Source organism: Cotesia glomerata, linkage group LG4 (assembly GCF_020080835.1).
Source record: "Cotesia glomerata isolate CgM1 linkage group LG4, MPM_Cglom_v2.3, whole genome shotgun sequence".
Lineage (NCBI taxonomy): Eukaryota > Metazoa > Arthropoda > Insecta > Hymenoptera > Braconidae > Cotesia > Cotesia glomerata.
This window is the reverse complement of record NC_058161.1, coordinates 25,702,544-25,773,809: the sequence shown is the minus strand read 5'-3', so window position 1 is coordinate 25,773,809 and position 71,266 is coordinate 25,702,544. Positions and strand designations below refer to the sequence as shown.

Below are 71,266 nucleotides of genomic sequence, written 5' to 3'. Positions count from 1 at the left end.
TCACACCAGATATGTGGTTCTTGATAACGTCCTGAAATAAATAATTTATTAGTAATTTTAATTCAATTAATTATATATAAATTTGTATGATTTTATAAAGTTGGATAGAAGTTCATGGAATTTAAAAATTTTGAGCAATCTAATTCCATGAAATTTTGAATTAGTTCATTAAATTTTATCAATGTTAATTTAATTAAGTTTAAATAATATACGTGACTGAATAAAGTAGTCAGTACTTGTCTCGGATAGCTTAACTGGTAGAGCCCTTGGCGCGTAACCGAGAGATCTGGGTTCGATTCCCAGTCTGGGCTGTCTGATTATTTTTTCAATTACGGAAAAATTCCCACTGAGTAGGTCCCCCCTTTCCCCTATCCGTTCTTTCCCAACTCCCTTAAAAATTTGCTTTAATATGGCTGATATCAGTATCAATTTAATGGAATTTCATTAAAATTGAGATTAAAAATTATTAAAAGTATTGCTTCTATTAAATTTCATAGAATTTTATGATATTGAAATAGTTAAATTTCGAAAAATTTTATAAATTAGGATGAAATTATTATCAATGACGGAAAGTACTACTGTATAGTACATGTACTTTGTTTGATGGTATTATTTAAAGGTATAAGCACTAATTATTGACACTATTTTTTATTTTAAAATTTATTCAATTACAATATTAATAACAATGATTTTTTTAAACAATCTTTATAATTTGATTAACCAAAAAAATATTAAATATATATTGATAAAAAAAAAGTTAACTCGATCGAGTTAAAACAGCTAATGAGACTTTTAAAAAAATTATTTTCAAATATTTTTTGCGTTTATTCACATTTTTTTTATAAATAAATTAAGTATAAAAAATCATGACACTGTACTTGACAGACAAAAAATTTTTTAGGAATATTATGGCAATGAAATTATTATGAAAAAAAATTTTATAAAAAATTTTACATGTGAAAATTAAAAAAAATGGTAAGTGGAAATTTTTAAAAGCTGTTCATTGTAGTAATCGATTTATTGTGAGATTTTAAAAAATTGACAGTTGTCAGCTAACTTAAATTTCTTTTGACAGCGATGTATTTTTCTATTTTTATTTTAAAATATTAAAAATAATTTGAGAAATAAATGATAAACAAATATTTATTTTTAATACGGTTGAGAAAATTAATTATTTTTGTTTATTATGGCTGTCAATAATTAGTACCACGTTATCATTAATTAGAACAGTTAATTTAGTCAAGCTGTCAATAATTAGCGTATTTAAGTATTTAACTTTATCAGTTAAAATGCATTATTCAATCTAAAAAACAACTTTAAAAAATGAATTTTATAATTAAAAGATTATTCGACATATTTAAGAGAATAAGGATAATTTTGCTCCGGCGTATTTAGATGATAAAATGAGTTTTTTAAATTAAATTTAGTATCAGTAGAAAAGTCTTGACCCGAATTTGTACCTTTTCGATGTTTCATATGTTTTTCAGCACTGCTCTGTTATGACAAAACGACGTATCTCAGAAATTATAGTTTCGAGAAAATAGCGTATAAAGTTTTCACAGAATTTGAGTACAATTTAACAGAAAAATTCATTTCTGTTATGACAAAACGTTGTAACTCGAGATACGTTTTTTTATCTTAGGAAACTAATAGTCATTTTGATAAATAAATGAAATTGTTATGACAAAACGCTGTAACTCGAAGAATTAAATGTTATATTAATTTTCAATACAAAATAGATACGTTTTTTTTCATTTCTTTTATACGCACATTTAATCAATATTATTGGCATAATTAATTAAATTAATTAAATTTTGATAATACCCTATCATTAAGTGAAACTAAAAAAACCTTTTTAGCTTTGTTACGACACAACAGCGTATCTCGAGATACGTCGTTTTGTCATAACAGGGCAGAGCAATAGTTAATTTACTATGATAAGCTTTCGAATTAGTTTTGTACATGAATTTGTGCCGTTTCACGGTTATATATATATAAAAATATATATATTTTTCAGTGATGGTAAATTTTTTAAGTTAAGTTTTTGGAGCAGTTTTGAATAGTTTGTTAGTTCTATAAATTTGTTCCGTTACATTTATCCATTAAATTATTAGTAATTGATCCTGTCATAGCACTCTTATTTTTCAAACTTATTTAAAAAGTACCCAAACTACGTACAGTGTGATTAAAAATATTAAAAAGTCATTAAACCAAAGTTTTCTGCAGGTTGCTAGTTTATAATTAATATAATTGTGAATAATTTTAATCAATATAATGTGAAAAAAATTCAATAATCTTAATTTTAGACATATTAAAAAAATAGTAATCCTTACTATATATCTTATAGTGTCAATAATTAGTGCATTTACTTTATATAAACGGATAAGACATTTTTAGATCTTCAAGATACTGGAGGTATTAAGAGATCTAGCTCATAATTGCAAAAAAAAAGTTACCTTTTCAGTGGTGAACAACAATTGACGATAAGCCCGACGATTGTCTTCATTATTCTCGACGTTTATGTCCTGCAAACGTTTACCAATAGTGGTCGTAGATTCATCAGCGGCTAAAATACCCTTTCCAGGAGCAACGATCGCCTCAGCTATCTGTTTAAGCTCGGCTTTCAATTCCGGGTCTGCTGCTGCGTACTTTTCAGCTGGCATTCTGAAAAATATTTTCTATTACTAGACCGTCGTAAAAAAATCAATCATTTAAAAAAACTTAGTATTATTATTGGATGTCATGCCTACGTGACCAACGTCACGTACACCCTCAACTCATTCGATAAATTTACAGTTGAAATAATCAAAATTTCCATTAATAAATAGAAAAAAAAATAAAGAATGTTTGCATTGATTATATTTACGTGTCGTGCGGTAACAATTGATTTTTTGAAAAAATAACCTGAGCTCAACAAAAATTCATAATTTTCAATGACGAAATAAATGACGCAATTAATAACAAACGTGCGCAAGCGCAGATGTAAAAAAAATTATCCGCGCACGCGCCACTTGTATTTTTGTCTTCGTCTGTCATTCAACGGACATCAATCACATGTTTCTAGTGTCATTTAAATATTTTTTACTATTATTTTTACACCGTATTGTTTGTGATATCCTTAACAAGATCTCTAATATAAATATCATTAATGTTATCTATTTATTACGTCATATCAATATTTAAAATGTTTTTAATTTCTACACTAGTATAGAAACATGTCTATCGAATGTTTATTTATCAATGACATTACGACCGTGAATCGTAATTTTATTTTTAAAAGTGTTTTTTGATTTATCGCCAAAATTTTTTCAACGCCTCTGTTAATTACATAATTTTTTTTTTTAATTGATACTTCATGGTCGCGGTTAGACTGTTAGATAATTTAACTACAATTACACTTTATTGTTTTGTCAGTCAATTTTTATTTACAATTTTTAAGCCTTAAAGTTATTGAAAAAAATGTTTTTTTTTTTTTTATTTATTTATTGGTAATGATAAAATATTCGATGAAAAAGTTATTTTCAATGCAGAAAAAGGCTTACAGTTTAAAAAATTTTAGATTGATTGTTTGAATTAATTTTACTCATTTTGGAGTAGTAATTGTAAACTACAATAATGAATAAGGATAATAAGATGTTTGTTGGTTAATTGTGAATGATAAATTCTCATTGTAACATAATTTGTGTTTTTTTTTTTATTCAAATTTTGTATTTTTAAAATTATTCTATTGGTTTCTTAATTATACTACAAATGTATTCTACTAAAACAAGTATCTAATTATGTAATTATTATTTTCTCATTGGCAACTGGTTTGTTTGTTCACTAAAAAAATGTTAACTTTGCTTTTGAAACCAACTAATTTTTTTTTACTTTACTAAATTGTTTCAACTGTTTAAAATTTCAAATTTACATAATAATAGTGAAGGAAAAAATTTTATTACGCAATTAAAAAACTTTTTGTAATTAAAAACTTAATTTATTTTTTAATTGATAGAAACTTTTATAAAAAATTTCATCACTAATAATTTTTCTTGTTTTAAAAATTTAAGTATTTTATAAAATCCTTTATTTGTCACTTAATATTTATGAATTATGTTAAAAAATTGTCAATTTTTGCCAATTTTAATGTCATATATTCTTCAATTGAATTATTGAATTTTTTAATTATCAGATAGTTGCTCTTATCAGTATTAAAAACTTCGACTGTAATTAATAATTTAAAAAAAAAAAAAAAAAAATCTTTCAAAATACTCGTAAAGGATTGTTTTTTTTTTTTTTCACTCACATATAAATTTCTTTTTTTTTGTAATTTCATTTAAAATAGTTCAATTTTTACGAAACACAAAAAAAATTATCGTGCTATCAATAATATAAAAAAAATTGTCAATTAATCAATAAGTGAGTAATTACTGTCATTAAAAAATGAATCCTTTTAATTAATATAATTTTTTAACTTGGTAGTAGTTAACTTCGAAAAAATGTCAATTGACTTAGAAACAAAACGGTAACCTTGACCAGGTTATTAAGGTCATATGGAAATTTTCAAGCTCTATTTATAAAAAATCTTCACGTAACAAATGTTTCCAATCATCCGAAAAAATTCATTTTTACAAACCTAAAACTTGAAACAATATTACGTCACTTGACGAAAAATTGAGATTAAAAAAAGTAGAAAATAAAAATTGACAAAGTGATAAATAATAACTTAAAGTTACGAATAATAATTAATAATAATAAAATAAATACTTACATAGATAGTTAAATTGGATAATTAATTGAAATTTAAATAACTCTGTATCGATCTAGTCCAGACTCGAGGAATTGAACGACTGACCTGACAATTGATGAAATTATAAAATCTCCCCTAGACTTGAAACTTGCGCCGGCGCGGTCACGTAGTAATTTTGAGGTTCTCAACCACTTCATCTATCAACCATTTCTATTTTTACTCTGAAAAAAAAATCCATTAGTTAAGTTCAGTGTTACTATTTATTTCCATTGATTCGCAAAATCATTAGCAGGTTCAGGCACAAACTAATTACTTTTTTATTTCCAGATTTGAAATCGATGACGCAATGGGACCGGGTATTGCTGGAGCGTTTCATCATGCTGACGTGTCTGATGGAACGATTTACACATAGATGACGTACGAGATTTGTTAGAATAGCAACCGTTTGGCTGACGCAAAGGGACCGTCACATTGACTGTCACTGTTTAGAGGTCAACCAAGGGCATCGAATTGTAGTTGGATGTTAATAAACATTTCAAATTATTTAAAAGGTCAAGGTCAAGGTCTATCAAATTTAACCTTAGATAATTTGTAATTATTTTTTTAATAGCACCAACAAATTTTTTGTATTTTTATGCGAAAAAATTTGGATTGATAAGACGTGATCTTTTAGTGGAATTTTTTTAACTAGCTTATTGGTCATTTTTTTTCTAGTTTCTGTTGGATAAAATTTTTTTCTTTTCACAGGTTGCTGAGGAAAGTTTTGATGACCCTATCGTATGTTTTTGATAATTGATAATTACGAATGCGTACCACGAAAATTTTATTATAACTCAAAAGGGATACAAAGACAAATTTCTGTACAATTAAGACACTATCCCTTTTAAATAACAGACACGACAATTTTTTTATTTTTCTTGAAAAATAAACTAGGCCTACAAAATTATTTAACAAAAATTTCATTTATAATTTTTTAGAGCTTCTAATGATAAAATTTTTTGAATAAATTCTTCTTGTTATAATTTATTTGTTAAAAAAATTATAAAAATTATCAGATATCTCTCAATTTCAGTATCATTTTAAATATCGATATTTTTTTTTTTATTTAAAAAATTAATTAGAGTAGGAAAAAATAAAACAAAAAATTTTTTTAAAAAAAGTTTAATTTAAAAAAAATTTACAAATTTTTCATTTTTGTGTTAAATTTCAGGTAATCTCAGAAAATTTATCACGATTTTAGTATTCAAATTTGACAACGTTTAATTGTATAGAATTGAAAACAAAAAAATATTTTATGATTGATATAAAATTATACTAAATCTTTATTTCTGAAAACTATATTGAATTCTGTAAAATTCTATGAAAATTAATAACTTCAAGAATAAACTAATAAGTTTGTTAAATTTTATTAAATTCTATTGAAATTATCTTTGAAAGCTGTCAAATAAATTTTAATCTTTTAAAATTTAATAAAAATTATTGTTATCTTATTATTATCTTAAAAATTATTGTTATATTATTGTTAAAATAATTAAAATTATTGTACATTGGATACTAATCATTTATATATACGTATATTGTATGTTATATAAGTTGATTTCAATATCAATGATAATATTCATTTACATTCATATAAGAAAGTCATTGAACTTTAATTGTTATGAACTCTCATGAATTTGTAAATATATAAATCATTATTTTCACAGATTAGAGTTGAGAAATTGTTTACCAGAATGAAGAACCCATTCAAACTATTGATCAATTCATTTCGTTCAAAGTTTATGGGGGCTAAGAATTGGAGCAAGGGATCAAAGCCGTTAACTTGTGCTTTTGCTCCCAAATTGTCTATAATATAATAGTGCATAGATTCTCCGAAAATAAAAACCATTATACCAATCTAATGAAAGAATTCATGAATTCTTGAAATTTGTATAACCAATCAATTATTATAAAATATATATTTTTAAAAATTCGCACTTAAAAGTTTTTTTAATTTCTACATGTGGAATTTTTTTGCTAAATTTTTTCATTATAATTTAATTGTTATGAAAATCTAAAAATTGTTAGACGTCTGTTAAATTCAGCACTATAAAAATTCATGAAAATTAAATTAGCCGACATCTGAAAATTTTGATAATTTATTTTATTGAAAAAATTATTACAAAAAAATTAAAAGAAAAAATTTCACAATTTGAAAATTTGAAAAATTATCTGTGCAATTTTTTTAAGTATTTTTTTACTTGCAATTTAATTGATGAATAAAATCAAAAATTGATGAACGTCGGCTAATTTTAGTATCATTAAAAATTCGCATCTTTCTTAAAAGAACAAAATAATATTTTAATTAAAATCTGATAATTTTTTTTATCAAAAAAATTCATAGTCTCTCAGCTCTCTAAAGTTACACTCCCTTCAGGATCTCTCGTTAAATTAAAACAGCTTTAAATTTGTATTTGTATAAGTGCTTTTTTTTTGTCCTTGCGGTCTTGGATGCGCACTAAAACAAAACATTAAGTGCTATGCATAACCCAATTTATGAAAATTGATGAAAACATTGATTACATATGAAAAATACGTGCCTTTTATTAAGTGTGCGTAATGTTTATATTTTAATAATTTTATAAAATCGATTTGAATAAAAAATCAGACATGAATAAGGTAGCTATAATTATTGATATAAATTATAAGATAAATATTCCGCTTATAATAAATTAATATGTTAGTTAGTTCATGATTGATTTTACTGAAATTTTATTAAACTAAAAAAGTAAATAATTAATTTATATCAATCAATAAATAACCGTTAAAAACTATTTTTAAAACATAATGTAAATATAGATTAAAATTTTTTTTTAGGTTAAAAGGACATGTTTGTCAATTTACGACCGATGTAAAATAGTTGAACGCCTCAAAGCTGGTGAATCAATGAATAATTTGGCACGAGAGTACAAAGTAACAAGACAGGCAATTTGTAGAATAAAACATTCGGAAACAAAGCTCCTTCAAACGAAAGAGGTCCTGACAAGTTGTGGCGGAAATTTGGAGAAAAAAAAATACAAAGCTACAGAAGATGGTCTTTTAGATCGGAAACTTTACGAGTGGTTCAAACAAAGACGTAGTATGGGGTTTGCAGTTTCTGGTCCAATGTTAAAAGAAAAAGCGTTACTTTTTAATAAACGTCTTGGTGGTAAGGAGAATTTTGCAGCTAGTGACGGCTGGCTTTCACGGTTTAAAATAAGACACGGAATTGGAGAAAAAACAATCCCTGGTGAAAAATTACCTCCGAATGTCGAAAAAATTGAAGGAAGTAATGTGAAAATTAAAATGGAAAATATTGGAGAGCTAACTGGAATTGATCTTAAGTACATTTACAATTGCGACGAAAGTGCTTTATACTGGAAGATAATACCTACGAAAACTTTAATAGATCCAGAAGGAGGTCGGAGAAAACCAAAAAATCGGGTTACTATTTTATTTTGTACAAATGCTACCGGTACCCATAAGATCCCTTTGTTTGTAATTGGAAAGTACGCAAAGCCTCGGTGTTTTAAAAACGTAAACCATCTGCCGGTTCGTTATGCCAGTCAAGTAAATGTTTGGATGACTTATGACCTAATGAAAACATGGTACAGTTCAGTGTTCTTGCCTGAAATTAAAAAAGAACATGATCTGGAAAATAATCCGCACATTAAAATAATATTAATAATGGACTACGCCACTTGTCATCCACCAGCTGAAGAACTAAATCAAATGTGTTCTTCGTGTAGTATAATGTACTTGCCTCCATATGTTACCGCGCTTATCCAGCCTCTAAATCAGGGAATAATTGAAAAATTTAAAAGATCATTTCGAAGTATGTTATTACAACGAATACTAGTCGAAAATGGACTACAGGGTGGAGAAGATCATTTGAAATCGCTTGATTTAATCGATTGTCTTAACATTTGTCTACTAGCATGGAACTCAGTTTCAGAAAACGACATAAAAAATAGCTGGAAAAATTTTATTCCGCAAGAAACTCAAGATATTTTGAGAGTTCAATTAACTGAAGTATCTGAATTCCAAACTCTATTACATAAAGTCCCACAATTTAATGATTTATCTATTGATGATATAACTAACTGGCTGAATGTAGATGCTGATGATTTCGGCTGGCAAGCTTATACCGATGAGGACATTCTCTTGGAAAGACAGCCTGACAATCACGCGGATAATATTGTTGAAGAGTTGGATGACGAGGTTCATTACAAAGATCTACCGTCACTGCCTACTGATTCTATTTTAGATGATGTCTGTCCGACCTTCATTGAAGCGTTAGGCGGGTTTAAATTATTTTTTCGTTGGTTTGAAAAAAATGGAGAAAATCCTGAGAAATATCAACAGTTGCTTCAGGAACTCCATCAAGATCTACTTAAAAAACTAATCAACGATAACTAATTTTAAGAATCAAAGCTGTTGGAAACTTATCTGTAATACTATAAGACTTGTTATTATGTGTTGTAGTTGATTTGATGATTTAAATATCAATAATAATACTAATTTAAAGAAATAAATGAAGATTTTTTTTATTTTCATGACAACTTTAAAGAGCGCGCAATTTTAGGAAGTTTAGAATCATTTTTTTACGACTTAGCATGCGGATATGACAATTAATGTCATTATATTAAGTTTCTCTCTTATGACATCGACATGTTAACTGATAATTACAGTATCAATATCGACTAACAATTCAGGTACACAATGTATATTAGATACATGTATTACTGGTTCCGCGAACCTTGAATTGCAATTGCAGCTGCATATATTAACTATACACAAAAGAAAAATTAAATTGAATAAAATAGTCATTTCGAAGAGCTTTATCATCTGGATTAAAGTGGAAAAATTCTTAAACTTAGAAATTTTACTTGCTTTAAGTAAATTCTACTTGATTCAATAATTGTTCTCTTAATTCAAGTTATTTTTTTCTTTTTTTTAATGTATGTACTAATGTTTTGCTACTAAATAAATAAATATAGAATAACCCCAGCTTCACACGACTATTACTTCAAGACTATATACTATTGTTATTAATACAAACCGGAATAATTAGTTCTAATTTAAACAGATGAAGAAATCAGTCATTTATCTAGCGGGTGATCAAGTGTAATTGCAAATGGAACTAAATAAGATGATGTAATTAGTTTATTGGTGGTAAATTTATTATATAATTTATTATATAATTAAAAAAAAATATTTAAATTTGATGTAATCATTCTCATTTTTAAATTTAACTTGTCGATAGATATAATTTGTTAAGAATAAAATTAATCCCAGGAAAGTGAATTTTCATGTTTAATATTTAAATGAGCGTGAAAAAAATTATGTAAATCCTCTAACAGCATTAAAGTGTCATCAGATATATTTTTAGATGAATTTCTTGGCGCTCTAAGGCAGTGGAACAATAATTTCCATGATTTAGAACTTTTGTCTTGAGTGAGTGCATTTAAATAATGGCTAAAATGTTGATTTGTTGCCGACAGAATAATTGCTGGAATAGCTGGCGGAAGTAATTGATTTAGGAAAGTTGAAGTATAATCAGCTAATGTCTAAAGAAGTAAAGATAGAGATAGAGGTAGAGGTAATACTCAAGCGATTGAATGGAAAAAAGGATATAAGGTTTTAACAATACTTACGCATGGGTCGTGGTACGCAGCATTATCGATCCCAGGTTCGATGATAGCGAGCATAAGGATAATGCTTTCGAGGGCGACGTGATACTGATTGAAGGCTGAGAAAAAACTTGATAGAATTTCTTGGTGAGCTTCAAGGGCTCGAACAATTGAGTAAGTTGCTTTTGGGAGATTTATTATTTCCAGGTGAACTATTGGAATCATTCCTGTACTTTGAGTTACGCTAGCATACCTGAAATTAAAATTTTTGTAAGTAGTCTCATTAATTTTTAAATTCATATGATTATATATAAATTCTATATAACTACACTAAAAAAAATTAGGAAAACGGTTGACCCTAAAGGCCATCCCTGCAACTTCCCGTTCATTTCATACACAAAACTGCAGTTATTACGTTTTTGAGCTCTTCGAGCTCAAAAATATAATTTTCGTATCATTTTGAGCTCTCCGAGCTCAAAAATCTGCTAGAAGTTAAATAACACACTATTTTTAAAATTTTTAAACCGCAATAACTTTTGAATAAATTAACCGATTTTCACGTGGTTGGTGGCATTCAACGCAGTTTTTTAAGCCTCATAAAGAACTTTTAAGTTTAAATCGATCGAACATGGAGTTTCGAAGTAATTCCCAAAAAACGATTTTTTCGATTTTTTTCGTTAACGATAACTCACGAACGAATTAACCGATTTCGACCGGGCTGGCGGCAATCGACGTGGTTTTTTTTTTATGTTAAGAGCTGATTAGTTTTTGGAATCGATCAGTAAAGCCGTTTGAAAGTTATTCTAAAAAAACCACATTTGAAAAAATTTTTTTTGCAGTTTTTTTGAGATTTCTCAAAATCTACTGGTTCGAATCGATCCAAATTATGGTCAAAATCTAAGTTTGGTCAAGCCTTTTCGAACGGTGTCAACCGCGATGAAATCGGTCAAGCCGTTCAAAAGTTATAAGAGGTTTACATACGGCCGTACCCACACACACACACACACACACACACACACACACACACACACACACACACACACACACATACAGACGTACGGACATCATCACGGAAACATTCGGGGAGGCTTCCTAGGACTTCAAAACGTCAACATCCGTTGAAAACTCGATTTTCAAAAAACGGGGTGAAACCAATAACTTCCCGATTTTTGAAAATTTTTAATTTTCTTAGCGGGAAGTTAAAAATTAACAAATCACGAGAAAAATTCTTAAACCAAGAAAATAATTTTGAAAAGTTTAATTGTCTTGAATCAAGAGGAAAAAGTCTTTAATAAAGTAAAATTTATTTCAACCAAGAAAAATTTCTTAGTTTAAGAATTTTTTTACTCAAAACAAGAAGATAAAGTTCTTCAAATTTATTCATTTGAATCAGGTTAATTTTTTTTTCTGTGTATGTATATTGCCTTATATAATTGTAATTTACATTTATCTAGCTTAACAAAATCACATAGAATTATACATCAAGATTTAGTTGTATAAAATTACAACATGGCAAGAATGTGTAATTTTGTATAATTTTATATAATGTTTTGTACGATTCAAAGTATTTATAATTATATACATTTGTATAAAATTGTATGCGGTCAAATTTACGTACAAGCTTATATAGTCGTTTATGTACACTTTTTGATAATTATATCAAACTAGATTGAAGTATATAAAATTATATGGGTGATTCTCTGTAAGGATGTTTTTCGCTGTCCCAGGCATTTTTTTATTGGAAAAATTGTTATTTTGTTACTGAAAAAAATTTGTTACGAAAGTAAAAAAACATTTCTATTTGGAGCATTGATAATTAAAATGAAATAAATTTTGGTTTTTTTGCTATAAATGCGTAAACCACCGAAATAACAATCCCCTGGGCTGTCCCATTCCCAAAATTGAAACTTTAAGATTAAATTTTAAGTTATTCGTCCATAATATATCATTTTGTCCATAATATTTATAAACTTAATTAGTTAAGTAACAACAATATTCTTCAATAAAAAGTAACGAAAATTAATTTGTTTAATTAAATTCATTAAAACAAAGTTTGTCCCAGGCGTTTTAAGAAGTCCCCTGCCAGAAATTCAAAGCCAAAAAAAAATCCAGCGTGTTATTTTACTTTTTGTAAGGTTTATAAGGATCTAACTAGCCTTAAGTTAATAACCATAGGGCTGTTAACGCTTTATCGCCATTTTATTTAGTGTCAAAGCGCCGTTTGTGCTGGAAATATGTGTCTAGGCCACTTCAAAACTCAGTCCCCTGGCAACTATTTTTATTTATAATTTATTTATAAAATTGGATCCATAAGTCTAAATATTATTCTAATTAATGTAAACATTCATTGAGAACATGAAAAGTTGAATACATTGAAATAGTTTGCTTAATTTTTCTCAATTTGATAAAAAAAAAGAGTCCCCTGTCATGTTATATAGCAAAAGACACACAAATATCGAAAAAGCAAAAATTAATTTGGCTGTTTATTTATTATCATTAAGCTGATAGTTTTGTAACCCTTGTTAATTTTTTTTCTAATAAAATCAAAAATAATTTGGTCGGACAATTTTGTACAGATTTAAGTCGTCTTTACCGAGAATCACCCATATGAATCTAAAAGTGATATTATACTCAGTTATATGAAATTATATATGGCCTCAAATTACATATGATTTTATACTGTTACTTATATGCAATAATGAATAAAATTTTTCATTCATGATTATATAAAATTATGAAAGTTTTGGTGAAATATAATTTTATATAATTCCGGATAAAATCCATTCAATGATTTTCTCATACTTATACATTGAATTAGTCTAATATTTATTAAATTCATGCAGAATTCTATCTTAGTTTAACAAAGCTATAGAAAATTATATAAAATTTAAAAATTATATAAAATTAAACCATGCCAAGACTTGTATTTAATTTGAAAATTATTTTTTATATTTGTAGTAAATATGATGAAAGTATGTGTAACTTTTATTATATAAAATTTTATGGAAATTTTATCCTTCTTTAGCCTATAAAAAACTTTTCTCTGAATTTCTTCAAATTCTTGTACTGAATGAATAATAATTTATATCTTTTTGAATTTTTTTTTTTTTTAAATCAAATAGCTATAACTTGTTAAATTAAACTAATTGGGGATGTTTTTTTTGTTTTGTTTTTAAATGTGCTTTTTGAAAAAAAAATACAAAACAAATTATTGAAATTATGAATAGTCAAAATTTTTCTATAATTTCTGCAGTTATTAATGTATAACTATATAATTATATATAAATTTATTTAGTTTCCAAATCCTTAGATAATTTTAATATCCACTCATCTAGTTCAGAAAAATAATATAAAATTATATGCCAAGATTCAAAATTGTAGAAAATTATATTACGATGAGACTAATATATAATTTTAAAACCATTTTTAAATAATTTTATATGATGTTACGAAAAGATAAAGATATTTATAATAATATAAAATTATAAATAATTATTCATAAATATTGCATGAAATAATATGTGACAAAATTTTTTTTCAGGAAATTTTAAATAAAATAATAATGAGGTTGGCAATGGCCTGGTCGGCTCGGTGCTCACTTTTCGAAAGAGTGGGACCCGGATTCGATCCCAGCACGCACCAATATTTTTCAGTGATTATAATTAAAAATATGTGCGTTACGTTACGTTGCTAGCCTCTGAAAGTGGCAGAGATAGCCGGGCGGCACACGTCTGACTTGGGCGATCACACATTTTAAGCAACAACTTGAATGAGTGACCACTCTAGTCAGCGTTGGCTAGCGCGAGGGATCTCTGCACACTAGGAGAGGGGCCTAATGCTCCAGTGGTCGATAAAGAAGAGTTTCTTATCAATCACTGTAGACTTAACCCAGCTCCGACTGTACTAACATGGGTTTTCTCTGTGGTTTTCCCATGTTACTGTTCCAATAGCCGAGTGGTGAGGATCAGGGCAAATGCGGTACAGAAGGCACAAGTCGGTTCACAGCCGCAATGATAAGGCAGAATTAACTAAGCAGAATGATAAGGCTTAGGGTGTAAAAGGGCGTTATTACGCCTGTACACTAGAAATCCGTATATAAATAAATAAATAAAATAATAACCTTGCTGCGGCTAGAGCGTTAGCCGTTGAAGCTAAAGCGCTGGGCCATTGATTAGAGATTTTGAAAATACATTTCCAAGTTGTAAATTGGCAATTATTTTCCTTGAGCATCAGACACTTGCTATGGAGATCGTCCAGTCCTTGAGTTACCATTTCATTGTAAGTTCCAAAAAGGGGTACCGTTCCTTGATCTATTTTGACTCCAGTGACGATACTTTTCTGAGCCATTACTTTAGGAAGCTTCCAGCAGCCGGTTGATATTTCTGCAGATGATGTATTCCAGTCGACAATTACTGCGGTAATGTATTCCGACAGCTAAAAAATTAAAAATAATTTACTTTATTTTATTTTTTTTTAGGTTAAAAGAAAATTTATTACTTCATCTGACGACAAAATATCGGAGAATCCATTCAAAAATTTTAAATCGTTCCTAGCTTCATTGGAATTTTCCGATGGTTTCGACAAATCTAAAAAACCCTTCTGGGGTTTTATTAATAATTTTTTAATTCGTTTCAATTCCAACCTCAATTCAGGATTTAGTTTTGTATAACTCTTTACTTCAAAAGTATTCTAAGAAGTAAAATTTAGTTTTTTAAGTAATATGTATAATTTTTTTAGAAAAAATTACCTGAGTTTTGGTGCAACAACAGTTTTTATCGAAATCTCCCATTTTTATCAATTTATCACGCGTTATATGAAATTAATTAACGAAGATAATGAATGAAATCATAACGCCATCTGCGTTTTTTTATGTAATTGCAATTATTATTATTATTTGTTATTTAAATATTAAATTTGAAATAAGTAAAAATAATGAATTAAGGGGTCATTTTTTAAAAGGCAGCTGGACTGCTAGCAATGAAAAAAAAGAGGTGATTCTCATTTGTAACTTTATAAGAAATGTTATTTCTTTTACATTTTTTGAAAGTACATTTATCTAAAATCCCAAGCGTCACAAAAAAAATGTCAACTTTTTGGTAGATTTTACTCTACAAGAAGTCAAAAATTAATAATCATCAACTTAAATTGCTTAAATTTAACAAAACATTAACAAAAAAAAAGTTTGTGCCGCTTGGAAGTATTCTATTAAAATTTGTAAGTGATCGGAGCAGTGTAACTATTATTTTACAACGTTTATATGGATGTTCGAGTAGAAGAAAATTAAGTTTTTAAAAAGGTTCAAGGAATTTTGTATGATGTGGGCCTTGCTATTGACAGAAAGAAAAATTTCTTGACTAGAGAACAAATTCTTGGCTCAAGAAAATTTTCGGGTGCCTGAAGAAAAACCGAAGTTGTGTTGGCCGAAGTAAAAATTTTTCTTGAAATTCTATTCTTGGTGGAAGTAATTTTTTCTTGATTCAAATTATCATAAATACTTGATACAATTAATTTTTATATTTGATCAAGATTTTTAGATAATTTAGGGAGGCAGTGACACTTACTTCAGCTGAGAAAAAAATTTTCTCACCTTGAGAAAATTTTTCTCTTGAATATTTGATATCCATTTTATATTATTTTAGCGTGCAATTATACATAATAAACGGAAAAAAATGATTCAATATTATTTGATCTTCCCATTTGACATGTTAATCAATAAAAATATTAATGAAAATTTACTTCTATCGAGATATTTAATTTTTTGAAGCAAGAGAGAAATTTTCTCAAGACAAGAAAATTTACTTCTATCAAGAACTAAATTTTTTGGAGCAAGAGGCTGAATTTTCTCAAAACAAGAAGATTTTCTTGATTTAAATAAATTTTCTTGGATCAAGGTACGTATTTCTTAAAGCAAGAAAATCAATTTTGTTGGAATAAGTGAAATTTCTTGTGTCAAAAAAAAAAATTTTTTTTTCGCTCAAGATAATAATTAGGAAGAAAAATATTTTCTTGCCTCAAGTAAACCTTTTTTTCTGTGTATGATTTCCCGGTTGAAGTTCATGATATCTCCGCAACCACTGATCAGATCTTAATGAAATTTAAACCCCATGTTTTTCATAGTAGTAGCTATTGCATCAGCTACAACCAAATCAAAATTTTAATTTATACTATTTTTTTAGGACTGAAAACAGTGAAAAATATCTCATGGGCCGTAATTAAATTATCATGTACGTTGTAGTTAGCGACATACCAAAACATTTGGAGGAGTTCCGTTCACCCGTTTTTTATTCATTTAAAAAAAAAATTAGATATTTTTAATGTTTTTTAAGAACGTATTCATTGAGGTGAATAAATTTTATATTAATATCTATAATATTTTCTGTGCTTAGAAAAAAAGGTTCACTTGAGCCAAGAAAATATTTAGTAAATTTTCATAAATATTTTTATTGATTAACATGTCAAATGGGAAGATCAAATGATATTGAATCATTTTTTTTTCATTCAATATGTATAATTGCACGCTAAAATAATATAAGATGGATATCAAATATTCAAGAGTATTTGCTTTCCTAAAGTATCTAAAAATCTTGATCAAATATAAAAATTTATTGTATCAAGTATTTTTAGTCTACTGTCTCCACTACGAAACTTTTCTTGAAGTAATTGCCAAACGCTATTTTTTTTTTAAATATGTAAAAAAATTCATGGAATCCAATGGTGCAATTTGCACGCAAATTTTCGTCTATATACATATAAGCGAAATACTACTGACTCATCACCAGATCTCCGAAACTATTGGACCGATTCATTTAAAATTTGGCATAGGTACTCCTTTTTCACCGTAGATGAGAGATAAGACGGGATATTACGGAATTCCTATCGGAAATGGATTTTCACTTATTGACTTCTGCTCATAAAAGAAATGGTCTGTTGCTATAGTTACCGTTACTATGGGTATCGTTGCTATAGTTACCGTTGCTATGGTTACCGTTGCTATGGTAACCGTTACCATGGTAACCGTTGCTATGGTTACCGTTACTATGATCACCGTTACCATAATAACTGTCAAAATAAATAAATTTTAATAACAAATTCGGTTGTCAACTAAATTCAGAGGAATGATTAGAATAAAAGTAGAAAGTTACTAAATACTAATATTCTATACAATGTTAAGCAAATACATTTTGATTTCAAATTTTATCGATTGATTGTTGGGACAGTAGGAATTTATAATCATACTTTTTTTAAAAAAGAATAGCTAAATCATTAATAACTGAAATAGCTAATATGTATTGTAATGATTATAAAGGATAAACTCCATAATATCATAACACAGCTAAATATTACATAAATTTATTCAGTTGATATTGTTAAATGATTATACCGATTTTAATGATTGAAATTAAAATGATAAATTTTGTCTGATGTATCTTCTCTAAAATTTCACAACAATATCGTTAAATTATTATAAAAAACGGTCGATTTAGGTTAATTCTCAATAAAATGAATAATAATAAATATATTTTATAATACCACTTAATTTGTGATGAATTTCTTAATAACAATAATTGAAAATATTTATTTTTATATTTATAAGCAGAACTAAATTTATTCATTAACTTATCGATGTTAATTTTCAGTCAAATTAATATAATGACATTGTTGTTTATATTCTCAATTAATACCATACAAAAATAAAAAAAAAAAGGATAATAATAAAAATATAAGTAAATAAAAATAAAAATTAATTGATTTCCTTTTACAATTCGCCCAGCAAGCAGCGGGCAGGCAACTGAGGCTTGAGCATATATATATATATATATATATATATATATATATATATATATATATATATATATATATATATATATATATATATATATATTAGGGTGTGCCAAAATGTAACTTCCGTGGAGAACCTTTTAAAAATGGAATTTTGAGTTTCGCTTTTAACAGAGGCTGCGTTTGGGCATTTCCTGAGATATTTTGGTGTGAGACGATGTATTTGATTTTCATAGAATTTTTTAACAGAAGCTTAGTTTGGGCATTTCCGGTGAAAATTCAAAATTTGGCCGGAAGTACCCAATTAAATCTCCTGTTAAAAAGTTCTATGAAAATCAAATACATCGTCTCACACCAAAATATCTCAGGAAATGCCCAAACGCAGCTCCTGTTGAAAGCGGAACTCAAAATTCCAATTTTAAAAGCTTCTCCACGGAAGTTACATTTTCGCACACCCTAATATATCTAATTTAAAAGGAAATTTAACTACAAGTTTGATTGTTAACTTGTATTCAAGTTTCGGCCGTAGATTTCCGTCAATTTGCTTACAACTGTTGTTGAGTGAAGAATTACCGCCAACTTGATGTATAAATTAACCGTAACTGCTGGAAGTCAACACTTTACTGAGAAAGCGCTGGCTATCAGGGTAGTTGAATTGGAATGTTTCTCAATTAGTGTGAGTGATGGCCGTGCACAGCGCTAGACTCCGAGTTTTTGTAAATGTTAAAGAGCAATGGTACTAGTTTACCTCGCGTAGCGTAGAGGGAGAGTCTGGCTGCCAACCAAGAATTCTGGGTTCGATTCCCGGACAGGGCGGAAATTCCAATTTCTTTTTTCAGTTACTGTATGGGTACCAATTAGTCCAACCTCCTATCTTTCTCCCTTCCTAAAATTTCTTTTAAAAAAACCGACCATCAATTTTTACAATAGTTGAATTGTAAAGTTTATAAACACATATTGTATAATTTGCTCTATATTATTGACTTTTTAAGATTCTTGCTAGCCTTGTTTGTTGGATAAAATTTACAATAGTAAATCGTAAAAATTACTAAATGAGAAGTATAGTCCACCGTTATTATTTAATTTAATAAAAATTACGATAGTGAAATAGTAAAAATTCCTTCAATTTTCTTTCCGTGTATGACGCAAATGGTAATTTATTACCAAATTCATCTGGCCAGGGATGATTTCTAACGAGTGCTGAAATTATTTTAAATGTAAGTTCAGCGTTGGGATCAGCTCCAGCTTCCAGCAAAAGACGGGCTGCTTCACAATCCCCTTTCAGACATTTAATAACCGCTATATGAATTGGTTGAGCTCCATATTTCGTTACTAAGTTAATATCAGCTTGATATTTATTATTTAGGAACTATAAAAGTGGCCATAACTCTTAAAAAATTGGATTTAGCAAAAAATTATTACCATTATTTCATATTTTGTGTTGATATACCAATTAGAAATGTACTAAAATAAAGTTATAAAAATAATGAAAAACTAACCTCAATTTATTTGCCAGTAGCCGTTCTTAAAGTTCAGGTATTAAATGATTTAATTATTCTTGATATCACTTAACGTAAACTTTTTTTTTTTGTATTTAAAAAAATTTAATAACTTTTATTAATCACCTGATTTGTTAATATAAATAATTGTAAGCACTTATATTGTACCAGCCTACGACAACGTGCGTTTAATTACTGTTAGCTGTTGAAAATTTGAAATGTTAGAAGACTATACTGTGTGTATAATTATATTATTGTACTTACGTATAATTATTGTATACATTTAAATTTAAAGATTTGCCGCGTGAAACGTTGTATCGTTTCAACAACGGGTGTATTCGTTTTGGGTGCTGACGTGCTGTCAGCGCCACTAAGCGGTGTTTTTAGTGTTTATCTTGCCTCTGTAAGCGCTTGAAAGCGCGAGTATGGTTGAGTTCAAAATGCAACTGAGACGCTCACAAGTGCCTTACCTCGAGAGGTAAGGCACCAAAAGCGTGAATGCTGAATCGTGCTTATATCCTAATAGTTTCCAAGACGAATGCTATTTACGCATTATATAGCAACAAGTGTCAATCGTAATAACCTATCTTTTGTATTAATTAGAAATAATTGTAACTGTTTAAACTAATAAATAAAAATTAAATTAGTTACTAAAAATGGCAATGGTCTCACCTAAATTATTCTCAATAAACATAGAAGATCCAATTTCAAATCAAATGTACACGATATCTGTAACTGTTGAAGAAATTCAACAGTTGAGCGAAGGTAATTATACATAAATAACAATTATTTTTTCATAAAATATTCTTTTATTCATTAGACATTGTTATAAATATTAAACTGAGTTCAGAATATTAGTAAATAAAAAATTGATTATTTTGTTTCATGATTTGTGAATACCGGTTTCATAAAAAAAAAATATATTTCCTCGAAATGAACTTGGTAAACTTTTTATTTATTTATTTATTTATTACTTGAAAACATCTCAACAGCCCGAAGGCCAATTACAGAGAATTCTGATTTACAATATGTAATACAAGAGGCGCGTTAACGGTTAGCAAAATACTTAACAATTATTGAGTTATTCAATAATAACAGAAACTTACATAGAATTTTAAAGAAATTTTAATACATTAATACACTAATGCTGGATGAAATTATTACATAATATAAGATATAATTTACATTATTATTAATATAAAGATATAATTTACAAACCTAATTGTTTTAGTGATACTATTTTCATCTAGTGTTAACTACCAGTGATGCAAGGGCACTGGGACTAATTGATGAAGAAGACTCAAGCAGGTCAAAACTATTACTTTGACGTACAATAATGTTACATGCATTAATCATTCTATATAATGGGGATGTTTAAGTGAACTTATTTTTACTTTTGGATGGACAGAAAGGCTGATCAGACCGTAGTAATCTTTGAGGTACTTGTATAGGTATAATTTCAAGGAATCTGGGACATTCTATATTATTAGACAGAATGCTTCGTCATAATAAGTACAGAAGCACAGATCCTTCTTTCTTCCAACGTTAAAAGATTTGTCTCTGCACACATGGCCAGGTAATCATTTCCCCTATCAGGATAAACTCCATATTTTTAAATAAAAAGTATTTGACGAATTTTCTCTGGACTTTTTCAATGAGATTGATTTGCTTTTTATAAGTTGGTGACCACACTACAGATGCATATTCTAATCTTGATCTAACAAGTGATATATAAAGGGCTTTAACGGCATTCAGGTTCTTAAATTTTTTGGAAGACCGAATCACAAAACCGAGAATTTTAGTCGTTGAACGTACAAGATTTGTGTAATGATCATAGAAAGTTAACTGGTAGTCAAAAGTTATGCCTAGATCATTAACTGTTTGGACCCTATCTAAAGTCTTGCTGTCAATAGTGTAATCAAATAAAATTGAACAGTTAGATTTATTGAAATGATATTATTTTACACTTAGTCTTGTTTAGAAAAAGTTTATTATCCATACACCAACTGGCAAATATATTCAGATTATATTGTAAGAATTCACAATCATTGAATTGCGTATGACATGATAGATCTTGGCATCATCAGCAAATAGATCAATGTAAACCGATAGCAAGAATCCAACGTCATTAATAAATATAACAAACAATAACGGACCAAGATTAGATCCTTGCGGAACTCCAGACGTTGAATAGAATACATGAGATAGATAACCATTAAAAAGTACATAATTTTTTCTATTTGAGAGATATGATATCATTAAGTTGACTAGCTGTCCAGGGATGCCAAGATCTACTAATTTGTCAATAAGTATATGAATATCCACCTTATCAAAGGCTTTAGAGAAGTCCGTGTGTATAACATCAACCTGTTTCCCATTCGAAATATTATCTGAAATAAATTGAGTGTATGGAAGCAGATTCGTTACCACAGACCTTCTCTTCAGGAAGCCATGTTGTGAAGGTGTAATATATGGAGTAAAGTATGAAAGTAAATGTTCATATAAAATCATTTCAAAAATCCTAGCAAATGCAGGTATGATTGAGACAGGTCTGTAATTATCAATAAGTGACTTATCCCCGGATTTGTGAATTGGACATACTTTGGAAGTTTTCCACATGTCAGGAAAAATACCCTTAGTAAGACAGTCATGGAAGATAATTTTAGAGGTAGGATTAATGCACTGGAACAATCCTTTACTACTTCCTTGTCTACTTACAGAAAGAAAATGATAATTTTTTTTAATTTATTTTTTTTTTTAGATCCTTATTTTGCTAGTAAAAAATTGGAAGAAGCAAAAAGTTTTGAGTATGCGAAACAAATAAGTGGTATGTTTAATTTTTATTTCTAATTTCTTATATTTAACATAAAATATTCCCTATATAAAAAATAATTTAAATGCTGCATTATACTGTTAATTTTAATAACTTATTATTTTATAAAATCCTAATTGTTAGATGAAAATCCGGAATCTGTGGAAGCTCTTGATGGAGAAATGGATTTTGATGAGTTCAATGAGGTTAATGCATCAGATGGTCCAGATGACTGTACAGTTGAAGATTCAGGTATTCATTAAAAAAAAAAAATTATGTAATTGATTCGCATAAATTATATTGTTCTTCTTTATTAAATTTTGTGACATATAATTATATATAGTGTTCAAATGGCCTCACGAAGCAATACTCATGCTTATAGAAGAGTACAGAACAAATGAAAACAATTTCACAACCGGAAAAATTTCACAAAAAAAACTTTGGAAAAATGTAAGTGATCAACTCAATACCTATGGACATAAAATAACTGGACCGCAATGTCAATCAAAATTTTCGGGATTAAAAAGAACTTACAAAAAAATTAAAGACCACAATAATAAATCTGGCAATTCTGCAAAAACTTGGCCTTACTTTACGGTAAGTTTTGATATATTTCTTACGAAAAACTAATTTCAAATTTAAAAACTCTCTTTTTTTAGCTAATGGATGACCTACTAGGAGCTAAACCAAATATAACTCCGACAGCAACGTGTTCATCAACTGGGAAGAGAACACGATCGAATTCTACATGTAGCAGTGTAAGCTCTGAAAATGAATTAGATGAAACAGCAACGATAGTTAGTAAGTATACAGCTTGTCATCTTGTATAAAATATATAATAAATAAAATAAGAATTTTTACGAGGAATAATTATTACATATTTTAAATTGACATATTTTGTTTAGAAAAGTCAAAATGTAAGCAGCCTATCGACAAGTTATTGGATGTTTTAGAAGAACGCTCAAGTATCCAAGAAGCTAATAAAGATCGTAGATTCCGCGAATTATTGGCATTTAAGGAACGTAAGATGGAGGAAAATCTGGAATTAAAAAAAAGAGCTGTCGAATTGTTAGCACAAATAGTTAACCGTCAACAACAATTTTAATTTTTAAGACTAAATATTTATTACTAAATGTTAGTTTTATTTCAAACATAAATTTTTCGTATAGAGATTATTGTTCAAAACATAAATATAAGTTTTTTTATATCTTTAGATTCATTATTTTTTATTGTTAGCTTACAAATAAAAGTAAATGTTAATATAACTACTTATATTTAATATTGTTAATAACATATAAATATGAATAAATTTTTATCAAGCCATTTTTAAATAAAAAATTAGTTTATTGTTGTATATTTTCTGTATTTTTAAAATTTGAAATGTATACATTTTAATGATTTTTACCAAAATAATAGAGATATTTATTAAATAACAAATTAATATTTTTCATAATTCAATGAAAGGAGAACGGATTTTTTATATTTACAGTTAAGTGAGTTTTGAAAATAACTCATAAAATAATTACAATTTTTTTTACGAAATCTTTCTTTCGATATCTTACAAACTAACATATATACAATAAATGAAATGTTTGTTATTTCATTCAAACGATTACTTTTTAATTTTTCAAACACTGACTTTTCATTATACTTCAGAAAGTAAATATTAGTAATAATTCGAAGTTTTAAATAGTATATTACGTATCTAGGTCAGTAAAGTAAGAAATGTCTCTAACCACATGTAATTGTTGGCCGAGGTTGACAAATATGTGATCTGAGGCTTTCTTATTTACTGGCAAAGGACAGAGTATACTATTTTTCTGTTCGACAGAGCCAGAAAGGGGCAATTTCGTTTAGCGCAGCGCCCGAAAGTTGCCGCTTTCTGGCTGGAGAACAGAAAAAAATTTTTTTTCGAAAGAAAATTAAATAAAATAAGTAAAATTTATAGATTTTTTTAAACATTTCTGATGGGAAGGCGATAACATATTACATTACGTTTCTGAGCACCTTCAGTAGCCGCTTCTCTACTTCGAATATCGTTGAAGTTTTCATTATTATTTTCATTTTCTTCACCAATATCTTCATCAACTGGTAATTCATCTGATTTTAATAAGCATATATTATGTAAAACACAGCAGGCAATTATAAAATCGGGTATCAAATCTGTGCGGGTCATATCTAACACTGTCAATAGACTACGAAATCTTTTTTTCAGTAATCCAAATGCACGTTCAATAGCAATACGTGCAGATGAGTGACAAAAATTATAGTTTTTTTGACGAATTGATAAGTGACCGTTATCTCGATAAGGATTTAATAAGTTTTTATGAATAGGGTAAGCTGCATCACCAACTAAATGACAGTCATTTGGAAATTTCAGTGGATCATTAAGATAGTCATTTACTTCTGAAAGACGAAATACTCTAGCATCATGTACTGATCCAACGTTTCCAGCATAACAATGAAGAAATCTTGCTTGACTATCACATACAGCCTATAAAGAAAATTTATTTTTTTTATGCAAAGCCAGAAATTATCATTCATTATTATATTATTTACCTCCCTAGCGGTTTTGTAAATGCCGAAAAAATGTCGCAATTATACAGTATTAATGCGGTATTTTCTCAGCATTTTTTCGGTTGTTTTGGTCAGTTTTTTTATCGAAAAATTACGGAACATTTACCGTAAAAATGCGATACATTTACGCTGAAAATGCGGCATATTTACGGTAATAAGGCGGTAAAATGACTGTATTAAAACCATATTTAAAAAATGGTGTCAAATTAAATAACGCTCGGACTGGGATTCGAACCCAGAACCTCCTGGGGACATGTCGGCTACTCTACCATTTGAGCTACCCGGTCTATACCATAGTGTTTTTTTGCTTATTCTATATAAATTAAACCACACCGTCCATCTTACGATAAGCATATTCAAAATTAAATAATATAATTATATATGTGAAACAATATAACTTTTCGATTTTAGAAAATTTGCAATTTTCTAAGTGAGAAATTAAAAATTGAAATTAAAATTAGAATATATTTACTTAACATATGCATTATTTTATATTAATTATCGCTAAATACCTCATTAAAAAATAATATTCTACATATTTTTTATTCAAAAACAGTATTTGTTTTTGCAAAGTAGCGATGGAGAATAAAAAGCAAAATTTGAAATTTTTCATTTTATTCATTTCTAACATAACAGTGAACTAAAAATAAAACTAAATCTTTAATAATTGTCCATTATGTCAAAAAATATTCGGCAAAATTACTGTATTATTACGGTAATTATTTGGAATTTTTTGAGTAAAATTTGGGCATTAATGCGGTAATTGTATAGTATATTTTTGGTAACTGTACAGCATAAGTACAGTATATATACTGGATAACTACAGTATAAAAACTGGCCAAAATAACTATAGTTTAACCGCATTATTACCGAATTATAACGGTAAATATACGGCATGAGCATAAATGTCGAAAAATTACGGTATTTTACGGCATTATCAAAATCGCGAGGGCTGTAACTGAATTGAATGGTGACCTTTTCTGTTAACATAGGATTCCGAGTGTTGACGAGGTTTGGTAATATTTATATGTGTTCCGTCAATTGCGCCAATAACATTTGGAAACCCACTTGTAACTTCAAATCCATGCGAAATATTATCAACTTTTTCAGGATCTGGCCAAACTATAAAGTTAGGTGCAATTGCAACTAATGAATTTACAACTTTACGCACACTCAAGAGTGCTACTGCAAAGCTGACATTAAATTTTTGACAAATCGATCTAAAAATACAAAATTAATAAAGTTTCTCCATTTTTATTTATCTACATACAGCATTTATAAAATGAAGAATTTTTTTAACATACCGATATGAATCAGGAGTGGCCATTTTCCACAGTGCAATAAGTAATTGTTTCTCTGGCGATAACATTTTACATCCTGCTGATTTTCTTATTAATGAAGGTTTTATTGTATCCATAAGAAAAGAAAACGTTGATCGGCGCATTCTAAAATATAAAGTTTAATTAGATACATTAATAATAACTAATAGTAATTTCAATCTGACAAGAAAAATCCATCGCATTAAAGTATAAACTTGATTACTAATTTTTTGTCTGTGCATTATTAAAATATAATATTTTACGATAATTACCTGAAGTGCGATTGAAATTCTTTTTCGGTGTAAGCTTGCACTATGTCTTCAACATAATTTTGGAGCTTTGATAAACTTTCTCTTCTATGATAATAATCCAAGTATGTCCCGGAATATTCCCATAGTGTTTCATCATCAATTTTTTCAAGTTCTTCCAAATCTTCATCATCACTATAATCACTATCATTATTAACGATTTCGAATAAACATTCTACTGCTTGAAAAATAGCTAAATTATTTACACCCGCCATATTGATGCCAATTGACTATTGTTGATGGCCAACTGACTATTGTCAATGCTCAATACAGCTTATGATGATCAAAACGAACGGTATTTAGATGAGTAACGTAAGCGTTCGTGAGTCAAGACGAACACCAATAAAATGCGCTTATAAGCGTGAGCGCTGCGAGCGTCTAAGCACCCAAAACGAATACACCCAACATGTACCGCTGGGGAAGAACCACCCGGGATAAGTAGTGACGACATAACAATAACAAACTGTGTAAACATCCAAATGATTATTTTTTAATAAAGTATGGAAAGTCAAGTTATAGAAAATTTCAACGGAGTTTATTTATTATTGTGCCAAAATCCAAAATTTAAAGGAAGGACTTATATAGGATATACGGTGGATCCTGTCAGAAGATTGAAGAGGCATAATGCGGGTATGGATTTCGGAGGAGCGAAAAGAACTCACAACAAAGGTCCTTGGTACTGTTGAATTTTGTTTATTTTATTTTTTACTTGGAGTTTAATTAATTATTTTATTTTTTTTTTTTGTTTTTAGGAACATGATTCTCATCGTTCACGGATTTCCAAATTCTAGGTTAGGTCTAAGGGTATGTTTTTTAAAATAAATAATAATAATTATTAATTAAAATTTTTACGAATTGTGTTTATAATTTATTTTTTAATTATTTACTAAAAAAAATTTTTTTTCTAGTTTGAGTGGGCATGGCAGCATCTAGAAATGAGTCGACACACACGACATTTGCTAAAAAAAAAATCAAACCAGACCCAGGTGAATTATTTAATATCATCAATGGCCCAGATGTTGCAAGTTTCTCCGTGGTGCCGACTTCCGCTTAAAATTCAGTGGCTGGATTTGAAGTTTTCCGCTGACTGGATGATGAAGCTCCAGTTTCCGAGGCACATGGAAGTTCACTATGGAGCTGTGGAAGCCAGGAAGATTGGCTGGGTTTCCAAGCAGCTTCAAAAGAATAAATTCCAAAAAGAAAATAATATAAATTGTACGAGTGATTTTAATAATAAATGTTTTGTTTGTAAGGATGAAATTGTTGATGAGAGAGATAGAGTTGAGTGTGTGTACAAATGTTGTAATTGTATTACACACATTTTTTGTTTAGCAAAATTATTTCGGAAGAATGATAAAAAGATTTTGCCTATCAATGGAATTTGTCCGAGTTGTCAAAAAATTGTTTTGTGGGGTGATATTGTTAGAAAAAAAATCGGATGTTTTGTAAATATTGATTAATTATTATTATATAATTTTGTAATTCAAAATAAATTTTTTCATTATTCTCGTTATAAAATAATTCTACCTGTTGCTGTGAATTTACTTTATTAATTAAAAATTACGATATTGTTAATACTACTTTAATAAATATTTTTTCATTAAAAAAATAAGCTGAACTACCCTGATAGCCAGCGCTTTCTCAGTAAGTGTTGACTTCCAGCAGTTAAGGTTAATTTATACATCAAGTTGGCGGTAATTCTTCACTCAACAACAGTTGTAAGCAAATTGACGGAAATCTACGGCCGCAACTTGAATACAAGTTAACAATCAAACTTGTAGTTAAATTTCCTTTCAACTTTACTACAATTTGACGGAAATACTTTTACAGCAAGTTTTGACGTCTATTTGCAGAGTAAGTTATAGGTAACTAATAGGTATAATCGGTCGCTTTGCCAACTCTTTCCGTTAAGTTTGCTTCAAATTGCGGACGTAGATTGACAGTAAGTTATAAGTAAGGTGGCTATCAGGGACGATGAATGAATTGCTTACAACAGCACTATCTGGCGATCGCCTCCTACTTTTTTCCGAACGTAAACAGAAGAGATGTCAATAGTACGACACCAACTAAGTAACCTGTCTATTGTATGTAAACATACAATGTAAACATTGCATAGCTGCACTAATAGAAGGATTTCTCAGTATTTATTTAAGAAGATTTCTCAGTATTTAAAAAGTATTTCTTAGTATTTTAAAAATATTTCTTAGTATTTATAAATACTATTTATATAATTATTATATTTGTATTTATTTATTTATTAATAATTATATGTATATATATATATATATATATATATATATATATATATATATATATATATATATATATGTATATATATATATATATATTTATTATAAATACTAAAAAATATTTTTTTAATATTAAGAAATCCTTCTATCAGCGTATGTTATATTTTTGTAAATTTATTTTCAGCAAATTTTAAAGAATAATACATTATTTTATTATTGAAAAAGGGAGTGGGGGGAGCTGAAAAAAAATTTTTTTCTAACTATTTGACTAATTTAAAAAAAAAATGAATGACCCAATTTACCCCCCATTTTTTTCCCATGGCGCCCAATTGTCTCCTCTACCGCCGAGGTAATCACAGATTCGGTAGAATCTGTGCCAGCCCAGTTCAAATCTGCGTTGTAAACGGAGCGCCAGACTGTACCGAGTGTGTTTACTGTAAGCAGAACGGTATTTCGAGGTGCAATTCCGATTTAATTCGACGGTACTTCTTGTTCCTAAATTTTTATATTATAACAGTAATTCATACTTTTATTTTACTGGATATCAATTAGTATATTCAATTATAACCATTAATTTACTTGAAATTATTAAATTTTATCAGCACAAACTATAGCAAAGCTCAAAAATTTCGATCCCGACTTTTTCGATGTAAAAGTGACATGCCACAGACTAAGTACTGAGAATGATGGTGATCCTCAATAGATGGAAAACTACAGTTAAAAAAGTACCCTCAAAGCGCATACCCGCCAGGGTGCTGCTACAATTATTTTTACATAAAATGTAGCTTCAAAGCGGATAGTTTGCTATAAAAAAATGCAGCCAACTTCAGATTTAAGTTAGTACCAATTGCAAATTTTTTATTATAATTACAAAAAAAATACTGAAATCCGAACAAAAACAAGTTTCACTGTAAAAAAATCGCGCCAAGTCCACGTTCATCCCGAACAAAAACAGTTTCACAAAAAGTGCCAAGTCCACGTTCATAAGACTATTAGGAAAAAAAATTTTTTTTTCTTTAAAAAAAAAGATACAAAATAAAAAATTAAAAATCCAAGTAACCGATATGATTGTTTTTGATTTCGGAAATTAAAAAAAATTTTATTGTAAATTTAAAAATTAAAAAAAAATTTTAGAACGTATTTAGTGTGCGTGGTTGCAAAATATTTTACTTTTAATGAAATTCGTAAAATCTATTTACTAGGACTTTAAAAATTGAAATAGACAATGACGCACACCAAGTAATGTTCTAAAATTTTTTTTTTTAAATTTTTACAATTAATAAAATTTTTTACTCCGAAAATCAAAACAATCATATCGGTTACTTGATTTTTAATTTTTTATTTTTGTATCTTTTAAAGAAAAAAACTAATAGTCTTATGAACGTGGACTGGCGATACAAAGTGAAACCGTTTTTTGTTCGATTTTAGTATTTTTGCTATAATGAAAAATTTACAATCTGTACCAACTTAAATCTCGTGTTGACTGCATTTTTACCGCAACCATCCTTGAAGCCAGTTTATGTAGATGCTCCAGTGCACTCTGGCGGCCAAATGTAAGAAATTACTTTTTAACTGTAGTTGCTTATCTACAGGAGGATTACTACACATTTTTATTTTATCTAGTCTGTGGCGCTGACCTTTCTCCATAAAAAAAAGTCAGATCGAAATTCAGCGAGCTATAGTATGTGCTGATAAATTTAATAATTTCAAGTAAATAAATTGTTATAAGTGAATATAATTAATTAATACGGTGAAGTAAATTATGAATTACTGTTATGATAAAACAAATTGATAAAAGTACCGTAGAATTAAATAAAAATTTCGCAGCCTCAAAAAAAATCGTTCTGCTTACAGTAAACACAAGTCGGTAGTTCGGCGCTCGTTTGCCAGATTACGGATTTGAACGGAACTTGGCGCCAGATTCTACCGAATCATGACAAAAATTTTTTTTTTTTACAAAAATATAAAATAGAAAAATTTAAAAATCCAAGTAACCGATATGATTGTATATGATTTTCGGAAATTAAAAATTTTGTTGTAAATTTAAAATTAAGAAAAAATTTTGGAACGTATTTAGTGTGCGTCATTGTGTATTTTAATTTTTTAAAGTCCTTAGTAAATAGATTTTACGAATTTCATTAAAAGTAAAATATTTTTTGCAACCACGCACACTAAATACGTTCCAAAATTTTTTTTCTTAATTTTAAATTTACAACAAAATTTTTTTAATTTCCGAAAATCATATCAATCATATCGGTTACTTGATTTTTTAAATTTTTCTATTTTATATATTTGTAAAGAAAAAAAAAAAAAATTTTTTTCTTAATAGTCTTATGAACGTGGACTTGGCGCGATTTTTTTACAGTGAAACTGTTTTTGTTCAGGATCATATTTGCTCTGCGACAATACACGCGCTAAGAGATGTGTGATAGAGCTTACACGTACGCATGCGTAAACTTTATCAAGCTTATAAATAACAAGAATATAAATTATAACCCTTCTATTCGTTGGTCGCGCTACCCTGGCGGTTTCGGCGACACGGTGAAAGCACGGTCGCTTGACGGTTGTTTCACGGTCGTTTCACCGTATAAAGTTCGTTCTTACCGAGCGATCTGTCAGTCAGCATCGGATATCGTTGTGAATGATGTCTACAACCCTGATAGCCAGCGCTTTCTCAGTAAGTGTTGACTTCCAGTAGTTACGGTTAATTTATACATCAAGTTGGCGGTAATTCTTCACTCAACAACAGTTGTAAGCAAATTGACGGAAATCTACGGCCGCAACTTGAATGCAAGTTAACAATCAAACTTGTAGTTAAATTTCCTTTCAACTTTACTACAATTTGACGGAAATACTTGTACAGTAAGTTTTTACGTCTATTTGCAGAGTAAGTTATAGGTACCCGGGAAAAAATGATCAGGACTGATCAGACCTGTCCATGCCTGTTCATGTCTGTTCATGTCTGAAGTGTTAAATACGCTCAGATCTGATCAGATCTGATCAAGCCTGTTCATGTCTGAAGCATTAAATATGCTCAGACCTAATCGGAATTGTCCATGCCTGTTCATGTCTGAAGCGTTAAATACGCTCAGACCTGATCAGACCTGATCATGTCTGATCTAGCCTAAAATAGATAAGGATTAAAACTCCATATATCAGCTGACAAGAACTGTTCATGTATGATTTGCCCTCTTAAATGATATTTTAAGTCTGGAAGAAAAATTTTATCGAAATATAGACTGCAGTTCTATTTTTAAAATTAATACGTTCCATATGACGCATCAGTTTCTATCCCCCTATAAATTTTAAATGTACTAATTTCATCAAAAATTTCGGCTTATACAAGCATGAACTTTTTAATTTTCCATGCCAAAACGATGATTTTTAACAATGAATTTTGACGCAATGACATAAAATTTTTTACTGTGTTCCATTGAATACGCGAAAAATAAGATTATTTAGTAAAAGTTTGAATTTGATAGCATGAAAATACCAAAATATATCAGTTGATATCGATAAGCGATAAGTCCTTTCAAGGTGTCTGTTATTATCTTAAGCTACGTCTTGATCCATTGCAGTAGTATCAAAGGCTGCTAAATTGTAGAACACACAAATAATTCTTCATTTCCTATACGTTTTAATTAAAAAAAAACTTCAATTTTAAAAGAAAACAATAAAATTATAATTACGGAATAAACCTTGAAAAAAATTTTTTTTTTACTTTACATAGAACCATATTTTAATGAAGCGGAAAAAATACATAGCCATCCCAAATAAATCACTCTAATATACACAGTAAAAAATTTTGCTTCATTGAGTCAAAAATCTTAGTGTTAAATATTTAACACTTTTGTGTGTAAATTTAACATTTATTCTGTTAAATCAACACAAAAAAGTGTTAAATATTTAACATAAAAATTTTTAACACAAAATTTTTTGACGCAATGACGCGAAATTTTTTACTGTGTATAATTAATTATTAATAATTAATAAATTAAGTATAGAACTCCGTTAACTATAAGAATAAGTCATCTATAAAATTTAAATTACTTAAAGTAGTTCTTTCTTACAATATTTCAAACGGCCTACAACAAGGTACAGTAAATTCACCTCTTTTATTTAACCTCTATACCATTACACTATTATCTCTATACGGACTAAACGTAGACGAAGACAAGAAAGCCATAGCGTTTGCCGACGATCTCTTAGTTTATGTCACCGGCAATAAATCAACAGTTATAAATACCTCACTCCAGATGCTCTTCGAAAATATCAATAGCTACTTCCACACATGGAAACTTAAAACGAACACCTCTAAATGTGAATCAATCCTATTCCGACCGACATTAAAAAACGCATATTGTGATGTCAGAAAAAATTGGAAAAATTTCCAAATTCAAGAAAACAAAAACTCAAACAAACTAAGCGGTGAAGATTCCGATCTCTAGCACTCACTGCGTACTCCCTGATCAAGGCCCGAGGTGGCTGGCTCCTGATCTACTGCTGTAACTTACACCTCGGCAGATCAAGCTCACATCAGCCGTGGCCTGCGTCGTCGGAAACTACGACACAGGTTCCGGACACTCCCAGTGGGTTACAACAGAGAACGATCTTCTTCTTGCTAGGTCAGTTAGTGTGACCAACCCATTAAGGGGAGTTTTGACTACGGGAGCGTATTTTATTTAGCTCCTACCCTCTGTACCTTGTCAACTAAGAGACTCAGTGTCATCCAAGGACAGCGAGCGTTCTCCCATCCGTATTTTTTTTTTTTTTTTTTAAGGGGGGGGGGGAATCCTTTTTACGGATTCTAGGCATAGCTGTTTGGCCTGGATATGTGGCGACTCGACGCAGCGTCATACTAAAACTCGACGCTGACGCCCCTACCCACTAAACCCTAAACCCCTTTCTCTTCTATCCTCTGATCCCCCATGGTACCGCCGTAAGGCATTTCTTCGCGGGGGGAGGAATTAGCTGCCGCTCTTCCTTCTGGTGGCTAAAACGTTATTTCTTTCTTCTAGATTCTGTCTTTCGCTCTTTTCCTCTCAATGGGTCGCAACTCTGTAAGCACTTTTGTAGCAAAAGTGCTTGTGGCGTTCCAGGCAGCTTCTAACGACAACATTGCTTCTACTATTGATTCTGGTTGGGTTCTCTTTTTCAGAATCTTCTCTAACTCATCGCGCTGTTGGTTGAAACGTGGACACACAAAGAAAACATGCTCCGCATCTTCATTGACCCCTGGACAGGACGGGCACTCTGGGGTATCATCGTGCTTAAAGCGGTGACGATACTTCCGGTAACATCCATGTCCTGATAACATCTGCGTTAAATAATAGTTGATCTCACCGTGACTCCGGTTGAACCACACATCAATCCGAGGTATGAGACGGTACGTCCACCGAGCTTTCTCTGAAGAATTCCACTCCTGTTGCCATCTTGCGATGCTGTGTTGCCGTTTGTGTGTGTGTGTGTGTGTGTGTGTGTGTGTGTGTGTGTGTGTGTGTGTGTATGTATGTATGTAAATCTCTTATAACTTTTGAACGGATCATCCGATTCGATCGAAATAAGCGGCGTTCTAAAGAGTTCTTTTGCCCCTAGAATTCTGATACTAATTCACAAAATTTGAGTCGATCAATTTTGAGAAATCTCAAAAATAAAATTTCCAAAAATTCGTTTTTTTGAAATATCTTCTAAACGGATGAACCGATCTATTCCAAAAACTAATCAGCTCTTAACCGCAAAAAACCACGTCGATTGCCACCAGCCCGGTCAAAATCGGTTGATTAGTTCGTGCGATATCGTTGTCGAAAAAAATTGAAAAAAAATTTTTTTTCAGAATTTCTATGAAATTTTTAGTCTGACCAGTTTACGCTTAAAGTTATTGCGGTTTGAAAATTCAAAAAATAGTGTTTTATAAAACTTCCATTAGCCTTTTGAGCTCGAAAAGCTCAAAAGCACAGAACAGCGATTTATTTGAGCTCGGAGAGCTCAAAATTACACAAAAATTATATTTTTAAGCTCGAAGAGATTAAAAAATAAGCGAATTGGTGAGCACTTAGGTATGGAGGTAGCGGGAAGTTGCAGGGATGGCCTTTAGGGTCAACCGTTTTCCTAATTTTTATTTATTATATTAAGTTGAAAATTTCCGAACACGGACAGTTTTATGTAGCTTAAAATTTGCAGTAGCACCAGATTTAAATAGTTATTTAGAAATTTAAATAGTTATTCATCTCAGAACCAGCGAAGAATCACCATGAAGCATTTACTCGTGCTGACATGGTGCTAAGCTTTTCAGATTGGAACGCGTTGTTAGTAGGATAGCTATCTCCCTGCATAAACGTTGACTCCCTAATCTGGTGCAGCATGTCCGCAAGAGCAACGAGACCATGCTGGCCCAAGAGCTGTTGCTGGCTTCCTATCTGAGTATCCTGGCGATATCCTTCAAGTGTCCAACACCCAGATCTGGGTCCAAATCCCCATGGAGAACCCGCTCAAGCAGATGTCACCACACTGACGGGGAAAGTTGCTTGCGAGAGTGCCTGGAAGTAGTGGAACGAGTTCACGTTCATTTTACCGTGAGTATCCTTCCGATAACGTACAATCCTGGCATTGTTGAGTTGGTATTCTATTTCAAAAAACATGTAAATGTATTTTAAAGAAGTAAATAAAGTAAGTACAATATTTTATTTATGAAAAAACAATAATGCGAATTACTTTTATTAGATTAATATTATTGATTTTATAAATTCTACAATTAATATCATTAATGTTATTATTTTAATAATAATTATAAGTCTTATGCGGAAAATATAACCATTTTTTTTATATAAACAATTTTTAAGATATGTACAATTTTTTAAAGTGCTTATATATTTTTAATAGTATTTTCAATGAACTTAAAAAAACTTCTAGTTTTAAAACAGGTAAAAATACAAATGTAACTAATTATCAATGCTCATAACAATGTAAGACATGAATAATCGTCACTTATTAAATTTTTAAGATATGTACAATTTTTTAAAATGCTTATATATTCTTAATAGTATTTTCAATGAACTTAAAAAAACTTTTAGTTTTAAAACAGGTAAAAATATAAAATATAACTAATTATCAATGTTCATAAAAATGTAAAAGACATGAATAATTGTCACTCATTAAATTTTTAAGATATATACAATTTTTTAGTGCTTATATATTCTTAATAGTATTTTCAATGAACTTAAAAAAACTTTTAGTTTTAAAACAGGTAAAAATACAAAATATAACTAATTATCAACGTTCATAACAATGTTAGATGTGAATAATCGTTACTCATTAAATTTTTAAGATATGTACAATTTTTAGGATATGTACAATTTGTTAAAGTGCTTATATATTCTTAATAGTATTTTCAATGAACTTAAAAAAACTTTTAATTTTAAAACAGGTAAAAATATAAAATATAACTAATTATCAATATTCATAACAATGTAAGACATGAATAATCGTCACTGATTAAAATTTTAAGATATGTACAATTTTTAAAATATGTACAATTTTTTAAAGTGCTTATATATTCTTAATAGTATTTTCAATGAACTTAAAAAAACTTTTAGTTTTAAAACAGGTAAAAATACAAAATATAACTAATTATCAACGTTCATAACAATGTTAGACGTGAATAATCGTTACTCATAAAAATTTTTTTTTTTTAGAGTACATGTAATGTTAAAGTTGTAGATTATCCAAATATGGAGTCGCTATTTGGAATCCTCATCTTCATGCCAGCTGATTTTATTCACTGAAAATAAGTTTTTTATCTATATCTATATATATAGGAGACTTTTTATAGATATAGATAGTCACTCATCACGATATCTCTGGAACTATAAGACCTAGAGACTTGAAATTTGGCAGGAATATTCCTTTTGCCAAGTAGAGGTCAGCTAAGAACGGATTTCACGAAATTCCACCCACAAGGGGGGTTGCGGGGGTGTTCACGAAAAAAAATTCATATTTTTCAATTATGGCTTTTAATAGTTCAAAACTTGGTCAGAATGTTTCAAATTACATTTAGAAATTTTTTAAAAACGAATTCTGTGACATTCCACCCCCCTGGCGTGCCAGTGCGTGGGCGTCAAATTAAGAAAAAATTCGTAAATTTCAATCTATAGCTATTAATACTTTGAAACATGGCCAGAATGCTTTTTTGGCGTTTTTGAGCTGTTAAGAATAAATTTCATTAAATTCTACCCCCATGTCCGTGCGTGGGCGTAAAATTAAAAGAAATTGTACCTTTTAATCTATAGCAGCTAAAGGATTGAAACTTGGCCAGATTGATTTTTTTGGAGTTTTTGAGCTGTAAAGAATGAATTTTATGAAATGCCACCCTCACAAATCCTTGCGTGGGCGTTAATTAAAAAATTATAAAATTCAATTCCTAAAGGATAATAAGAAGGCATTAAATATAAAAAAAATTAAAAATTTTTATATAAGGTAAAAGCCCTAATAGATGATCATGTACCATTATATGATCACTCTATGTATTTGTATACCTATATTTGTGAATCTATATATATATATAGGAGATCCCATTTTTTAACTCACTCATCACGAAATCTCAGAAACTATTAGGTCGATTGACTTGAAATTTGGTAGGAATATTCCTTTTGCCGAGTAGAGGTCAGCTAAGAACGGATTTTACGAAATTCCACCCACAAGGGGTCTTGCGGGGGAGTTAACAATAGAAAATTCCCATTTTTTTTATTAATTTATGTGTGTAGTCATTTGTTTTTTGTTTCCGTCAATAAAACAAAAGACGATCGTTTTTTCGTCATTATTTTTTTTTCTAGCTTATAAAGAAGTCGGAAATAGTATATTACACACCTAGGGAAGTAAAGTAAGAAATGTCTCAGATCACATGTAATTGTCGGCCGAGGCGAAGCCGAGGTTGACAAACATGTGATCTGAGGCTTTCTTATTTACTTCCCGTGGAGTGTATACTATTTTTTTGCTCGACGAAGGCAGAAAGCGGCACTTTCGTTTAGCGCAGCGGGCCGAAAGTTGACGCTTTCTGCCCGTCGAGCAAAAAAATGTATAACATCAACTCTACGCTTTCAATGCTTCTCCATCCACACCATCCCACGCATCCACCCACGCACTCCCACACATCCACCCACGCACTCTCACGCATCCATCCACGCACTCTCACGCATCCATCCATGCACTCCTACGCATCCATCCATGCACTCACCCACATCTTCTATATATATATGAGATTTCCACGTATATAGTCACTCATCACGATATCTCTGGAACCATAAGCTCTAGAGACTTGAAATTTGGTAGGAATATTCTTTTTACCGAGTAGAAGTCAGCTAAGAACGGATTTAACGAAATTCCACCCACAAAGGGGGTTGCGGGGGCGTTAACAATCAAAAATTCCCATTTTTAAACTATAGCTCCTATAGACTCCAAATTTAGTAAGAATCTTCTGTAAGAGATCTAGAAATAATCTATGAACGAATTTTACGATATTACACCCCACAGAGGGTTGTGGGAGTGGGTATTAACAATGAAAATTTGTAATTTTCAAGCTATAGCTCCTACAGATTCCAAATTTTATAGGAAATTTCTGTACGTGATGTAAAAATAATTTATTATTATTATTATTATTATTATTTATTGTTTAAAGGCCATGGAGTCGTAGCTCCTTGCGGCCTTCCAAAATACATTACAATGAATGTTAATTAACAAAAGTAGTGTATTACAAATATTACTGGTATATTATACATATAGTAAGTACATCAATATATCACTCCATCATCAGATAAAAGTATTTATTAAAGACAATAGTCAAATCACGCATTCTCTTCGCTCAACAAAAACTCGAAACATGCTTTACGGAAAGCCGGAAAAGTCGATTGTGAGGTGCAGTCTGAAGGTAACCGATTCCATATCCTAATCGCACTCACTAAAAAGGATTTGTCATACTTGGTGCTGTGGCAACCCGGTACAACAAGCAAATCATTCCTTTCATCCCCCCTGCGCGGCCTAGACTCACAAATTTGTAAATTATTGCCAATAAGTGGCTTTTGCTGTAGATAAAGCGCTTTATAAATTAAACAAGACATGAAAAAACTTCTCCTACTTCTTAGAGTTAACCAACAGGTTATTTGATGTTTGACAGACTGATTTGTTCTTGAGCAAGCGATAGTGATGATGGAGTGAATGAAAGTTATTCACGCGAGCGAATGTGCTTTTTGAGCACCTCTATCCCATTGGACGGCAATAACTTCAGCGGCGGTTTCTCCGAATCGATTCTAACAAACACTGAGGCTGCAGCAATCCACACATTTTTTGGAAGTAGCTTAGGAAAATCCTTTAATACCTGCGAACGAAATTTGTAAAGAGTAGGCGGATGACGGCGATGAAGACGAACAGGGTCCTGCGAGATATTTTCCTCGGCTAATAAATCATTATTTTTAATAACTACATCTTTGGACTTCCTGATCATTACATCCACAGCTTCTTTACATTCAAACTTGATTAGAACATCCCTGCGTTTATGCTTAGCATTCCTCGTTCTAGCTTCCAACTGGTTTACCGATCCTTTTGACATATTTGACTCCGAAATCATCCCGAGGTACATCAAGAACATCAAGTAAGTTATTTACAACTTCTTTTAGGTTTTCCTCTGCCACTTCTTCTAGACCGGAAATTGAAATCTCATCCGCAAGAGCCTGTGCCTCAATTTGGAGGGCTCTTTGTTCGAAGTTACAATTAAGCAGAATATCTGCTGCCCTTGAAATCTTCTCAGCCTCCTTTTTTGAGCCACCTGAAAATCCTCTATTTTCAAGCTCGCTCACTCTTTTCTCCAAACTATTAAATTTAGCATCTAGTGCAGCCTGCTTAGAAATAATATCATCTACCTTTGTGTGTAAATCTTGCGCTGACTTTTCAAGGTTATCCAATTTATCAAGTTTACTTAGCTTGGGCAAGTGAACAGCAATCGATGTCAATAAATTCATTGAGTTTGTTTCTGAACATGCAGGACATTGTTTATGTACCGCATCTAAAGCATCAGGTGCGGATCCAAAGTTGTATCTAAGTTTAACACATGATACATGAAACTTGTGGTGAAGATGGCAGTTTGCTTTAATGCAGTGTGCCGAGTCTGATATCTCCGAAAAACACAACACACAAGCCATAATGAATACAACACCTTTCCTATAAGTCAATCAGATGGCAGCACCAAACAGACAGAGTCCCACAAGCCAACTGCAAAGTCCAACCTCAAAATTGCACTAATTTAAAATTGATCACAAATAACAAATGAACTACTTAATGCCCAATAACAGTTGATAGTTAAAAATATTCCCGAAAAATTACTGTTCAAAAAACTGTCCCTACAGTAAAAAATAGACAAAATCAAACTGAAATAATAGCAAACAAAAAAGCACAAGAAAAAGACGCTGCTCACTCTACACTCTACATTCTACACTCTACACGTTACATTTATGAACGAATTTCACGATATCCTACCCCAAAGAGGATTGCGAGGGCGTTAACAATAAAAAATTCCCGTTTTCAAACTATAGCTCCAATAGACTCCAAACTGGGTAGGAATTTTCTGTAAGAGATGTAGAAATAATATAGGAACGAATTTTACGATAGCTCACCCCACAGGGGTTTGCGGGGGTGGGTATTAACAATTAAAATTTTTAATTTCAAAGCTATAGCTGCTATAGACTTTAAATTTGATAGGAGTCTTCTATATGTGATATATAAATGATCTAAGAACGGATTTTACAACGAATCACCTCCAATAAGGATCGCGGGGTGGGTGTTGACAATAAAAAATGTTCATTTCCAAAATATAGCTTCTGAAAACTCTAAATTTGGTAGAAATCTGTTATTTCTCCTGTAGAGATCATCTCAAAATGGATTTCAATAAAGTTTACTTCTGATAGGAATTGCGGGGTGGGTGTTAAAATCTAAAATTTTAATTTCCAAACTGTAACTTCGACAGACTTCAAATTTGGTGGGAGTCTTCATGCATCATGTCGAGTTCAGTTAAGAATGAATTTTATCAAATTCCAATCCCAAAGGGACTGCGGAAGCGTTAACAATGAAAATCTTTCTTTTCAAAACAATAGTTTCTATGGACTCGAAGTTTTGTTGGAATATTTTATTTTTAATGTAAAAATCATTTCGAATAGGATCTTACGAAATTTCTCTCTCACATAAGAGTGCGGGAGTGATAGTTGTCAAAAAATTCATATTCTTCAAATATATTTCCTAGAGATATAAAATTTGATAGAATCTTAAGAGAAACAGGTAATTACAGGGATGGCCTCCAAGGTCAACGGATTAAAATATTTTCCTTTTTTAATAATTATATTTTCTTACCACAATCGTCTCTTTGGCAGCGGCGAAAAAGTCATTGTAAGGTTTCTAAAATTTAACTTTACATGTAGCTATATAGTCAACGGACTAAGTATTTTGCATACATTTCATTTTTGCTGATCACATAACCAATGAATTGTTCTTATTACGGGATCGCGGGAATGTAACAGATTAAAATGAAAACATTTTCTAAGCACTTGAGATGTGGAAAAAAATTTGGCTATTCATTTTAAGAGATTTCGTAAAATCAAAAATTAAAATCGTAAATCCAAAAATGATTATTCATTTTTGGAGATAGCCACGGGAATGTTATAGTGATTGCACATTGAAAGTTACAATGGATATTCGCTAGAATTATGACATGGATAAAAGGTACAGGCCAATCCGATAGAATTTTGAATCTATGCAAGTCAGAACAATACTTCAATTGAATTTCAAGTCTAGATCTCAAAATACAATTTTATAAAGTGCCCAGCGGAGCGGGCGGGTAACAGCTAGTGAGTAAATAAGTAAATACAAAGAAATACTAAAATGTATACTATCATAAACATTATATTACAATATCAGTAAAAAATTATTCAATCACGTATTGAAGAATAATGTGATTAAATTCACAACACACGCGATAAGTACAATTATATTCAACCGATGATTTTTTAAAAAAAGCAAGGTCAGTATTTAAAAAACACAGCTTTGGTGTCATTGTAACCAAGTCACCCTGAGATTAAGTCTACAAAATACTAAATCACAATTATTATTATTACAATTAAAATTACAAATATATTTATAATAAATTTTTAAATGAATATAACCAATTAAAATCTCAAACATTGAAAGGATATTTTTAAAAAATATTTTTTTTAACATTATTATATATTTACTACCTGTCTATCACTTACTCGCATTACTTTAAATTTAGGCGTAAATTATCGAAACTTAAAAAAAAAAACATCTGGTTATCTAAATGACAAACTGAAATTTACTTATGACATTTCATTGTTTTTTTTTAATTATTTCGCTGCTGTTTTGTCAATACCCCCTTAAGTTCGATGCTTCATTGTCTTCTCAACAATTACAATGACACAGAAAAACGAAAATATTAATACGGTAGATTATTATTCTGAAACTGAAAGTAATCAATTATAGATTATTTTAAATGCAAATACTTACAATAAATAATAACAACAATAAAATCTGCTTGATGCTTCTTGAATAAACATAAATTAAATCTGACTTTCTCGGCAGTCAGGGCAGAACCAATACTTCGTTCTTGGTATTTTCGATATTTTGACGCAATCAAAATCGTACCAGCAACAGCAGCAATCACAAAAAACAGTTTTTTCACCACAAATCTCTTGACATTTACTACAATGAAATATATTTTTTGTACGTTTATCATTTACCCACTGTGCAATTTTTTCCCATACTTCTTCTGTGCAATAGTTTTTTAATAGATCAATATTTACGTTTACTTCCATGAAGCTATCTCCAATGGTTGAGCCGGTAATTGTCAAATCCTTTAATTTAATTTTATGTTCATTGTTCATTGATGCTTCAATTAATTCATTAGGCAAAAGCAGCCATTTCATCGTGGTTTTGACTTTATCGATTTTTTTCTTCTCAATATATGCAAGAAGTGCTTTTGCTTTGAATCGACCAATGGCTGTTAGGCTTGATCCTTTTGGTCTTCCTTTATTTTTAATGACAGTCGGTAGTTGAATGTGTTGAACAGGATCAACTATATCATTAATTGATGAACTATTAACGTCAGTTTCGTTCGAATTTCCATCACTACCCTCGCGGTTTTGATAATGCCGTAAAAATACCGTAATTTTTCGGCATTTATGCTCATGCCGTATATTTACCGTTATAATTCGGTAATAATGCGGTTAAACTATAGTTGTTTTGGCCAGTTTTTATACTGTAGTTATCCAGTATATATACTGCACTTATGCTGTACAGTTACCAAAAATATACTATACAATTACCGCATTAATGCCCAAATTTGACCCAAAAAATTCCAAATAATTACCGTAATAATACAGTAATTTTGCCGAATATTTTCTGACATAATGGATAATTATTAAAGATTTAGTTTTATTTTTAGTTCACTTCTATGTTAGAAATGAATAAAATGAAAAATTTCAAATTTTGCTTTTTATTCTCCATCGCTACTTTGCAAAAACAAATACTGTTTTTGAAAAAAAATATGTAGAATATTATTTTTTAATTAGGTATTTAGCGATAATTAATATAAAATAATACATATGTTAAGTAAATATATTCTAATTTTAATTTCAATTTTTAATTTCTCACTTAGAAAATTGCAAATTTTCTAAAATCGAAAAGTTATATTGTTTCACATATATAATTATATTATTTAATTTTAAATATGCTTATCGTAAGATGGACGGTGTGGCTTAATGTATATAGAATAAGCAAAAAAACAATATGGTATAGACCGGGTAGCTCAAATGGTAGAGTAGCCGACATGTCCCCAAGAAGTTCGGGGTTCGAATCCCAGTCCGAGCGTTATTTAATTTGACACCATTTTTTAAATATGGTTTTAATACAGTCATTTTACCGCCTTATTACCGTAAATATGCCGCATTTTCAGCGTAAATGTATCGCATTTTTACGGTAAATGTTCCATAATTTTTCGATAAAAAAACTGACCAAAACAACCGAAAAAATCCTGAAAAAATACAGCATTAATACTGTATAATTGCGACATTTTTTCGGCATTTACAAAACCGCTAGGGTAATAAAAAAAATATTTTCTGATTCTTTCGCCGATTTTTTAGATTCCGTAGATTGAAACGCTTTAAAATTTTTTTTGTAATATTCATTAGTCCATCTTGTCGGACATAATTCTTTCAAAAATAAGTTCAATCCAAAATTTTTTCGGGATGCGAACAAATGTCGGCATGATAAACTCAAAGACTGATAAAAAGCACATTGACAAGCAGTAGTTGAGACACTCATCATTTACGATTTTGATTGTATTGTGCAATGATGAGTATGAAGATCACTGTGTAAAATAGTTACAAAGTCCGCAGCCTTGAGCTCCTTTTGTACATACTCAAAAGCTTTGTTTGTAAGAATTTCAGAATACAATTGCTCACAAGGGCTGTAGTTATTAACAGAGGGTCTTGTATAAAAATTTTTCATAGCTTTAGTTGCGGATGCAATATTGTGGCTTCTATCCCAAATAAAAAACGAATTAATAAACTCAATTAGAGTATTTTCAATTCCGAGAACTTGTTTTAATTTACCATTTGAATTTTCTAACCAATTATTAGTTTTATTATCGAGATTTCCATTTATCATGGTATAAGAGGTCCTCTCATCACGAATATTGTGCCAGTTTTTATTAAAATAATCGATAACAGAGGTGGGTGCTTGTTCACAAAATTTTGCGTAAATTTTATTGTACTCTTCAGGAGACGAGCTGTAAGCTAAACTCTGTAAAATACTTAAGCACTTATCTTTATCCTCGCCTGTAATTTGCATTTCTTTAGTTTTTATTTGCTTTGAGAATGATTTCAACGTATGAAATAAACAAAGATACATAGAAACATGAGAGAAAACTTCTTTGATAGCTTTCCTTTCTACAAGGTCCTTATCAGTCATCACACATTTCAGAACCGTTGGCATATGATGAGAAGCAAAAAATTGATAAAGTCAAAACCATGATGAAATGGCTGCTTTTGCCTGATGAATTAATTGAAGCATCAATGAGCAATGAATATAAAATTAAATTAAAAGATTTAAAAATTACCGGCTCAACCATTGGAGATAGCTTCATGGAAGTAAACGTAAATATTGATCTATTAAAAAACTATTGCACAGCAGAAACTTGGAAAAAAATTGTGCAATGGGTAAAAGATAAACGTAAGAAAAATATATTCTATTGTGGTAAATGTCAAGAGGTTTGTGGTGAAAGAACTGTTTTTTGTAATTGCTGCTATTGCTGGTTTGATTTTGATTGTGTCGAAATATCGAGAAAACCGAGAGCGAAGTATTGGTTCTGCCCTGATTGCCAAAAAAGTCAGGTTTGATTAATGTTCATTTGAAAAGATAATCTACATAACTTTAACATTATATGTACTCCGAAAAAAAAAACTATTTTAATGAGTGACGATTATTCTTGTCTTACATTGTTATAAACGTTTATAATTATTTAAATTTTGTATTTTTACCTGTTTTGAAACTAATAGTTTGTTAAAGTTCATTGAAAATACTCTTAAAAATATATAAGCACTTTAAAAATATTGAACATATCTTAAAAATTGTTTATATCAAAAAAAATGGTTATATTTTCCGCATAAGACTTATAATTATTATTAAAATAATAACATTAATGATATTAATTGTAGAATTTATAAAATCAATAATATTAATCTAATAAAAGTAATTCACATTATTGTTTTTTCATACACAGACAAAAAAATTAACTTGATTCAAGAGAAAAATTCTTGAACCAAGAATATAATTTTGAAGAAGGTAATTGTCTTGAATCAAGACGAAAAATTCTCGAATTAAGTACAATTTCCTTAAATCAAGAAAAATGTTCTTAAATCAAGAATTTTTCTACTCAAACCAAGAATATTGAGCTCTTCAAAAATATATACTTGATTCAAGAACATTTTTTTTCTGTGTATAAGCTTAACATCATTGGGAAGTATTTTGAGTCGATTAACTCACCCAGATATACTAACATCGGTACCGAAACCAAGCGCTTAGCTGATGAAGCAGCTGAACATATTAAGACAAATCTACAACACAATAGATTTAACAACATCACGTATACCGAGTTCTCAGATTCCAACAAGGCATATTACCCAGTTCAAGATCCAGATCATCCAACTTATTTCCGCTCATATCTCGTAGTCAGCATCCTCTTGAAAAAAGCCAAAAACAAAACATCTAGTGGCCTAGATAAGATTCCAATGATTGCATTGAAGAACCTCCCACTACAAATAATAATGGATTACACTCCCTGATTAAACAACTGAATTCGACCGAATTAAAAATTTTAATTCTGTTATATTCTGTTAAATTCGGTAAAACCGAATTCAAAAGAATTAAAAATTTTAATTCTGTTCAATTCTGCAAAACAGAATTCAACTAAATTAATAATATCAATTCTGTTAAATTCGGTAAAAAAGAATTCGAAAGAATTAAAAAATTTAATTCTGCTCAATTCTGTTGAATTTTGCAGAACAGAATTCAACTGAATTAAAAATATCAATTCTGTTATATTCTTGTTAAATTCATCAAAATAGTATTTAAAAGAATTAAAAATTTTAATTCTGCTCAATTCTGTTGAATTCTGCAAAACAAAATCCAACTGAATTGAAAATCGCAATTCTGTTATATTTTGTTAAATTCGGTAAGACAGAATTCAAAACAATTAAAAATTTTAATTCTGTTCAATTCTACGGAATTTGGCAGAGCGAAAATTAAAAAAAAAATTGAAATTTTCAATTCTGTTCAAGTATGGAAAATAAATCTGAAAATTGTAACATAATGTAAATTAAATACTACTGAGTTCTTTGAAATTTAATTTTTTATATTTTGAATCGTCTTAAATCTTTTACTATCGCAATTTCATTGTTATTAAATCCTAAAACTATGATTAAAATAATATCTATGAAAGGATTTTTCATCCAAATGAGAAATATTGTTATCAATTTTTGATTTTTCCTTACCAAAGTCTTGTTTTAATGAATAAATTCTAGTGATAATAAATATCTTGCTGTCGAGCAAAAAAAATAGGATACACCCCTCGAGAAGTAAATAAGAAAGCCTCAGATTACATGTTTGTTAACCTCGGCTTCGTCTCAGCCAACAATTTTAAATGTGATCTAAGACATTTCTTACTTTACTTCTCTAAGTGTGTAATATACTATTATGGCCGGGAAGGGAGTTCAAAATATTCTAGAGCCAAGTAGAAAAATTTCTCGGATATGAAAATTTTGAATTGAGAAAAAAAATTCTTTCGTTAATGAATATTTATTCTTCGTACGAAATTATAATTACTTACTGTAGAAAATTTTATTTTATAATCTAAGTAAACAGTTTTATTCATTTCAGAGTACTATTTACTTAACAGGCGAGACCATCTTTTTCTCGGTTTGCTCTCACGGAGTTCAACGGAACTATCTCTGTTGCACTCCCAACAGCAGAGCAATTGCAGTTTCGATTGGTTTCACGAAACGAATAAAATTTTTGAAAAAAACGCTTTGTGGTGAAATAGTTTATTAAATTATCTATTATCTCTAAAAAAGTTTTTTCAAAATTTCCATTCGCTTCGCTAAGCCGATTGAAACTGCAATCACTGGTCTCGGTTGTTAAGGAAGTTCAAGCGAATCTAACATAAAAAATAATTTCCAACTTTGAGCTTTGAAATTAAGTATACGTATAAATAAATACGTCATTTATCTAATCCCAAAAGTTTAAAATGATTCACCGCTTAGTTACTTAGATATTAAATTTTAAAAATCACATATTTTATCTCCTTATACACGAGCTCTTATGGCGGACAAACTTTTGTCGAGACTTTAATTATTTTTTTCAATATTAACCTCCCAATTTTAACGGATAAAAAACTATACACAAGAAACTTGGATTATTGCAAAATATAAAAACAATTTAATAATAATACATTACCGATATAATTTTTGAAATATTTAAAGTCAAATTTTATGTTTGTAACTCGTTTACCGTCAGCTATTTATTCGAATAAAGATTTGACAACATCGCGTCAACAGCTGAAAAAAAAGAAAAGGATAGAAGTATAGTTACAGAGATGTTTAACTCACACACTCATCCACGTCTCTGTTATGAGTATAATCAAGCGCGCTATTGCCAAATTTTTTTATTTATTCCGGCAAGTAATAAATACGAAAGTCATTTTATTACTTTACTTTATTAAATAAGTAAAAATCATCAATTATTAAATTGTTTAAATTATTTTAAATTAAAATAAAGAATTTTGACGAATATTGGGAAGACTAAAATTAAAAAAAAATTTTAACATTATTTTGACTCATTAGTTACGCTCGAACTTCCTGAATTAATACAAAAATATTCAGATTTCAACAAAATTTTTAATTTGTTTTAATTCAGTTAAATTCCGAGTCAGAGCCAAAAATCCGAGGATTATTTCCGAATTAAATAGAATTCAACGAAATTGAACATTTAAAATTTATTTTAATTCAGTCACAGTCGGAGTCGGAGTCAGAAATTCGCGGATCATTTCCGAATTCGAAAGAATTGAACCAAATTGAAAATTTTGAATTTGTTTTAATTTAGTCTAACTCGGAGTCAAAACCAGAGATTCCAGAATTATTGCAGAATTCAACAGAATAGAACTGACTTAAAGATTTTGAATTTGTTTTAATTCAGTCTAATTCGGAGTCAGAGCGAGAAATTCGAGGATTATCTCCTAATTTAACAGAATTGAACCGAATTGAAAATTTTGAATTTGTTTGAATTCGGTCTAATTCAGAGTCAGAGCCAGAAATTCAAGGATTATTTCCAAATTTAACTGAATTGAAAATTTTGAATTTGTTTTAATTCGGTTTAATTCGGAGTCAGAGCGAGAAATTCGAGGATTATTTCCGAATTTGACAGAATTGAACCGAATTAATAATTTTGAATTTTTTTTAATTCGATCTAATTCGGAGTCAGAGCGAGAAATTCGAGGATTATTTCCGAATTTAACAGAATTTAACTGAATTAATAATTTTGAATTTGTTTTAATTCGGTCTAATTCGGAGTCAGAGCCAGAAATTCGAGGATTATTTCCGAATTCAACAGAATTGAACCGAATTAATAATTTTGAATTTGTTTTAATTCGGCTAAATTCTGGCTCACCTACCGAATTAAACAGAATTCATTTTAAAGTTAGGTACCGAATTAACAGAATTTAACTGAATTCAAAAGAATTAAAAATTTAATTCTGTTTAATTCGATCGAATTCAGTTGTTTAATCAGGGGCTACTATCTTCAACAACTGTCTTAATCACGCTTATTACCCCGAAAGGTGGAAACGAGCAAAAGTAATTCCAATTAAAAAACAAGGAAAAGACACAGCTGACCCTTCTGGATACCGTCCCATCAGCCTCACCTCCAATGTCAGCAAGATATTTGAAAAAATTATTAAGCTCAACATATTAGACCACACTGACAAACATAAAATCATCCCTGACAACCAGTATGGATTTAAGGCTAGACACTCCACGATTCATGCCATAAATAAATTCTCATCAGACTTAAACCGATACCTCTTCAATGGATACATAATTGGTGCAGCTTTATTAGACATCGAGAAAGCATTTGACTCGGTTTGGCTGAACGGGCTAATCTACATTCTGCTACGTAATGACTACCTCATTACACTGATTCTCTTAATTTGTGACATGCTACATGGAAAATCTTTCGTGATCTGGGATGGTATACGCATTTCAGAGATTATTTTTTGGATCCTAGAAGGGTTCCAGCAAGGTACTGTTACAGCCCCAGTGCTCTTCAACATCTATAACAGTGAAGTCTTGAATTTATTTGAAATGAACTCAGGTAACTTGACACACTCTGGAGCGTATGCTGATGATGCGGTGGTTTATGTTGCAGGTAAAAAAATACCGATTATACAAAATACATTGGAAGTGCTGGTAAATAAAATTTACAAATTTTATAAACTCTGGAACCTTAAAATCAACGGAACGAAAAGTGAAACTATCCTTTTCCGGAAAACGGTTAATGAAATCACGTCGCTGACTAAACCATTCATTAAAATATTCAATATCAAAATTACTGATGAAGATACCGGGGAAGTAACCATTGTGCCGAACAAAAAAGTCGTCAAATATCTTGGAGTCCATTTCGACTATTTGTTAAGAATGAACAACCACCATCACACCCAGCTTGAAAAAGCTAAAAAAGCCTTTAGGGCGAACTCCAAGATATTTTTTATAATAAAACAATGGAGACCAAGGCTAAAATAATATGCTATCAATTGCTCATTCGACCAATTATAGCATATGCGGCACCTATTTGGTGGAATACTGGTCTCTCAGTTATGGAAAGTTATAGAAAGTTCAAGAGGTCATGTCTTAGAGCCTGCCTGGGGAAATACAGAACTTCAGAATCCAACTACGTAAAAAGAATTGACAATGAGTCAATTTACAACATGGCAAACATCCCAAGATTTGACATATTTACGCTAATCCTAACAAGGAATTACTTTGGTACCTTATATACTATCGATAATGCTGCACTGGCAGCTTTAAAAGTTGAAGAAGGCATAAATGTTACTCGCATGGCTCATAGCAATTACTCACCACCAGAGCTGTTCACTAACCTGGACAGACGCGGCTGCATCCAGGACCAAAATAATATCCCTGTTATTTACCATATACAGCGTCATTGCGCCAAAAAAGCCATCTGGGCAAGTATGGATAATATACCTAGAAACAAATGGGTATACTCCACAGCTTTATCAAAAGCCGATAGAGAAAGCCTTGATCGACTGTCCGAACCTTACTGGTGGCTCTATGGAGATGCGAAACATATGGACGAGTTGCGAAGAAGATCCCGGCTCAAAAAACGTCACAGATCTATGCGACAATGACAACTGATCACGCAGACCGGATAAAATTACTGTTGATGTACCAAACATCTAAATGCACATTTGTAAATATGTAAATATTGTAAATATACTCCTACTCCTACACCTTCCCGACCATCCTGACTCCCTTCCCCACCTCATGGTCCACTTTTTGTAGGCCCCTGGGCCAGTTAATGTTTCATTGGTTTTTTTTTATTATTTTATTTTCCAATGTTTTATTATTTATTTTATTGATGACAGTAGACTTATCGCAATGTCATTATATAACATATTATTTAAACTAATTGCAATTTTTCAAGTACAGATAGTGGAGAGACGCTTTACTTATGAAGACAACCATCTACAAATATACTGTTTGTTCTTTTAAGTTTATTATTACTTATATATAAAAAATGTAAAATGACATTATAAATAAACAACTTTTTCGAACCAAAAAAAAAACCGCTTTTTAATTTTAATTATAATTTTTGTTAGTTTTAATTTTCAGAATTATTTTAGAGGTTGATTTTAATTATTAATTCAACTTTTAACTTTTAGAATTATTTTAATTTTTGAGATTAATTTTAGTTATTAATTTTAGTTTTAACTTTAATAATATTTTACGTTATTTTTAATTTCTTTATAAATTGTCTTAAAATTTCTTTGACAGATTTTACTTTTACTTTTTTTAATCCTTAACTTGATTTCTTAATTTTAATAATAATTTTAAATTTATAAATTTTATCTCATTTTTCACTTAAATTATTTAATATTTTAATTTATAAATTTAACCTCCTTTAATTTTAATTTTAAATTATTTTGAATTTCGGAAATTTTTCTTAATCTTAAATTTTAATTAAATTAACCTTAACCTCGATTTTATAAATTTAGTTATTGAATAAATTCAATCATAAATTAATAAATCTAGTGAATGGAAAACGGAGCCTGGCTGGTGCCTACTATCCAGTCAAATAGAGTAGACTATTTTTTTCAAACGTGAGTAACTTATATTTAAAAAAATGCCATTAAAATATGACACATATAGATCGATAAATCAAAGTTTCATGTAACTCTATCCAAAATTGCTAATTCATAAAAAATTTTTGTCAGGAAATATAAACAATAAAAGATTAAAAAACGGGGTTTTTAAGGGTCAAAATATAAGCATCAACTTTAGACTTCTGTAAAATCATAAATTCAAATTTTTTTTCCACGCTGAATTTTTTGGTTATTAGTTGAACCTTCTTAAACGTAATGATGAAAAAAAATATTTATTTTTTTCATAAATTATTATCATAATTTATAAACAATGGTCACTCTCTATTTTTTGATCAAATAGAGATAGAAATTTGTTTCGAATTAGCATTTATAAAGGGTGAAATATTGGAATTACGTGCGAATTATGAAATTTGCGACTATCAAATTTTCTGATTTATTTAATTTTTTTAATTTGAGACAAGTGTTTATGGTCCCTATCGACTTTCGACCCTTTTGTAATTGATCCTTTTTCCATAGGCGTAGTTGCTCAAATATACCTGGAATATTATCTTTATATATATGGGTCATTCCACCAAATAAGAACATTTTTACGGGGCGACCCTCGTGGACTATGTTTAAAATTTATGGAGGTGTTCTCTATAATAAGAAATAAATTCCCTACAAGTTTCAGCCCTTAATATGCAGCGGTTCTGGAGTTATGATTTTTTGAAATTTTGAAAAAAAATTTTTTTTAACTTTTTTATTAATTTTTCTGATGAGGAAAACTTTTTTATTAAAATCCACGAAAAATCTTATCTTGTCGGAAAAATTCGCAGCTTTTGAATGAAAATATCCATTTTATCATAAACACATCAGAAGACCCTTTGAAATCCAATTAAAGTGGAAAAATTGATTTTTCTCGGTGTGCGGTGCAAGGTACATCCAATTTGACTTTTTTTTCTGAAAGATCAGAGTTTTTTACACAAAATATATGGTTTTTACAATGTGTATATTTTTTGTTCAATCACAATTAAATTAAACGTTATATCGGCTAAGCGTTATACGATTATTCGGGATAGTAAAATAATTTTCTGTGAAATATTTAAAATTTCAAACTGCTCGTTAAAAAATTGAGTTTATACAATGCAGATGGCGCTCACAACTACGATTCCATTTTCTTATTTAGGATGTAATTTTCCAAAATTTGCGAGAAATACTGATTGGATTATGGAAACTTAATCAATTTATAAAAATTTATTGAATAAATTGATTTGTAATAATCCAACAGAATCGTGCTTCTTCAGAAGTTGTAATAGATGTCCAAACAATGAAGAAATCATTAATTACTTTCATCCATCGTTTAAAGAATTTGATGTAAATGAAATCGAATTTAAAATGTGGACATCAACCGATCGATGTACTATTGTAAACGTTATTTCGGATTCCGATGACTTTATTGATACCTTAGCGACGCAACTTAAGAAACTTTTAAAACATGACTTTATAGTAAAAATACAAAGTCGGTTTTTCCCTAATGCGAAATTAAATTTGAAGAGTGGTGAATTAGCGGTAGTTTTTAAATTGGTAGAAAATTGCGTTTGTTGTGCAGGAAGCTGCTCAAGGCTATCATTGGAATAATGACCAAGCTACTATAATTCAAATGGTGGTTTACTAAAACGAAAATGATACTATTAAGCATTTAGGCTTAGTTGGTATCTCAGATTGCCTTAAACATGACACAGTTTTGATTTATTTATTTCAAGAACAATTGATTTCTTTTTTAAGAGAAAAATTTACTGTTATTGAAAGGATTTTTTACTTCTCAGATGGAGCACCTCAGCAATTTAAAAATAAAAAATCATTTACTAATTTATGTTAATATTATGCTGACTTTAGAATCATCGTTGAGTGGCATTTTTTTGCAACTGCCCATGGCAAAGGACCATGCGATGGGCTTGTAGGTCCAGTAAAACGACATGCTGCTAGAGCTTCATTACAAATGGAAAATAAAAAACATATACTGGCACTACAAGATTTGAATTCCTGGGCAATCAAGAATTTTAAAGGCGTTGATTTTACTTTCATAACGAATGATGATTATTTAGACAAAAAAAATGTGTTAGACGTACGATATTTTTTATCAAAAACGGTAAAGGGTACACAGACATTGCACACTTTTACTGATAAATGATGAAATTGGATATGCTCTTATTAAAACTGTATCAACATCTGAAAAAAGTTCAAAAATAAAAGTATTTTAATTATAAAGATTTTACGTTTAATTTAATTGCGATTGAACAAAAAATATGCACATTGTGAAAACCATATATTTTGTGTAAAAAACTCTGATTTTTCAGAAAAAAAAGTCAAATTGGATGTACCTTGCACCGCACACCGAGAAAAATCAATTTTTCCACTTTAATTGGATTTCAAAGGGTCTTCTGATGTGTTTATAATAAAATGAATATTTTCATTCAAAAGCTGAGAATTTTTCCCACAAGATAAGATTTTTCGTGGATTTTAATAAAAAAGCTTCCTTCTTCAGAAAAATTAATAAAAAAGTTATAAAAAATTTTTTTTCAAAATTTAAAAAAATCATAACTCTAGAACCGCTGCGTGTTAAGGGCTGAAACTTGTAGGGAATTTATTTCTTATTATAGAGAACACCTCCATAAATTTTAAACATAATCCGCGAGGGTCGCCCCGTAAAAATGTTCTTATTTGGTGGAATGACCCATATACTTCTTTCTTTCACACAGTAGGTACAAAAATGAATAGTAAGTTGAATTCACGAAATAGCCAGCCAAATTTTTAACAACAAAAATAATTTATAGAATATTATTACAGAAAAATTGATATTTTTTCTTAATTTATCAATAATATTAGAATATTTTTAAATAATTTTCATGAAGACTTTGGCGTTATCTCTACAATTACTTAATGCATTTTTAATATCCTAACCAATAACAATTTTTAGCCACTGTAAAATAAGACACTTTTAACTATCTTTACTTTAGAAATTATACTACCTGAAAAATAAGTCTTATGTCGAAAAAATATTAAAATAATATCTGTAATTCGAAAATCCATGTTATCTCTCATAAGCTTATCTTGAACCTGAGAAACTGTTTATTTTTGAAACATCAATATTTTATAATTTAAGTACAACTACAAAAATGGATAGGAAAAAGACAATTATACACAGCCCTGTTTAAAATTTCCAATAGGATCCCATCAAAAGCGACAAAAGCCACTTAGAAACCCATAAGTTTTATTGGTTTCTAAGTGGCTTTTGTCGCTTTTGATGGGATCTTATTGGAGTTTTTCAACAGGGAGTATATACTTAAGCGGATTTTCATATTTTTTAAATGTTTTCTTTATCGATTGCAATCTCCAAATATTACCGTTTTTTTTTTCTTTTTTACTGTAATAAGTAAGTCTCTAAAAACTGAAAATCTGGCTACTTGTATTCAAAAATTTTTATCTTTCTTGAGCTTAAAATATTATCATCCCTACAAGTTCAATGAAATGTTTGTGTATATCAACTGAAATTTTCCATTTATTATTTAGTTTGAAAGAAACTGTCAAAGTGTTAAGAGCTTTCTGCTTACAGTGTCAAGTCCAAGAACAGTAGTGATATTTTTTTCTAGGATATTATATTTTATACTACTAGTGAAACCTGTATAAGTAAGACTTGAAGGGACTAAGATTTTTTTCTCACTTACCCGAGTTTCTCACACAGAGAAGGAAACTCAGATAGACAAGGTCAGAGAATAATAAATAGAAATAGAGAATATACATTAATATACTGTATAATAGAATATGAAATAATCCAATATACATAATGAAATACAGTAATTCACTTATAGAATTCGATCATTTTAGTTTGCTTTAAGTTACAATCAGCAGTCAACAATTTTTCAATAGCTGAGCTATCAGATTACAAGATGAGCTTATGTCTTTAAAAACGCCATTATTTAAGAAAGTACAGTGTACTCTATCATGATATCTTAATTTTTTTGATAAATTAAAATTTTATAAATTTTTTTTTATTATTGCATTTTATTTTTTTTTTAATTATTTTATTTTTCTTTTACTTATTTTATTTTTATTTTTATTGACAAAAAAGCATGAATAATTTAAATTAGGACCATCTTAGGACTCCGCCGTCCATCGCACGGCATAACATAATTAATTTCATTTATTTTATCAAAGTTTATTTCTTTTTATTTAAATTTTTTTATTAATAATGATAATAATAATTATTATTATATAATTTAATTGAAAAATACAGTAATACATTTGTATATAAATAATAACAATTATTATTATTATTATTCATTTGGGAAGCCATAGACTTTCAAGCTTCCGGCATCGCGTTTTCGGTCATAAATGTCCTTATCGTCGCACGCATATGCGAGTAGATATTGTTTCGGGTGCCAAGCCACTGTGAAAGTCGCTGCTTCTACTGGAATATCGGAGACCTTTTCCCCAGTTTCCACCTCAGCAATATCTATCACCAAGTCCTCTGATGCTGCAGCAAGAAGTTGGCCATCATGAGAGAAAGAAATGGTCCTTACAGGCCAGTCCAGGCGGGAGAAAGTCCTTAGACAACATAATTCATCAGCATCCCAGAGGGACACCAAAGCATCTGCTGATCCGATAGCAAAATAACGACCTGTAGGGTCAAACTCAATACAGATGCAAGTTCCAGGATGAGCTTTGATGACATGAAGCAGCTCCAATTCAGGGTAGCTCAAGATGTGGACGCAACCTTGTCCATTGGTCAAATAAAATGTATCTGAATCTTTGTTCCAAGATATCTCATTCACCTCAAAATTAAACTGCTCTTCGGCTCTAATTTTTATGCACCTGGTATCAATAAAAGTAACCAGATCTTCCTTATTGCCGACGGCAATAGTGTTACCATCGGGTGACCAAGATATATTTATATTCTCGCCGCGTGTATTGATCGTTGCAGTACATTTTTGGACTCGAGTGTCCCAAATTCGAACCGTTTTATCTCCAGAAGCTGTAGATAAAAGCTCCGGATTGGTAGCGTGCCAACACAATTGATCAACACTGCCCCCATGGCCTCGGAAAGTTGTTTCCTGTTTCTGGAATTATTTTTTATTAATATATTTGAAATGACATTTTTAAGTTAGCAGTCACTCGACTTTTTTTTTAACAAATAAATTTGCTCCAAAAAATTATTATTAAAAAATTGGATTTTTAAATTTCTACTTGGCATAATTTATTAAAAAAATTTTTTAAATTATCAAAAATCTGCTAAATTAATTTTCATAAATTTAAAAGTATATTTTTAATTTAAAAAAGTAAGAGCTTTAATTTATTTTAACAAATAAATTTGCTCCAAAAAATTATTATTAAAAAATTGGATTTTTAATTTTTAAAAATTTCTACTTGGCATAATTTGTTAAAAAAATTTTTAACTTAAAAAAAAATATTAACTAAAAAATTTTTTATTTAAAAAAAAAATTCAATATTTAAAGAGTTAAAAAAAAATTATAATTATTTTTTTTTTTTTTAAATAAAAAAGATTTTTAATTAAAAAAAAAATTACCAATCTGTCAGGGGAAAGTGTAAAAATACATATACACTTATCAAATGAACCTGAGGCTAGGTATTTTCCATCGCAGCTCCAACCAACACTGTGGACTTTCGCCGAGTGACTTTGGTGTTCCTTGATTTTACAATGGCTTTTAAAATAGCCAATTAATTCATCGACTTTGTTATTATTGTTGATACTCATTGTTATTAATTTTTAATCAATACTTTTTTAATTAACTAACTGTTATTGTTTTGATTTTTGTAAGGTTAGGTTTATGTTTACAAATATAACCCTCCGAAAACATTAATCTAGGGGTGCCACAACTTAGTCCTAACAGAGACTATACAAAACGTAATGTTTTTAGCAAGGTGCAATATCCCAAACGTCTGATGTCGAGATAAGCACATGTAAGAAATGTGACACTTGCCGAAAATTAGTTTTCATAAACGTTACTTAATCCTAAAATGTATATGCTAGAAATGTGATGTCTAAAGAACGTTCATGTTAAGAAACGTTATACTTCAAAAATGTGAAGCTTCTAAAAGCGATAGCATCACAAGTGTGACATTTGTAAATCGTTCAAGGTTCTAAACGTGATGTTTCCCTCACGTCATACGTTTAAAAAAATTCAGCCGCGTTACCGACTGCAAAACAAGTCAAATTCAATCGATATTATAGATTTCTTATGATACTATACCTGGAAATTTTCGTCTATAAAATCACACTGTCATATGTACAAACGTCAAAAATTTTATTTGACAAAAATTCAAGTCAGAATGATATTGATGAGCAAACTTAAATCCTCTTTGAGTTGTGAGAACAATGACCTTAAAGTTAGCAGTCACTTGACAATTAAAAAAGTTTTTTTTAACAAACAAATTTGTTACAAAAAATTATTCAAAAAAATTGCATTTTTAATTTTTTTAAATGTCTAGATGTCAATTTTTTTTTCTAATTTTTTTTGCCATAATTTATTTGTTACAAAAATTTAAAAATTATTAAATGTCGGCTAATTTAATTTTCATGTGAGAACACAATAGTTGAAAGTCACAGGACCATTTGATTGTAGCATAGAGAACACACTTAATCAATTAAAAGTTTCAATAATTTCGAAAAAAATAACCAATGCAACAGCGAATTTAATAAAAGATAGGAGAATGTAATTTTATTTAAAGATATATATACATACTTATATAAACTTTTAAGACATATGTATTATTTTCTAAATTAGTTGACGAGCTGAGTCAAAATATATCCAAATTTTTCAAAAGTTTCGTCATGAGGACCAATGCAATAGTTAGATTTTCATACGATTCTCTACTATTCAAACACTACATCAATTTCATGAAAAACTTCCATTGCATAATAGTATTCTGGTGGCTGTAGAATTACGCCTGGAAAAATAAGTTTAACACTTTTAGTTAATGCTATTTCTATTATCAATTTTGTAGTTTTACATGGTGATATTAATGCTATCGAATTTATGTATACACCATCTTTTTATCTTCTTATTTTATTTCACAGAACATAACATTTTTGGTAGCTTTGATTATTCGTTATGGTACAAATCTTTCAAATATTGTCTACAAAATTTAAACAATCTATCTATCAGATCTCGATTAGATCCTTTGAAGAATGGACTACTATATCGCGTTACTAATGCCGGAAGGTCGCATCTCAAAATCTACGCCCTTCTGGCCCTGCAGAACCAAAAGGGCGTATAAAAACATTTTTTTTTACTCCAATTAGCCTAAAAATGTTTATAACATATAGATCTGTAAGGAAAGTGAATAAAAATTGTTTTTTTGTATACGCCCTTTTGGCTTTAAGACAAAAATTCTCAGGATCTTTTACAAATTATATTCGAGATAAGAGTCGAATTTTCCGTCAGTAAGCTGTTCATTCTTCTCGAGATGTTTTCATCGCCGATCTCCATGGCTCCAACGTCGGCAAAACCAGTCCCTGGTATATTCTTTCTTCAGGTGCCTGTTGTAGTTATCATATCTCATCTTCGTCGAGATATTCTTCATCGATTCTCTTCAGTTTTGATCGCGCCAAAACGGCTTACAGTAAATTTATACAAATTTCTAGGTGGCCTGAATGTGGACTCCACAATTTTCCTGTGATTATTTGTACTTGGCGATCTCTTAACCAGCACACTCCTGTAATTTGCCAAATCAGCTTCTAAATATCCTGACGATCCATTTCTTCCAGCGCATGTTTTAGCTCCTTACCCCATTTGGACGAGCTGCCGTGATTTCGAAACAGTAATTACCATCGAAAATGAAATTTTAATATTGAAATTAATATTTAAATTATTTTGTAGTTGACGTAGATCGTGCTGAACTAAGGAATGACGAAAATGCACATCCAGCGGCGGCTGCTGGCGGTTTTATCTATAGTAATATATAAATTTTTTATAAATTGAATTATACATTTTTTTAATGATTTAGAAACTATTCTCAATGATACTTTGTAATTATTTTAGATTCTCAAATTTGCCTGACTTGTTCAGACGAGGAATCACCACCGGACGTCGTCTACAACCCTTGCCGGCACTGTATTTTTTGTCAAGCATGTCAAAGACAGTACGTGCAAAAGCTGCTTGGAGATGGGCAAATTTTAACATGTAGTTACTGCCGACAAGAGGTTGTCTCAGTTGACTTGCTTATTTAAAAATATTAATCCTCATTACTTATTATGTCTTTAATTTAAATTTAATTTTTGTTAAAAAGAAACTAAAATTTTATTACTTATTATGTCTTTAAATTTTTATTTAATATTACTTTCGAACAAATTTAAAATTATAATTATTAATACATTTATAACAATCTATCATACATTTATAATAATCTATCATACATTTATAATAATCTATCATACATTTATAATAATCTATCATACATTTATAATAATGTATAATACATTTATAAGTTAATACCTCATTAAAGTTTAAAATAATAAATAATATCTAAATTTTATTATTAGAATTATAATTATTTTTATTATTATTATTGTTGTTGTTGTTGTTGTTGTTGAGAAGTCACAGAATCCGCTTTAATCGCAACGTTAAACACTTCGACCCAATAATAGTTAAGTGGTGGAAAAAAAAATCATCCTAATGCGTTCGACACAAGGGTTTGGTTAAATTATTTTTAAGTTAGAGAAGGAGATAAGAATTCTGATGTCTTCTTGTATCCCAGATCTCAACTACAAAAAATCGGTTACTTAATAAAATATTCTCGAAACCCATCAAAAATAAAAACGACCAGCTGATTCCGTGAGCTTTGAATGACAGTAACTATACTCCAAATTGTCTTCACGGAAATTAGATCCGGGTAAAACTTTTTGTTAGTCCACTACATCGTATGGTGACTGCTGAAGGACTTTTCAAGATGATGAACAATTTGTTTGATGAAGTTATCTATATTGGTAAGTATATCAACAGATATAAAATAAACTTCACAAAATTTAATCTGTTGTCAATAATATAACTAATTTTTTGTTTATTACATATTTATACAGATAAACAAAAGTATCCAATTAACTCAGCTCTTCTTACATGTAGTAGCAAACATTCGTACAGAGAAGCTATTACTGCAGCTTTCATTGAAATAAAAACGGTGAAATTTTCAAATGTCGTCCAACTTGACCTGTATCTTGAAGATTCTGCTTACTCTGTCGACTACGTGCAACAAGGACCTTATTTCTGTTGCGAATAGATAAAATCAATATTGAAGTAATTGAAAATGATATTCATTTATATATTTACTTGAAATAAATTTCGATGAGTAATTCATTTGGTTACAGATTTGATTTAGATACTTCTGTCGTAACTGCTGGCTCTGGCAACACTCGATGAATCCAATGAGTTTGCACAAATCTTTGACATGCATCTCAAAGACCATTCAAGTTGTTGGACTAACTCCTGGCTTAGGAATTCTCTCAGCGTCTCGTACATCTAGTTCCATTATTTAAATTTTTTCGTAGCGAAAAAAAATTGCCTTTGCCGCTACATTCATGTTTATTGATACCAAATCATTTATAAAATTTTAATAATAATAATATTATTATTATTATTATTATTATTATTATTATAATTATTATTATTATTATTATTATTATTATTATTATTATTATTAATTTATTACATTAATTAAATACTTTTTTTCAATCCAAAATAATTACCTTAGTAATTAAACCTGCGAGTGGATTTCAATCGTGATAATGTCTAACTAGTTTTACGTTTAACAGCCGAGACCAGTGATTGCAGTTTCAATCGGCTTAGCGAAACGAATGGAAATTTTGAAAAAACGTTTTTAGAGATAATAGATAATTTAATAAACTATTTCACCACAAAGCATTTTTTTCAAAAATTTCATTCGTTTCGTGAAACCAATCGAAACTGCAATTGCTCTGCTGTTGGAAGTGCGACAGAGATAGTTCCGTTGAGCTCCGTGAGAGCAAAGTGAGAAAAAGATGGTCTCGCCTGTTAATTTCTTAGGTATAACATGATTGAGCCAAATATCGAGTTACAATAGTGTAAAAGAGTTAGCGGCTGTTAGATTAAAATGATAAGACTAATTATAAAATTATGCATCGAGAGAAAAAAGAGCTCGATTCAATGCGACTTGGCTCAGTTTCTTTACATGTTAGATTTTTATTAACAAAACAATATTGTCTGTAAAAATGTTAATTATTATTTAATATTTAATTTTCGAATTACGTTATTATTATTATTAATTTTTATTTATCAAGTTATTGTTACTAGTATTATTATTATTGATAAAATTTCTAATAATATATATTAGACGATGTGACTTTGGTCAGATTGGTCAGATTGAAATTCATATAGGTTTTTTCATTATCTGAAGAAATCTACTGCATCAACGGAACTCCTACAGTCGATATGGCCGATTGACTTTTTAAACGTATGACGTTAGGGAAACATCACGTTTAGAACCTTGAACGATTTACAAATGGCACACTTGTGATGCTATCGCTTTTAGAAGCTTTACATTTTTGAAGTATAACGTTTCTTAACATGAACGTTCTTTAGACATCGCATTTCTAGCATATACATTTTAGGATTAAGTAACGTTTATGAAAACTAATTTTCGGCAAGTGTCACATTTCTTACATGTGCTTATCTCGATATCATACGTTTGGGATATTGCACCTTGCTAAAAACATTACGTTTTGTATAGTCTCTGTTAGGACTAAGTTGTTGCACCCTAATCTAGTCGGCAGACGGCGCAATGAATCTGCGCATGCGCCGAAGCAAATGTTATTATTATTTCACCCGGAAACTAACCATAAAAATATTTTCACCTTAGTAAATAAATAATAAAAAGTAAAAGTGAGTAATTTAATAAATAAATAGATATTAAAATTATATTAATTATAAATGAAAATAAAGTTAGCCGATATCTAAAAATTTATATGATTTTTTTTATTAAAGAATTATCACAAAAAAATAAAAAAAAATTTTTTTCATTTGTTAAAAACTTCAAGTGCAATTTTTTAAAAATATTTTTTAGTTATAAATTAATAAATTAAGCAAAATAAACAAATTTTAAATGTCGGCTAACTTTATTATTATTAATTGTAAAAATAATATCACAATAAAGTATGAAAATTAAATTAGCCGACATTTTAAAATTTTTATAAAATAAAATTTATTTTATATAATAAAATTTTTATTTTATTGGAAAATAATTTTTAAAAAAAGAAAAAAAAAGTTTTCACATGTAGAAAATTTTAAAAATTATACGTGCAATTTTTTGAAAAATATATTTTTAATTCTAATTTAAATAATAAAAAAAATCAAAAGTTGATGAGGGTCGGCTAATTTTAGCATCATCAATAAAGTTAGCCGACATCTAAAATAATTTAAAATACTGTCAATTTTATTTAAAAATTAAAACTTGATATTTAAATAAATTAATTTTTTAGGAGTAAAAAAATGCAAAGTTTAAGAAATTGCTTGTCAAAGTTACTGAGGACTGAATTTAATTTAAAATTAAAAACAAAATTACTCCCAGCGGCATTGCATAGCTCGCCAGTTAATAAATTGTATTCACTTGAGGACAATGAGGCTGATAAAGATGGACCCAGGAAGTGGTTAAAGTACAATGAAATTGTTTTGCCACCACAAAAACCAGGAGAAGCTCGCCGACCTGCGGTAAGTTTTTATTTATAAAAATTAAGTTAGCCGACAATAATACTAAAATTAATGAAAATAAAATTAGCAGACAGCTGACAGCTTTCAGAATTTTTTTTATTAATAAAATCACATGAAAGTAAAATTAGCCGACAGTAAAAAATTTTCAGTTTTTTTTTATTAATTGAATTAGCAATAAAAAAATATTTTTAAAAAATTGCACGTATTATTTTTCAAATTTTTTACATGTGCAATTTTTTCTTTTAATTTTTTTGTAATGATTATTATTAATAAAAAAAATTCTAAAAACTGTCAGGTGTCTGCTAATTTTATTTTCATTAAAATCATTACAAAAAAATGAAAAAAACTATTGCACATGTAAAAAATTTGAAAAATTATACGTGCAATAATAAATTTTTATATCAGGAATGTGGACAAGATAGGATCATAATAACAAATTACATTATTATTTCTGCTCCTATCTTGTCCACATTCCTGATATAAAAATTTATTATTGATAATTATGGACGATAATATTAACTACAATATACGTGCAATTTTTTAAAATATTTTTTTATTGCTAATTCAATTAATAAAAAAAAATGATAATTTTTTACTGTCGGCTAATTTTACTTTCATTAAAGTTAGCCGACGTTTTTAATTTTTTTTTTTCATTTATTTAATTCCAACTTAAAAATATTTTTAAAAAATTGCATATGTAGTTTTTTTAATTTTTTACAAATGAATTTTTTTTTTTATGATTTCTTCAATAAAAAAAAAATCTAAAAATTTTTAAATGTCGGCTAACAAAATTTAAAAATTTTTGATTATTTTTTTTCAATTAAAAATTAGAACTAAAAAACTATTTTTAAAAAATTCCACTGATAGTTTTTAAAATTTTCTACATGTGAAATTTTTTTTTTTTAATTTTTTAAAAATTATTTTTCAATAAAATAAATGATCAAAATTTTCAAATTAATTTTCATGAAAATTAGCCAACATTTAAAAATTTTTGTAGTTTTTTTTATTAAAAAAATTTTTTTAAAAATTTCACATGCAGAAAATTTAAAAAATTATGTAATTTTTTTTAAGAATCTTTTTACTTGCAATTAAATTTAAATTTAAAAAAAAATAAAAAAATTCTTGAACGTCGGCTAATTTTTGTATCATTTTTATTTTACTTAATTTTAGTCATTTTTTTTTTTTTTTTAATAAAATCTTATAATTATTTTTTTTTATATATTTCAGTATATTTGTCATGTAAAAAAAAATATTAAATATAGTCCAAAAACGATGTGGTACATCGCATGTCTGGTCAGAGGAATGTCAATAGATGAAGCCATCCGGCAATTAAGTTTTCTCTGTAAAAAAGGAGCTGTCGCAGCTAAGGAAACTTTGTTGGAAGCTCAACAACTTGCTGTTGAGAAACATAATGTTGAATTTAAGAGCAATTTGTGGGTTTGTAAGTATTTTTATAATTATTTTAAATTAGCAACTTTTGAGTCACTATGTGACTTGTGAACTGTAAATAACTAAAATTTTGCTTTATTAAATAATGACTTGTTAAATTGCCCTGTACTTTCTTAAATATTGACATTTTTAAAGATATAAGCTCATCTTGATGTTACACTTATCAAGAGCTTTCATTTGTGTACTCACATGCATTTTTGATATATTTTTCATAAATACATATATATATATAATATACATAAATATATGAAGAATTGATGTGGGTACTCAAATGAAAGGTCTTGATGAGTATAATGTAGGGGTGAGCTTATATTTTAAAAAATGTCAATAGTTTACAAGATACAAGGTAATTTTTTAATTATTGACATTTTTAAAGATATAAACTCATCTTGATGTTACACTCATCAAGACCTTTCATCTGAGTACCCACATCAATTTTTCATATATTTATATATATTATATATATGGGGCATTCCATGCCAAATCACCGAGGTTTCGGCCCGATCCCCTTCGATTTCGCTGAAAATTTTTTATCATTTTCTACCCTACCAAAGACATTTTTCTGAATTTTTTCAGATTTTTTTACCCAACCCAAAAAAAGTTACGAATTTTTGAAAAAAAAACGCTCTTTTTTTTCAAATTGCTATAACTGACACAAATTGACCTTTCGGCACTTTTTTTTTTTTTAATTTTTGTTTTTAAATGTAGTTTTCAGAAAAAAATACAAAAAACTTTTCGGAAGTCACGATATATGGAATATTTCAGTTTTTTCAATAAAACCGTCATTTTTTCGAAGTCTGTAACTGTCGATTCTCAATTTTTTTGTCTCAAAAAAAACTTCAACTAAAACAGTATTTAACCCCGCTATTCCCATTCTGTGCCGACTTTCCATTCTATTTTTTTTTTCGATTGAAAATAAAAAAATATCTAAATGTGGATTATTTTTTTTGACTTTGCACTGAAATTTTTTTGGATTGTTGTTAAAAGCTTAGAAGTTGAATCAAATTGGACGAATACAACTATAAATTGTTTGAGTGCTATCGTATGTCAAGAACCATCAGCTGAATGTTTTTTTAACAATTGTTCTTCTTGTCCAGGCGTCGAAAATGTGAAACAACATCTCTTAACTCTGATTGAAAATAATGAAATTGATGAAGTTAATCATAAGCAATGGGACTCTACTCCACGAGTAACCCTCGAAACGTCAATCAAGAACGTGGATGATTTTGGTCAAAAATTGAAGGCTCTTTTACCACACAATTTTATTGCCAAAGAGCAAGCAGCATACTTGAGACAACTGAAAGAATGCTTTTAAGAAGACAAATTCATAGTCATAGTTGACTTTGCAGAAAACTATTCGTTCGTTGTTCAAGATGCTGCGCCAGGATTTCACTGGAATAACGATCAAGCGACGGTTTATACTGTAGTTATTTATTATAAAAAAAAATAATGAACTTACTCATCGGAGTATGGCAATCATTTGTGATTGCTTGAATCATGATGCAATTGCTGTTCATCTCTACTCTGGTACTATTATTGATTTCATCAAATCTTTGTCATCTGGAGTTCCTAAAATTTTCTTCTTCTCGGATGGCGCGCCACAACAATATAAAAACTATAAAAATTTTTTTAATTCATCTTATTATAATGAAGAATTCGGAATAACAGTAGAGTGGAATTTTTTCACTACGGCACACGGTAAAGGACCATGTGATGGAATAGGTGGTACTTTGAAACGAATGGCCGCACGTGCTACTCTACAATTGCCACCTCATATACAAATCTTAACACCATTACAATTATTTGAGTGGGCTTTAAAAAACTTACCAAATATTAATGTTAGATTTGTGAACACTGAAGAGTATAAATTTCTGAAAGAGAAATTAGAGGAACGCTTCAATAGTGCTAAACCAATACCTGCGACACAAAAAATTCATCAAATTAAATCATTATTAAATTCTGTGGTAAAAGTTCTTTTTCTTCGTCGGATGAATCGACACAACATTGTACGGTTAAGAATTCAAGAAAACAATCGCTAAACCGGGGGAAATAATTAAAATATTTAGATTTTTAACGATGTAAAAACAATACTTTAATAAAAAATTTAATCCTTGCCCCTAATACACTTTACGGTTGTTTTTATCCAATTTTATATAACTTCTGAGCTTTTAAAAACAATAAAAAAAAACTTCAGCGCAAAGTCAAAAAAAAATAAGCCACATTTAGATATTTTTTTATTTTCAATCGAAAAAAAAAAAATAGAATGGAAAGTCGGCACAGAATGGGAATAGCGGGGTTAAATACTGTCTTAGTTGAAGTTTTTTTTGAGACAAAAAAATTGAGAATCGAAAGTTACAGACTTCGATAAAATGACGGCTTTATTGAAAAAACTGAAATATTTCATATATCGTGACTCCCGAAAAATTTTTTGTATTTTTTTCTGAAAACTACATTTAAAAACAAAAATTAAAAAAAAAAAGTGCCGAAAGGTCAATTTGTGTCAAAGTTATAGCAATTTGAAAAAAAAGAGCGTTTCTTTTTTCAAAAATTCGTAACTTTTTTTGGGTTGGGTAAAAAAATCTGAAAAAATTCAGAAAAATGTCTTTGGTAGGGTAGAAAATGATAAAAAATTTTCAGCGAAATCGAAGGGGGTCGGGCCGAAACCTCGGTGATTTGGCATGGAATGCCCCATATATATAATATATATAAATATATGAAAAATTAATGTGGGTACTCAGATGAAAGGTCTTGATGAGTGTAACATCAAGATGAGTTTATATCTTTAAAAATGTTAATAGTTCACAAGATACAAAGTAATTTCTTAATTGTTGACATTTTTAAAGATATAAGCTCATCTCGATGATACACTCATCAAGAGCTTTCATTTGAGTACCCACATGCATTTTTGATATATACATATATCTAATATATATAAATATATGAAAAATTGATGTGGGTATTCAAATGAAAGGTCTTGATGAATATAACCTCGGGATGAGCTTATATCATTAAAAATGTCAATAGTTCACAAGATACAAGGTCATTTCTTATTTTATCATATAAAAACTGGCCACAAAATTTTTCTTATCCTCTTAATAATTTAAATCAGCTAATATTTTTTGTTTTACTTGAAAAAAAATTTCTAACCATTAAATTAAATTTCCTTAGGACTTATTAAATAATTAAAATGATTTTTTTTTCAGCCGAGTCATTTGTTGGAAAAGGAGTGACTGTCAAAGGAATAAGACGACACGCTCGTGCGCGTATAGGTCGCGTTGACTACAAACATGTTCATTATTTTGTCAAATTGGAGGAAGGGAAGCCTCCGAAAAATTATTATTTACCCGAGCCTCAAACTAAACAGTCATTGTTGGAAGAGTGGCTCGATCAAATGCGCCATCGTAAGATAACTAATTCTTTATAAATATGTTTTGTATTTTTAATTTAATATTTGAGTAAGTTTATTAATAAAAATAAATATTTACAAAATACTTGCTTTAATTTTTATTAAATTAAATTAACTTAATTTTTAATTCCCGTAAAAATTTTTTACTTACTAAAATTTTCTTATTTTAAATTAATAAAATATTGAAAATTTAAAATTTTAAGTTAATCTTTTTTATATTAAAAGAATTTTTGTTTTAATAATTAAAATTAAAAAAAAAAAAAAATAAAGGGATTAAAGTGCAAAGAGTAAAAAAAAATATTTTTATAAAGTTGTTTAAATTAAATTTCCTAAAAATTTTGTTGAGAATTTTTTTTCAACTTTAGTAATTTAGGAGTTATTACAATTAAAACAAAATATGGACACTGTTATGCATTAATGTGTTAAGTGCTATAGAAATCCTATGTACTTAACACACTATTGCATAACAGAGTCCATATATGAAGTAAAATTATTGAAAAATATTTGAACTTTGAAATTAAAGTTTTGTTAAAATTATTAATTTTGTAAGAAAATTTAAAAAGTTCTTTTTTTATGGAGAAGAAAATTTTTTCCTAAGATTATTTTTATAATTTTTAAAGTTTAGAAAATTTAATTAAGATTCAATTATTGTTAAACATAAAAATATCAGCTGATTTTTTAAATAAAAATTTCCACCCGTTTAAAAAATAAATTTCAATTCGTTTTTTTTTAACTTTGATAGTTTCAAAAATATTTTAATTATTTAAAAGAGATCAATTTATAGGATTAAATATTTTTTTCTTAATCCTTAAAATAAAAATTCTGATAAATAATTAATTTAAATTATTCTAAATAAATAAATAAATTCCCTAAGAAATAAAAGGATGAAACTGCAAAAGGTTAAATAAAAAAAGATTTTTATAAAGTTGTTTAAATTATATTAACAAGTTCCACTGAAGACATCTGGAATATTATTGTGAATAATTACAGTCGTTTTTAATTATTTATTAAATAATTATTAAAGATGAATGTCTAATTGTTGGAGAAGTGGAGTGGAATAGTCTGCTATAACTTCTTACAACTTCAACTTGGTTTTTCTCCAATGAGGCCTCTTAGCGTTGTACCTGTTAAATTCATAATAATTAATTTATTTTTATTAATAAAGACTTAAATTAATTTTTTTAAGAATTGAAAAATTTTGTTATTTAATTTTGGGTTAATTTTAGAAAAAAATTCTTTTTGGTAGAAAATTTAATTTTCTATAAATTTGTTTGAAACTTTTTTTTTGTAATTTTGATAGTTGACAAAATAATTCAATTTTTTAAAATAGAATTAAAAATTTTTTTTATAAATTTTAAAATAAAAATTCTGCGAGAATTATTGACAGTACAAAAGAAAGCTTTTTAGTAATTTAGGAGTTATTATAATTAAAAAAAAAATATAGTAAAATTATTAGAAAATTATTTGCAAAATTTAAAATTCAAATTTTGTTAAAATTATTAAATTTTTAGGAAAATTTTAAAAAATCTTTTGTCTAAAGAATCAAATTTTATATAAATTTTGTCTGAAACTTTTTTTTTGTAACTTTACTAGATAAGAAAATATTTTAATTCTTTAAATTATAATAATTTAAGATTAACTTTTTTTTTTAATCCTTAAAATAAAAAATTAAAAATACAGAAAATTGATAAGAAAGCTCTTTAGTTGGAAATTAAATTCCCTGAAAAATTTTGTGAAAAACTTTTTTTTTTACTTTAGTAGTTTAGGAATAATTACAATTAAAACAAAATATAAGTAGCAAAACTATTTAAAAATTATTTGAACTTTAAAATTTCATATCAAACTTATTTTTGTAACTTTACTTGACATGAAAATATTTTAATTCTTTATGAGAGATTAGTTTATTAATTAATTTATTTATTTAATTGATGAATAGGTATATAGAAAAATTTATAAAAAACTCTTTAGATGGAAGTTAAATTCTTTAAAAATATAAATAACTTTTTTTTTACTTTAGTAATTTAGAAGTTATAATTTATTAATAAGAATATTGTAAATTATTAGAAAATTAATTGAAAACTTTAAAATGAAAATTTTGAGAAAATTATTGATTTTTTAAAAAAATTGAATGAGATATTTTATTATGGAGAAGAAAATTTCCTAATAATTTTGTCCTTAGATTTTTTTTATAATTTTAAAAGTTCAAAAATTGAATAATTGTCAATCATAAAAATATCAGCTGATTTTTTAAAATAAAAATTTTCAACTGTTTAAAAAATACATTTCAATTTATTTTTTTTTTAACTCTGATAGTTTAAAAAATATTCTAATTTTTTAAATGAGATTAATTTATGATTGAAATAATAAAACTAACAAATGAATCTAAATTAATTAATAAAAGGGCGCCACCGGGATTTTTAATCGCGGTTCCCGGAACCGGAACCAGAGCTGAGCTTATCTATAGGGAGAGAGAGTGGAGGAAGGTGATCTGAAATGAATAAATTTTTATTTAACAACGGTACCAAAAAATTTATTAACAACAAAATAAAATAACTTGTTCACTCGCACGTACACTGACTCACTTAAGACTAACTTAACACTACGACTTATTACTACCGAGGATTCCGGGCTAAAACCGACGCCTCAACTTAACCTAAGTAGCCATTAATGAAAAATAATAGGACGATAAATATAGTATATTACACACCTGTGGCAAGAAAATGAGAAATGTCTCCAGAACACATATATGTTGCC

At 29.0% G+C, this 71,266-nt stretch overlaps 8 protein-coding genes and 3 long non-coding RNA genes across 12 annotated transcripts in view; 6 read left to right on the top strand and 5 right to left on the bottom strand.

Annotated features, from left to right (window-relative positions):
- LOC123262364 (fructose-bisphosphate aldolase) overlaps window positions 1-4,898 on the bottom strand; it is a 7,582-nt gene extending 2,684 nt beyond the window's left edge. The window contains exons 1-3 of one of the 2 annotated variants that reach the window (XM_044724531.1): window positions 4,751-4,896; window positions 2,457-2,664; window positions 1-31 (exon numbers count right to left, since the gene is read on the bottom strand). The exon at window positions 1-31 is cut by the window's left edge and continues 770 nt beyond it. In XM_044724531.1, coding sequence (XP_044580466.1) covers window positions 1-31; window positions 2,457-2,663 — 238 coding nt within the window. In that variant the 5' untranslated portion in view covers window position 2,664; window positions 4,751-4,896. Of the gene's footprint in view, window positions 32-2,456; window positions 2,665-4,750 lie in introns of both variants that reach the window. The other variant, XR_006508929.1, reaches the window with a different exon arrangement.
- Window positions 4,899-5,028: 130 nt separating this feature from the next.
- On the top strand, window positions 5,029-6,701 carry LOC123262368. The gene is made up of 2 exons (XR_006508930.1): window positions 5,029-5,280; window positions 6,436-6,701. It is a non-coding gene; the product is annotated as an uncharacterized LOC123262368 (long non-coding RNA).
- Window positions 6,702-7,095: 394 nt separating this feature from the next.
- LOC123262363 (jerky protein homolog-like) lies at window positions 7,096-9,941 on the top strand. The gene is made up of 2 exons (XM_044724530.1): window positions 7,096-7,387; window positions 7,586-9,941. The coding sequence occupies exons 1-2, from the start codon at window positions 7,379-7,381 to the stop codon at window positions 9,164-9,166; spliced, it is 1,590 nt and encodes a 529-aa protein (XP_044580465.1). The 5' UTR covers window positions 7,096-7,378; the 3' UTR covers window positions 9,167-9,941.
- A 53-nt stretch (window positions 9,942-9,994) lies between these two features.
- On the bottom strand, window positions 9,995-15,347 carry LOC123262365 (fructose-bisphosphate aldolase B-like). The gene is made up of 4 exons (XM_044724532.1): window positions 15,128-15,347; window positions 14,501-14,814; window positions 10,405-10,633; window positions 9,995-10,317 (listed from the first exon to the last, which is right to left on the bottom strand). The coding sequence occupies exons 1-4, from the start codon at window positions 15,167-15,169 to the stop codon at window positions 10,036-10,038; spliced, it is 867 nt and encodes a 288-aa protein (XP_044580467.1). The 5' UTR covers window positions 15,170-15,347; the 3' UTR covers window positions 9,995-10,035.
- A 4,734-nt stretch (window positions 15,348-20,081) lies between these two features.
- Window positions 20,082-23,575, top strand: LOC123264017. Its single transcript, XM_044727062.1, has 6 exons — window positions 20,082-20,423; window positions 22,420-22,485; window positions 22,615-22,722; window positions 22,814-23,067; window positions 23,130-23,271; window positions 23,376-23,575. The coding sequence occupies exons 1-6, from the start codon at window positions 20,315-20,317 to the stop codon at window positions 23,573-23,575; spliced, it is 879 nt and encodes a 292-aa protein (XP_044582997.1). The 5' UTR covers window positions 20,082-20,314.
- A 2,409-nt stretch (window positions 23,576-25,984) lies between these two features.
- On the bottom strand, window positions 25,985-27,039 carry LOC123264016 (protein ANTAGONIST OF LIKE HETEROCHROMATIN PROTEIN 1-like). The gene is made up of 3 exons (XM_044727061.1): window positions 26,639-27,039; window positions 26,352-26,492; window positions 25,985-26,267 (listed from the first exon to the last, which is right to left on the bottom strand). Exons 1-3 carry the CDS (start codon window positions 26,887-26,889, stop codon window positions 25,985-25,987), a joined length of 675 nt encoding a protein of 224 aa, XP_044582996.1. The 5' UTR covers window positions 26,890-27,039.
- A 15-nt stretch (window positions 27,040-27,054) lies between these two features.
- Window positions 27,055-28,143, top strand: LOC123262366 (structure-specific endonuclease subunit slx1). Its single transcript, XM_044724533.1, has 3 exons — window positions 27,055-27,350; window positions 27,427-27,478; window positions 27,583-28,143. The coding sequence occupies exons 1-3, from the start codon at window positions 27,175-27,177 to the stop codon at window positions 28,132-28,134; spliced, it is 780 nt and encodes a 259-aa protein (XP_044580468.1). The 5' UTR covers window positions 27,055-27,174; the 3' UTR covers window positions 28,135-28,143.
- A 27,201-nt stretch (window positions 28,144-55,344) lies between these two features.
- LOC123263249 lies at window positions 55,345-64,385 on the bottom strand. Its single transcript, XR_006509135.1, has 3 exons — window positions 64,376-64,385; window positions 59,006-59,016; window positions 55,345-55,580 (listed from the first exon to the last, which is right to left on the bottom strand). It is a non-coding gene; the product is annotated as an uncharacterized LOC123263249 (long non-coding RNA).
- Window positions 56,215-58,011, bottom strand: LOC123263246 (THO complex subunit 3). The gene is made up of 2 exons (XM_044725848.1): window positions 57,486-58,011; window positions 56,215-57,018 (listed from the first exon to the last, which is right to left on the bottom strand). The coding sequence occupies exons 1-2, from the start codon at window positions 57,672-57,674 to the stop codon at window positions 56,236-56,238; spliced, it is 972 nt and encodes a 323-aa protein (XP_044581783.1). The 5' UTR covers window positions 57,675-58,011; the 3' UTR covers window positions 56,215-56,235.
- On the top strand, window positions 59,328-60,184 carry LOC123263248. The gene is made up of 3 exons (XR_006509134.1): window positions 59,328-59,542; window positions 59,800-59,874; window positions 59,962-60,184. It is a non-coding gene; the product is annotated as an uncharacterized LOC123263248 (long non-coding RNA).
- Window positions 62,784-68,595, top strand: LOC123263247 (39S ribosomal protein L22, mitochondrial-like). The gene is made up of 4 exons (XM_044725849.1): window positions 62,784-62,832; window positions 63,429-63,657; window positions 64,885-65,098; window positions 68,310-68,595. The coding sequence occupies exons 2-4, from the start codon at window positions 63,439-63,441 to the stop codon at window positions 68,528-68,530; spliced, it is 654 nt and encodes a 217-aa protein (XP_044581784.1). The 5' UTR covers window positions 62,784-62,832; window positions 63,429-63,438; the 3' UTR covers window positions 68,531-68,595.
- Window positions 68,596-71,266: the final 2,671 nt, after the last annotated feature.

What these genes read in the sequence shown, in the direction of transcription:
- LOC123264016 (XM_044727061.1), bottom strand. Translation starts at nt 26,889, where the DNA reads ATGGCGGGTGTAAATAATTTAGCTATTTTTCAAGCAGTAGAATGTTTA. An exon ending in GAATTTCAATCGCACTTCAG is followed by an intron (nt 26,493 to 26,638) that starts GTAATTATCGTA and finishes TTTATATTTTAG; the next exon opens with AATGCGCCGATCAACGTTTT. An exon ending in GCCACTCCTGATTCATATCG is followed by an intron (nt 26,268 to 26,351) that starts GTATGTTAAAAA and finishes TTGTATTTTTAG; the next exon opens with ATCGATTTGTCAAAAATTTA.
- LOC123263247 (XM_044725849.1), top strand. Translation starts at nt 63,439, where the DNA reads ATGCAAAGTTTAAGAAATTGCTTGTCAAAGTTACTGAGGACTGAATTT. An exon ending in GAGAAGCTCGCCGACCTGCG is followed by an intron (nt 63,658 to 64,884) that starts GTAAGTTTTTAT and finishes TATATATTTCAG; the next exon opens with TATATTTGTCATGTAAAAAA. An exon ending in TAAGAGCAATTTGTGGGTTT is followed by an intron (nt 65,099 to 68,309) that starts GTAAGTATTTTT and finishes TTTTTTTTTCAG; the next exon opens with CCGAGTCATTTGTTGGAAAA.
- LOC123262366 (XM_044724533.1), top strand. Translation starts at nt 27,175, where the DNA reads ATGGAAAGTCAAGTTATAGAAAATTTCAACGGAGTTTATTTATTATTG. An exon ending in ACTCACAACAAAGGTCCTTG is followed by an intron (nt 27,351 to 27,426) that starts GTACTGTTGAAT and finishes TTTTGTTTTTAG; the next exon opens with GAACATGATTCTCATCGTTC. An exon ending in ATTCTAGGTTAGGTCTAAGG is followed by an intron (nt 27,479 to 27,582) that starts GTATGTTTTTTA and finishes TTTTTTTTCTAG; the next exon opens with TTTGAGTGGGCATGGCAGCA.
- LOC123263246 (XM_044725848.1), bottom strand. Translation starts at nt 57,674, where the DNA reads ATGAGTATCAACAATAATAACAAAGTCGATGAATTAATTGGCTATTTT. An exon ending in CACTTTCCCCTGACAGATTG is followed by an intron (nt 57,019 to 57,485) that starts GTAATTTTTTTT and finishes AAATAATTCCAG; the next exon opens with AAACAGGAAACAACTTTCCG.
- LOC123262365 (XM_044724532.1), bottom strand. Translation starts at nt 15,169, where the DNA reads ATGGGAGATTTCGATAAAAACTGTTGTTGCACCAAAACTCAG. An exon ending in AACGCTCTAGCCGCAGCAAG is followed by an intron (nt 10,634 to 14,500) that starts GTTATTATTTTA and finishes TTTTAATTTCAG; the next exon opens with GTATGCTAGCGTAACTCAAA. An exon ending in CTGCGTACCACGACCCATGC is followed by an intron (nt 10,318 to 10,404) that starts GTAAGTATTGTT and finishes TTACTTCTTTAG; the next exon opens with ACATTAGCTGATTATACTTC.
- LOC123264017 (XM_044727062.1), top strand. Translation starts at nt 20,315, where the DNA reads ATGGCAATGGTCTCACCTAAATTATTCTCAATAAACATAGAAGATCCA. An exon ending in GTATGCGAAACAAATAAGTG is followed by an intron (nt 22,486 to 22,614) that starts GTATGTTTAATT and finishes CCTAATTGTTAG; the next exon opens with ATGAAAATCCGGAATCTGTG. An exon ending in CTGTACAGTTGAAGATTCAG is followed by an intron (nt 22,723 to 22,813) that starts GTATTCATTAAA and finishes AATTATATATAG; the next exon opens with TGTTCAAATGGCCTCACGAA.